The 72,089-nt window shown below is 31.2% G+C and overlaps 3 protein-coding genes and 1 long non-coding RNA gene across 4 annotated transcripts in view; 3 read left to right on the top strand and 1 right to left on the bottom strand.

The window, feature by feature from the left end:
* The first annotated feature begins 22,656 nt into the window (after positions 1 to 22,656).
* Positions 22,657 to 26,035, top strand: LOC143083501 (uncharacterized). The gene is made up of 3 exons (XR_012980740.1): positions 22,657 to 23,113; positions 23,492 to 23,652; positions 25,244 to 26,035. It is a non-coding gene; the product is annotated as an uncharacterized LOC143083501 (long non-coding RNA).
* Positions 26,036 to 28,362: 2,327 nt separating this feature from the next.
* On the bottom strand, positions 28,363 to 36,028 carry LOC143081891 (uncharacterized). The gene is made up of 7 exons (XM_076257548.1): positions 35,770 to 36,028; positions 35,008 to 35,151; positions 33,168 to 33,263; positions 32,556 to 32,834; positions 32,081 to 32,221; positions 30,700 to 30,727; positions 28,363 to 29,616 (listed from the first exon to the last, which is right to left on the bottom strand). Exons 1-7 carry the CDS (start codon positions 35,795 to 35,797, stop codon positions 28,758 to 28,760), a joined length of 1,575 nt encoding a protein of 524 aa, XP_076113663.1. The 5' UTR covers positions 35,798 to 36,028; the 3' UTR covers positions 28,363 to 28,757.
* A 31,575-nt stretch (positions 36,029 to 67,603) lies between these two features.
* The window catches only part of LOC143081889 (uncharacterized), a 10,032-nt gene continuing 5,546 nt past the window's right edge, over positions 67,604 to 72,089 (top strand). The window contains exon 1 of the mRNA XM_076257546.1: positions 67,604 to 67,736. The gene's annotated coding sequence lies outside the window, so the exon portion shown is untranslated. The remainder of the gene's footprint in view (positions 67,737 to 72,089) is intronic.
* LOC143081890 (uncharacterized) lies at positions 68,302 to 69,534 on the top strand. Its single transcript, XM_076257547.1, has 2 exons — positions 68,302 to 68,501; positions 69,358 to 69,534. Exons 1-2 carry the CDS (start codon positions 68,306 to 68,308, stop codon positions 69,483 to 69,485), a joined length of 324 nt encoding a protein of 107 aa, XP_076113662.1. The 5' UTR covers positions 68,302 to 68,305; the 3' UTR covers positions 69,486 to 69,534.

Here is a 72,089-nt window from a genome sequence, read left to right as displayed (position 1 = left end):
TTATTCAACGCAAATTTATTTTCTAAGATACCTGGGACGATCTTATTTCACAAAGAATTTCTATTGTCCACTTATTGTACCTCGAACTTATTTACCCGATGTAGGTCTTTAAGTTGAAGTTCAATTCAATAAAAGTTAATCGGGCATGACTAATAAGATACGCCCTCTTAAAATCAGGGGGCCCGAAATAGGATTGGGAAAAACACCCAGCAAAATACCTTAATTTACCATTTCAAGAATTTGTTTGTTTCAAAGTGCTTTTGGTTGCTTAAATATCTTCGATCAATAATCAGGCGGTATTTTGTGGAAATAAATAACCTGTACCGAACCGGGAGATGTTGGCTGCAATAGGAATTAATTTATAAAAAAAGTCCATATCTCATTTACTTATAGTGGCCGTTATTGTTTGTAAATTCATGACGTTTTGTATATGACATTAGTCTATCGTGGAGAAAAAAAAGGAAGGGGGGCTTTATAACTTACGAGTTCGATCATTATTGTTCAAATCTATTCTATTACGGCATACGTTTTACTTCTAGCGAACGCTCTGCCTTGTTGTAAAAAGTGCCACTCTAAATTTGTGAAGATTTGCTTCAAATTGATCCACTTTGAATCTAGTCGTGAATATGCATGACATGTTTGCCACTGGACACAAAGGAGCAATAAATTAATCAGCTTCATTAAGTGATTTATAATAATTTGTCCTCAGTTGATTATAGTCTCAAACAGTTTTCCAATTTTTATATATTTCATTTTTATTTACATTTGCATTTTTATGCGTAAATCTTAGCATTTCTTCCATCATTTTCTCTTTGCATTTAATCTTTTTTTTTTTAATATTAAAAAAACGTTGTCGTAGTACACATCAGGGGTTACATTGTATAATTTCCAGCAAAACTAACTAAAAAAAATATAAATTTACCTCCTAATTTTGTAAAACTATCATTTGGTGTTATTTAGATGCTAATTTTTTTTTTTTTATCATTAATAAATAATGCCATTAAATTGGTCCGTTTTCATTTCAATTTGGTAACTGTTAATTGTATATACCAGTCTGAGTACTGTTTAACTATCATTTAAGTTAAACATATTTAGACTCGTCCAGTTCAGGGGAATTAGGTTTCTGCAAGTGCTTTTTATGTACTTTTCATATATTTTTGACGGTTTGTAAGTCAGGAAAAGTTCAATGATTAAGTTAATATTGACATTAAAAGACCTCCTCACAAAAAGGGCTGTTCAAATCCCATCGCCCTTCGGGCTCGGGGATCTGAACACCCCTTTTTGTTCGGAGTCCTTTTAATATCAATATTAACTTATCATTGAACTTTTACTATTACTTAAATGCACTTAAGATTGTCATCTTCAAACAATAAATAGAATAGTAAAATTTAACCTGTAAATATTATAGTTAAATTCAATTGGATGTTATCTACAGTGGAGATCAGTTCTAACCTCTCATAAATTCTGTCAGAATCTGTCAGGAGAACTGTTCTAGAACAGTATGTAGAACTGTCAGCCTGACACCTTTTAGTCAGTTCTAGGTTAGAACTGTTCTAGCTAGAACTGATTTGGTCAGTTCTACCTAGAACTGAATTGGACAGTTCTAGCTAGAACTGATCCTGACAGTTCTACCCTAGAACAGTTTTAGACAGTTCTAGCTAGAACTGACCAAATCTTTGGTCAGTTCTACTTCTAGAACAGTTCTACGGTTAGAATTGATTTCAAATTCTACGGCTAGAATTGATTTATAAATTCTACGGCCAGAATTAATTTATAAATTCTACGGCTAAAATTGATTTATAAATTCTACGACTAGAATTGATTTATAAGTTTTAAGAAATATTTGACTTCGGCAAAATAGCGATTAATATTATATAGAGTTTTGCTATTTTGCCGGTTTTATTTCAGAGTTATAATCGGCAAGAGAACATGTTTAACTCCGCCATATTCTACATGCATGTACCTGTTCCAAGTCAGGAGCCCGTGATTCAGTGATTTTCTTTTGTTGATGTGTAACATAAAATATTTGTTTTTCTTTCATTTTTTGTACATAAATTAGGCCGTTAATTAGTATTATGTGTGTGTGGGGGGGGGGGGGGGGGGGGGGTGCTTGTTATTATTTGAATTGTTTTACATTTGTTATTCTGGGAGTCAGGATGGCTCGTTATCACATAACAAAATTATCTGACCTCATTAACCAAATGTAATATCTGTTTACGAGTAGTTTTCATACCTCGGACGGACCTGTTTAACAAAAATCTTTTGACCACATCTATCAAAACTGACATTATTTGCTCTTTCTTTCTGCAAATCTATATAGCTGCACAGTACTTCAGTTTTAATTTTAGGTCAAGAGGGACTGTACTATACAAGTTACAGCAATATCGGAAAACAATTTTGTCATGTTTGTTCGCATCAATTTATAGTGCAAGCATGCAGGCAGGGGCAGATCCAGCCATTTTAAAAAGGGGGGGTTCCAACTATATGTTCCCATTCAAATGCATTGATCGTCAAAAAAAAGGGGGGTTACAACTCCTGAACCCCCCCCCCCCCCCCCCGCCTTGATCTATTGATCTGCCAATGAGCCAATGTCCTCTTTTTACTCAAAATATTGAATCATAAACAAATATCAGTAGTTTTCATACTTCAGACTGAGTCGTATAATAAAATCTTTTGACCGCATCAACCAAAACTTACCATATTTGCTTTTTTTTTTTATGTAAATCTAAATAGCTGCACAGTAATTCAGTTATAATTTTAGGTCAAGAGGGACTGTAGTATATAACTAACTACAATATTGGAAATCAATGACCAATTTTTTTCTGCATCAATTGAGAGTTCCAGCATTTCCTATTTTTATTCAAAATATCACATCAAAAACAAATATCATTAGTTTTCATACCTCAGACTGACAGTAACATGTAATCATGTAAATAAATTATTTGTCTGCATCAATCAAAACTGCCCATATTTGACAGCATCAACCAAAACTAACCATATTTGACCGCATCAACCAAAACTGACCATATTTGCTCTTTTTTATGTAACTCTTATAGTCGCATAGTAAATCTGTAATATTTTTATGTAAGGATGGATTGTAAAATCATGAAAATACAAATGATAGAAATATTGGAACACAATGCTACCTAATTTCATTTGCATCAATTTAGAATGCCAGCATGTCCTCTTTTTATTTAAAATATTGCATCATAAACAAATATCAGTAGTTTTCATTCCTCAGACTGACTGGTATAACAAAATAATTTGTCCGCATCAACCAAAACTGACCATATTTGCACTTTATTATGTATATGATGTCAATCTTAATAGCCGCAAAGTAAATCACGTATATTTTTATATCAGGATGGATTGTTTAATATAAATGAAAGCAATATTGGAAAATAAAATTATGCTCATATCAGTTTATAGTGCCAGCATGTCCTCTTTTTCATCAAAATTTTGAATGGTAAACTAATTTCAGTAGTTTTGATATCTCAGACTGACTCATGAATACATGTATAACAAAATTATTTGTCCGAATCAACCAAAACTGACCATATTTGACAGCATCAACCAAAACTGACCATATTTGACAGCATCAACCAAAACTGACCATAATTACACTTTGTTATGTAAATCTTAATATATATATAGCCGCATACTAAATCACTTATAGTAATACATATTACGATGGATTGTATAATTCAAATGACAGCAATATTAATGAATATTGGAACACATTGGCTACAAAAAAATTTCCACATCAATTTAGAATACATGTATCAGCAAGTCCTCTTTTTATTCAAAATATTGAATTGTAAACAAATTTCAGTGGTTTCGATATATATATCAGACTGAGTGAGAGTTGTTTTGTCAAAATTATTTGACCGCATCAACCAAAACTGAACTTATTTACACTTTATCATGTAAATATACATGTACATGATGTATATGGCCTCATTGTAAACATGGTAAACCAATATTATTTCTATGTGAGGATGGATCGTATGATAAAAATGACACCAACTTTGAAACACAATACACCTTATTGCTAATCCTGGCTGACCCGGTCACTTGAACTTTTGAAACATACAATGACTTTTCCATTGTGGCGTCAGATATTTTGTTTTATGACGTCAAAATTTTTACGGGAACCTGTGTGATATCCAGTAATGGAAGACAAATAGCGACAAGGTGTATTTATACCATATCTAAGAATTTAGTGCGCTGTTATTTCCTCTCTGTATCCATAATAATGAACCATCATTAAACATGCTAAAGTGACTTTTTAACATGTTTAAATCAGTAGTTTGTGATGTTTTTTTTTAAACAAAACTATTTAATGGCATCATCCAACACTCACATGACTGATTCATATACTTTATTTTAAAAATAAAATAAAAAGTACATGTATGGGAAGTTCTCTTCTTGGAATAGTATACTGTTAATATAATTTGAAGAAGGCAAAGAAAAATGCATGATTTTGTTTGTAGCCGAACGTCCAGGGGCAAATGTTTCATTCATGTTCAGATCCAGTATATTTTTCTGAGTTGCAGACTCCCAGATATCATTTATAATCGTTATGGATAAGTCTGGCTAAATTGACGAGATGGTGCAAATGTATATATAGTTTTTTTACGTTGTACAACACTTTTTTCATTAATATCCTATAATTCATCCACTGTACAATTTTCGTTTGAACATTTGTCAAAACAGAATCTTAAATGAATGTAAATCCAAGGTAAACAAGGTAAATTACGATTAAAATTCCATGAATTAAATGCAGAGTTTTATTTAGGAAGAAACTGTTAAAAACGGGGAACGAAGCAACGTAAACAATGATGTTTCCGTATGCAATCTTATAAAAATATTTCTCCGATGAGTTGGGTAACCTTCTATTCACTTCGATATTTGTACATGTAACGTAATAGAAAGTCGTTTTCAAGATCAGTAAAAAATACAGAAAATCTGCTATTTAATATATGATGATAGCAAAGTAATTGGAAGTGATTTATTTCTTCTAAATTCTAAAGTGCCCTTACTGCAGTGACGTCCATGGCCAACTATTGTCCTCAGTGTAAGCCAGTACGAGTTATCGCGCATGATTTTGATTTCTTATCCGTCTGATCAGTCTTTTCTGTGTGTGATATCTTATCAAGACAACATGCTGAGTTTGTAAAGACAATGTTGACACTCGTAAATAATTTGACTACCCTAAGTAAACAATATTATAAATATATGACACTGTAGCATGCTAGGTTCCGCGGCATGAATACGAGTTGTATAAAGATTATAAACTGACTTTATTTCCCAAAAGATATACAATTCGATTTTACCGAATATCAAACCATGCATACAAAATAAAAAGTCGAAAAAGGACAAATATGATATCATGATTGCCAAACATATATATATATATCTTTCGACGTAAACTCGACAATGAGACAGCGTAGAATTTGAATATACATACACAAACACAAACTCATTGCAACATTTTGCTTTTTTATTAAAAGAATAAATCCAGTCTCTGATTTTACTCTTATTTTCAGTTACCTCCCAGAATTGTTTGTTTATCAATATTTGCTCTAACTTTTCAGCCATGATTTCTGAGAGAAAAATTCGTCTTCAACACTAAATGCTTAATAGTACGTTTGCCCGCGACGATGCTATGTGAAAAAAAGACAAATGTCGTATTAATAATGAATAAGTATAAATGAACAGCTAAATTTTCAAATTTCTTTAAAAATGTCTTCAGCTAAGACAAACTGTTTAACGATTTGAAAAGCAGCGTCCTCTATGTAAAATAAGATTGTAGATTTTGGGACTTCTATCGCATTCACTGGCTACCTATAAAACAATAGACAATTTTTCAAATTGGATTGTTTTTTTTAAGTTTGGATGTTCCGAAGTGACAAAGTTTTTCTATAAAAGATCAGTTTGCAGGTGATCTTAGAATGGACACTATATCAATACATATTTCTCAGTTTCAACAATATTTATACACGCTTCACATGTTCGTTGATGGATGGAAAGGTCTCTCACTTACAATAATGATATAGTCTTAGATTTTTTTTTTATATAGATATAAGCCAATCGAAGTACATAATAATGAATTTATGTACTGATATTCTCAAATTTTCCTAAAACCGTAAAGAAATTCACACAGAAAAAGTGTTTACAATAATGTTCCGAGTATAATATATATAAAAAAAGGGGGGGATACCCTACTCGGAAAATAATATTACTGATATGAATAGGAAAGTTTAAACCACGGATTTGACTGAACTTGACAGTGTTATCTGAAATTCACAACAGGTGATCAAATGAATGATAAAATTTGTGAACTTCACACGGATATCTTTAGAAAACATGTTAATCGAAACAACAGGGGTCGCAGGCATCTGTTTGCATGTATAATACTAAATTTTAACGATTCTAACTATCTTATTCATTCGATAAATAAAAAAATAAAAAATTCTGCAAATACATGTACAATATAAATGCAAGAAGATTTCCGGGGATGAGTTGGTATGAGTTCCTTTTTAATACAAATTTTACATAAATGTTCAAGTATAAAATTAAATATATTTCCCGATAGAAACTTCTGAAAGGATAGAGACAAATTAAAATTAATTTTATTTTGTTCTATGCGATTTATTTTTCTCAGTAACAGTTAAAATGATAAAAGGAGAATGTACATCAAACAAGCAATAGACTAGTATACATCACATGTACATGTAAGATAGTACAGCGATTCATTGCCAATCAAAATATAAAATTGATGAAAGAAAATTTGACGTTTAAGATTTCATTCCAAATCCATCTACTATATATACAAAAGATCTTCTGAAAGTGTTACTGCATCTGAAAAATTTAAGATAATGACACTTTTCCTGTTTCATCAAAACTAATTGGTCTTTTTAGAACATGAAAATAGAAAAATCTATTACTTCTATGTAAATCAGATGAGCATGTTTAAGTATCAAAATTGTTTAGTTACGGCCGCCTAATTATTAAAAAAAAACTTTTAAAAAGAGTATGTAAGAAAAATTGCAAAAAAAAAATCATTTTAGATGGGATTTCAATTTTTTTAATACGCTTCACGAAAAACATCCAAAAGTCTGAGTTAATGTAGTAGTGAAAGATTTTATATTATCAAAAATAAAGAAAACTGACGGCTGGACAAAAAAAATCTTTTAAATTAAAAGTTACACTTCTTTTACTTTATTTACTGAATTTTTAAATTCATGATATAACACATTGTATTAAATGTATAAATATTTTATGTGCAAATAGATTAAACTTTGTTTTGTGACTTGTGATCGAGCGATTTATTTGGTAGGACCATGGAAGTACTATATCAATATAATACTTCCATGGACTTAGAATTTTTCTCGCAATCTTCAAACAATGACATTAACTCCAGTTTTGGATAAAAAAGGCCCCGATTCATTAAATTTTCTAAAATATCAAATATATATCATTGGAAAGATTATAAAGCAAAGAATATATATTTATGCCAATGAATTTATTTCTAAAAATAGTGAAAGATGTAATCATATATGAAAACTCCTTTGCAAACATTTTTGATTTTGAATTGTATGAAGTGATAGGGAATGAACCACTTTTTTAAAAATGAAAAAGGCCGTAACTTCTGCTATCCCGATTCAATTATAAAATATGTCATTAGAAAGCTAAGAAAATGTATTTTCTAATGTGATGCCAATGAAAAAGATATTTATTTTTGTTTACTGTCAGCTAACCAAAATTCAATATTTCCTTTAATAATCTATAGTAAATTTATCGATATCGATTGCGATCAAATTTAGCGCATGCGCACTGCGGGTGCTGATAATAGTTGCGTATGCATTTAGAACTGTTCTACAGTCCTGACTGATTTAGTCAGTTCTGCTGACAGTTCTACGGTTAGAAGTGATTTGGACAGTTCTACCTAGAACTGATCCTGACAGTTCTACCCTAGAACTGATCCTGACAGTTCTACCTAGAACTGATTCTGACAGTTCTACTTAGAACAGTTCTAGGGTAGAACTGTTCTAGGTAGAACTGTTCTAGGACAGGTTAGAACAGTTCTATGACAGAATATTCTGACAGTTCTAATGAGAGGTTAGAAGTGATCTCCACTGTATATTATTATTGTACAATATACAAACAAAGCAAGCAAGGTTATAAAAGTCTTGCTCTACATGCATTAGGAAATTAGCTGTAATCTGTGCCTTCTTTTTAAGGTGCAGGAAACAGGTATTTAGGCATATATAGAATGTTTTTTTTAAAGAATATATAATAATAATTTTGCAGGGTAAAGAAGAGATGCTATTTGAATAAAAATAAAATTATCTTAAGAACTAATTGACCCCCCCCCCCCCAAGAAAACACTACTACTAATCTCAAAGTTGTTTCATTTAACCCAAGTAATTTAAAATACACATTTACTGATTGATTGATTTGAAATTGTTTGTGTATTAAATGCAGCAAAACTGACTTATTTTCCTTCATGTGGTATGATTTTCAATGTGTCACAATTGACCATCATAACCAAATTACATAGACAATTTTGTTTTTGTTATAAAACATGTTTCACAATCATTGAAATTAGGGAATGGGTGATCCTATTGATGAATCTATTTGCTAATTTGTTGAAAAAAATTCATCATTCCTGACACTTTTGCTTTTGTTTCACATTTATATTAATAAACAATATTAATAAATTTGATTTAATATTCCATGGAGCACAGCTAAATATACTTTATCAGACGGATGAAATAACAATTTGTACACAGTGACACATTTATGAACTGAAGTAAAAGTGAAACATCCTCTTTTCAGTGATCCCAATTAGGACACAATATCACATATCATATGTATTCCACTTTCTTATAAATTTTTCCTTTGTTTGATCATGAACTAAAACATGTTCCAGAACCATTGCAGTTAGTTATTCATTCATTTCAACATATTTCCTTTTGTTGAACCTGCTTTTTCATACAGTAAATTTTTTTCTCACTTTTTTTAATACATTTAGCTTCTAATTTGTATTCCTTTTAGCACAGTTAAAACAGTCTTGATTCCATTCATTTTGTCACACATATGTATAAGAAAAAGTTGTCTTTTCGAAAATTAATTTGCTCTTTATATCTCATGTACAGGAATCTGATATGAAAATAATATCCTTGTTTGGGTTTCATTTGTTGATCTTCCTTAGAATGAAAAGTGCAGTCCCTGTGTCTTATTCATTTTGAATATCAAATGTGCTATTGTATTTGAAGTAGCAATTGTTTCTCATTCATCTTAAAATCCTGCAAAAAAAATAATATTAGTATATACAATATTATAATTTATAAGCCCAATTGCTGTATATATGCATAATATATTAACTGAGATGAGCAAACTCTCTCATTTTGTAAAATCTCAGTAGCCTGTTTTAACTGAAATTTGACTTAATTAATAGTACATTTTATTTGTTTGTACTTATAGATTATCGGTGATCATCTCAACGAGATTGATTTTCTCGCTTGATCTGGGACGGCGAAAGCGAAAAAGGCAATCGAGTTGAGATGAACAATGATAATCTTTTTATCGCTATTTTACCTATGACGACGTAGTCAATTTCATGTTAATTTTATGTCAATTTCGTTAGCAACGCCACGTGCATGCTTAGTTTCTAGCGATAATTTTCCATCTCAAGCGAGTAGCAGGATATGAAAATTATCATAAAAAAAGATCAAAGGAAAAATGCACAAAATAGCGATAAATGCATTTATAAATTATTTGTCTTTGTGTGACTGGTATTTTCTCATAAACTTAGAAAATGACAATGGATATATAATACTATTTGTGAAACAAATCCAAGTTTTATATTCATAAGATTCATGCTCAAATCACAATGAAAAAAATTTATAATTCTGAATTGAAACATGTAAAAAACACCAACACTGTTCATTTGTGTGGGTGGTGTATAAAAGTATAAAAAATTAATAAGCCTAAGGAGAGGTAGACTGGGTGGATATAATATTATAGGGGGTGCACCCCTTACTATAAGTTATGGAGCTATGTATACATAAATGAATAGTTTTAATTTATTGCATACACTAAACCAAGGGGGAATTAAGTGGGGTGTTATTATTATGTAACAAATAGCTTGGAAAAAATCAAGTCTAATATAACTAATATTATAACAATCTTTCTCCGAGCATTGTTTGCATTTAGCTAACTTTAAATTTATTGATTCATTGATTGATTAATAAGATCAACGGTTTTCGTCGTCGTTATTCGAAATAAATGACGTATAATGAATGTTTTGATTCACTTCAACAAATTCAATAAGAAGAAATGGGTACCGGTGATAAAGAGTTACAATTTACAACGTATTTACCTCACAATGTATGCAAAATCCACCTTTCCATTGTGATTTCCATTTGCCGACTTCTGTGACAAGGTGCTTAACAGCTGATGATAATGAGTGTGACGTGACAAGCTAAACATTGACGTTGATGAATCTTAGTTTTTGGCGATTTTTTTTTACTAAAAACTGTAAGTCTTCAAGGGAACAATGGTCATGGATGAAGATATTGTTAACGTCGCAATGCTGTTGTCGAAAAACAACAAGTTGATAAATCTTTGACCTCGGTGTAGCCAAAAAATCACCACTCCATAGCAAATTCTCCCAACGTCCGAATTAGCCAATCAAAATTCGAATACTTTCGAAAATGACGTAATAGATGAGATTTCGATGCAATCACCAAAAATCGATTTGAAACCGCATTAACCTACCCGCGTTTGCTTTCTAACAATAACATAATACAGTCTTTACATAACATCCTTTGAACTATTTGTAACCTTGTGTTTTCTGCTGTTGTTGTAATCATACAATAGAAAATAACCACATGTATCCTGCAATTGGATGTCTTTCTACTACATATATCGTTTTAAAGCTCCGCCCACTGCCGGCCTTCGTTTATTTATTGCTGTTGACGAGTGTTCTATGAGCATGTGCAACCTCAGAATATGTATTGCAGTCGTATTTCGATGTCGTATTGTTTGACGTTACGCGAACTAACGATTACTTTTATACGTTCTGTTTGTTTTAAAACATTTCTTTAGAGCAATAAGAATAAAATCAATTTTCTATTAAAAGTCAAAAATGAACAGCAGTATTTTGTACGACGACAATCATCCATTTCAAAACTTTAATGTATTCTCGTAAAACAAAAATAACCAGGTCAAGGACAGCATGCATGTTAAGTGAATGTCAAGTTCAGTTCAAAATTCTGAAGCGTGGAACAACTCGTATGCTTCTGTTTCAAATTGGACGATTTTTTTAATTTGTGTTTATGTTGAAATAAGTCGTAATGTTAAAATAGATAATTATTCATCATGATGAATAATTATCTATGTTAACATTACAACTAATTTCAACAATAATACATGATGACCATTCGAAATTCTTTTTGCGATAATAATGATGTTTTGTCCCAGGCGGATTACCCTGGCCTCACAACTTTTTGGAACATTTGGTCCTCGGCGATCTTCAACTTGGTAGTTGTTATAGCTTTCAAACTTTTTACATCCGAGCATAGTTTTGTGTGGACGTAGCGCGCGTCTGGTGTATAAAAATATTTTTTAACTTGTTACCTTTGAATGGCTGTTATTCGTTTGTGTCTCTGTCCTATATTTTCACCCATTTATCTGTTTATTTATTGTAACCCTGTCGTGTAATGTTGTTAGTTTAATTTTATAATTAACACTGCCATTAAAGCGGAAGGTTTGGCATGCCACAAAACCAGGTTCGACCCACCATTTTTACATAAAATGCCCTGTACCAAGTCAGGAAAATGGCCATTACTACATTATAGTTCGATTCTCTGTTTGTTAGGTTTCGGTGTTGTGTCCCTGTTGTGTCGTAGTTCTCTTATATTTGATACGTTTCCCTCAGTTTTAGTTTGTAACCCGGATTTGTTTTTTTTCTCTATCGATTTTTGAATTTTGAACAGCGGTATACTACTGTTGCCTTTATTGCGAACCCGTCTTCAGCTGAACGCGTGATTTAAATATTGAAATGAGGGTCTCAAGGGATTTTAGATCGAACAAAAATGTGAGTTTTGTGTGTTTTTAAAGGCACAAACAATAAATTGCAGGATACAGACAATAACTGTTTATTGTCTTTGAAGACCAGCTGTATTTGAACTCGGCTCAAAACAGGAGTAATAGCTCGCTAAAGCTCGCATCACACCTGTTACAAACCCTCGTACAAATGCAGCTGTTATTCAGAGACACTAAACGGTTATAAGTAGTTATTAAGAGAGGTACAACTTTTTAGTTTTAATTAGAAAATAATGTACTGAATTGACGACCGAAAATACCTCTTACAACCAGACTTTTAACCAGTATTAATTTAGTATGAAGAACAGTTGCAAACAAAGAAACCAACCTGCCTATGCTTGCAAAGATAAACCTGATCATAGTGGACATTTGCGAAAACTATGTCTATAGCTAGGATTACACTTTAGACTTACGATTACAGGTGACAAAAACAAGAAGTCATCTCAAAATACAAATAACAAATCAACTATACAGAAACAAAATAGCAAAAGGTGTCTTTGGAAAAAACGATGGAAGCAACACGTTGAAATTGCATGTGTACGAAGCGCTTTTCTAGATTGACCATCAGGACCGCATTCAGCTGAATATTTGAAGACAAGGATTCATAGGTACCGAAGGTATAGTCTGATATATATATTATTAGAAGGAACATTATACTTTCCCCGAAAAACAGGATACTTTTAATGCAATGGTTAGTATACGGAAACCAGTTAACATATTTTTCAGAGGATACTCTACAAACTGTTTCATTTCAAAAAGTAATGTTGGAGTCGTTTTTGTTATGCACGATTACAACTTTGTTTCTGCAACTATTGCCATGCCGAATCAAATAAATTGTGATTTTTGTAACAATTTCTGCTCGACTGCTACACTTTTACATATTTTATTCCTAACAATCAATTAAATAGATTTGCGTATATCATTTGTGTTAAAATGAACAACGTCGTTCTGAGAGGTCACGGGCTGTTCCGGTGGTTAGAACACCCCTTTTCTTGTCGATCATTGCTTTTAAATGGGGACATATCGTCGGACCCACCCCGGACTTTTATCTTGGGTTGGAATCCCCTTTTGGAAATGGCTTGGTCGACTCGGGCGTCGTTAGTGCACTCTACATTAAAATTCCATGAAATAGTACCAGTCTCGGAACAGGGATTAAAGCTCATGTTTCGAGCATACCACTCCCATACATGTTCAATGGGGATAATTATCGTCACCGCAAGAAAAAAAACTTTTATACTTAATGATTCCCAAGATCTCTTTGATGATAATTTGCATAAAAGAAAAACAACTTGGAACTCGTTTGTCATTTTTGTTTATTGTTGCTGTTGAAAACATAGATAGCAAGTTTTAACTACTTGAGTACACTTATTCATACATTTCAACTGAGTCGGGCAAACAGTGTAAAATATAGAGAAGTTCGTTTATAAGGGGTTTTTGTTCATGATTCCTTTCTCGAATAGTTGTATTTTTTTCTATTGAAACCAAAACCGTAGATAAAAGTGTTTGTCCTTTTTAGGAAAAATAAAAGATTTCAAAATTATACCGAACGGCAAGTCAAGTATCATGAAAAATAAATAGCTCAAAAACACCCGTCCGATGTATTTCCTAGTTCTCTTTAAAACAAATTCTAATATAACGTGCTTCATACGCTTTATGAAAAAACCCATGCTCTAAATCCAATACATGTGTTTGCACGTGCGTATATTGACTTCTACAGAATAATGAGTTTTATCAAATTGGCATGCATTTAATATTTTTGATTAACTTAAAAACATTTCAAACCTCTTAAATGATGCACACGTTTTCATTTATTAAAGAAAGGAAGTATGTATAAGGCTAGCATAAACATGCTAACAAGCTCCATGATTCATTACACCTTTTCTAACACAAAGAATTGCTGACTTTTTTTTTGCAAATGTCCCAATCTGGCTCCTGCAACGACCATTGCGATATTTTGTGTGTCTCATGTTAAATTTATTCTTAAAATAATGTTACTTCATTCTATCATATTTCGTACAATTACAGCGTTTTCAACCTGGATAACACCGTATAATGCCGTATACAATAATTAATGTTAAGACATTGCTGCAAATATATAAGAAAAAAATCGTTCTTCAACTACAGGGAAAAAATCACTATCGTTACATTGTTTTGGTTCGACGGTTTATTTTTACACTTTGAGAAAGCCCAAGATTTATATGCTTCCTGTAAGTGTAATTATAATCCTAATCGTAGGTAATCTGCAAATGTCTAGTAAGCGCTGCAGTACATCGATCCCTTACAACTGGCAGCAAACCATCTACAGACACCTAATACAAACCACAGCAAATCAAAAGGGACAAACGTAATGTTAGGATCTTCAAATTGTTTGAGAGACGATTTGAATACAATTTAAACAATGCCTCTATAAATGGTGAACACAAAATAGACGAAATACTACACAAACAAGTTAAATTTTACTTAAAGTTATTTAGCTCATATGGATTGCATTTGGAAAATGCTCAATTTTTAATTTTGGTCTGATTTTCGGAATCCTCTAGTTTTATCCATTTAAATGCATTAACAAATTTTGCCCGGTGACCCCCATATTTCTTTTTATATTTCTTTTACATGTATAATGATAAGCTGTCTGTTAAAGTCTTTTAAAATTTTAATTACTTTTTAATAGTTTTTGAGGACTTTAACTTGTCAATGATAAAGCTATGAAAAGTCAAGAGAGAACATTTTCCCGCCAAAATTTCAATGGCTAATATATCGAAAACAAGCACGGTGACCTATATATTTTTTTCGCTCTTTGTGTTCCTTTATTAATCCCCTATCAATATAAACTAGTGTTTTGAAAAGTTAATTACTTTGAAACTGAGAAGCGAACTCCCTTATATTAACAAACTAAATGAGGACGATAATCAATTACTTGACCGTGAAATTAACGCAGAGGAAATAATGAACGTTCTAAAAATTATTATATCAAAAAAATCCCCAGGTGAGGACGGAATCATATCAGAATTATAAATATTATTTTGGAATACCATACAATCAGAATTTTGTACGTTATTGCAAGAAATATTTAATAAAAAAAAACAATGTCGGACTCACAAAATAAAGGAGTTTTAACATTATTATTTCAGGGTGGGGAACGGGAAAACATACGGAACCGGCACCCTCTCACACTACTGAATTGTGATTATAAAAGTATAACAAAAACAATAGCAGAAAGATTAAAAATAGTCCTTCTAAAGCTTATTCGTCCCGACGAAAAAGGGTTTGTAAAAGGCAGACATATAACGAAAGCAAATAGAATGATACAGGATATCATTGAATATATTGATAATGAAGATGAAGAGGGTATAATTGTCTTTCTAGACCAACAAAAAGAGGCTTTTGTTAGGATTGAATGAGGATGGTTAGACTTCGTTATGAAGGAATCTAATTTTTGGATAATTTTCGTGGCTGGAATCAAATGCTATTGGAACGTGCAAAGACATGTATAAAAACAAATGGCTACGTCTCTAAATATTTTTCAGTTACTAGATCAGCAAGGCAGGGGTGTACTATAGCGCCCTTTATATTATATATTACAAGCAGAGTCCCTGGCCTGTACAATAAGGGCAGAAAAAGACATTACAGGTATCATGTTGCCCGGGGAAGAAAATGGGGAGCTAATATAAACCAATTTGAGTATGTTTGAGTTATTTTATAAAAATAAAAGTTCTGTTAGAAAATCTTTTGAAATATTAGACAAATATGAAAAGGCCTCGGGTTCAAAATTTAATTACGAAAAGGCTAAGGGAATAAATATTGGCGCAAATAAACGTAGACGGCCTACATTTAAAAAGATAAGCTGGACACTAGGTATTCACCATGTTTATAACATTGATAACGACAAAAATGGAAATCAATATTGGAAAAAGTACAAAATTGTGTACACATCTGGAATAGTGAAAAATTGATATACTCTGGAAAAGTCCTTATTGTTAAAAATTTAATTATTTCAGTGTGTTATTATGAATTAGAAATAAGAGGTATACCTGAAAAACACAAAAAAAAAAAGATTTAAATAAGATAATATGGGATTTTATGTAGGATGGTCAAGTGAATCAAGTAGACTGGATGATTTGTTGTTAAGACGGCAAAAAGGGAGGCATGGGGATGGTTAATTTGGATAGTTGGATAGAAAGTAATATATATAAAATCGTTATATTCGCTATTGTACAAGCCATTATGTAGTTGGAATGCAATAGGTAAATTTTGGTTTTAAAAGTGTGATAACAAATTTGCAGATAAATATTTTCTGTGTAGATGATCAGACCTTTCGGGTCTTGAGATAAAAAAACTTACCTATAATATAAAAAAAAGATGTGGTATGATTGCCAATGAGACAACTATCCACAAAAGACCAAAATGACACAGACATTTACAACTATAGGTCACCGTACGGCCTTCAACAATGAGCAAAGCCCATACCGCATAGTCAGCTATAACAGGCCCCGATAAGACAATGTAAAACAAATCAAACTAGTCCTGGTACCTTAGATAACTACCACATTATTACAAAAGTGCTTTACAATCGTGGTCAAAATTGACAAGATTCACACAGGGTATATGTAATAAAATGGAAATAAAGAAACAGCCTTTATTTGGAAACTCAAATATTGTATTCAAAGAGAATCTTTATTTTCTTTTTCTTTTGCAAAGCGTCTAATAAAAACTATTGGTAATATATGGGATGATAATACCAATGATTTTAAATCGTACAATGAAATACATCAACAACTAATAGATAAACGTAATTGTATTTCGGAATATTTAAAAAAAAAAACAAAAAAAAAAACAAAAAAAACAGATGCATATTGAAAGTTACAATAAGACAACTATCGACCATAGAATAAATGATGTAATGTTTAGCAACTTTTAATCACAGCATGACTTTCGAAAGTGAGCAAAACAAATCCAGTCTCAACAAAATGCACCATACATAACTAAATGTGAAACAATATTAACAAAGTATACCCCTTTTATTTTCATCAATTTCTATTTTATCTGTGTCTGTACATCCGTTTTGATTAAAATTAGCAACAAAGTGTCTATTGCATTGTCAAGTAACACTCAATAGCATCTTTAAAATGTAATACAAATATTCAGTAAGCCTCGGCAATTTTCGTATCGTGTTTTCTTTTTTCTTAACAAAAAAGTTCCGTAAAAAATATACGAAAACAAATGGTTAAGACTATCGAGCATTACATGCAGATACGAATGACCAAACTCAAAGTCAAAAACCAATATTCCCTATCAAAGGATAATATCAAAAGCCCAAATTTATCGAATGAATGGATAATATCTGTCATTTTCCTGAATTTTTAACAAAAATAACCAATGGTGCATTAAACATGGTTTAAAAGCTAGCCAAAACTCTCACATGCATGATAGTAGCATACAATTCCATTTTATTGACAACAATGCATAGAAAAAACAAGCTGTATCAATGAAATAAGTAGGGATATATCAGTCACCAATGTGTTGAAGTCTTAGTGACTAAGTCACTCTTAAAACAAACAAATATGGTATGCATTTTAATGCTGTAGCTTGTCAACACTTCAGTTTTATCATATACATGTATATAAATTATATAGTTATTTTATCAAATATATAAATAAAAGGATGCTCTTGTCTGAGGCGGATACCCCTGGCCGTATTTGTCACAACTTTTTGGAACTTTTGGTCCTCAGTGGTCTTCAGCTTTGCACTTGTTTTGGCTTTCCATCTTTTTCATCTGAGCGTCACTGGTTAGTCTTGTGTGGACGAAACGCACGTCAGGCTTATAAATTTTTTAACCTGGACCTTTTGTTGGCTTTTATTCGTGTTTTTTTCTGTCCTATATTTTCTCCCATTTATATGTACTGTAGTCCTGTCATGTAATATTGTCATTTTAATTTTATATTTAACACTGCCATTAAAGCGGGAGGTTTGGCATGCCACAAAATCAGGTTCGACCCTTCATTCTTTTAAATGCCCTGTACCAAGTTCTGCAAATGGCCATTATTATATTATAGATCGTGTCTTGTGTGTTACATTGTAATGTTATGTTTCTATTGTGTCGTAGTTCTCTTATATTTGATACGTTTCCCTCAGTTTTAGTTTGTAACCCGAATTTGTTTTTCTCTGTCGATTTATGAATTTCGAACAGCGGTATACTACTGTTGCCTTTATTTAACAAAGTAAAAACAAAAATGCATATAGACAAACCAAATCAACAAAAACGAAAAACATGTATACATGTACATAAATTTACCATTGCACGATGGAACAACAATTGGAAGTATAAGTTCCAAGCTACGTCAAAAAGATACGACTAAAAATAAAGATTAAAAAAATAATTAACTATCAAGAAAAAAAAAAGAACATTAAACACGTAATTAATATCATATTATTTGTAAAGTTTACACGGAATACTTATCAACAAGGTAATTAGTATCTTTCAAGAACTTAACAAATATATAGGACAATCCGTTCTTTTACATAAACCTAGATCATCAATATCTTACTTAGATACTTGTGACATTTTATAGAGTATGAGTAGCAAGCTCCTAAATACCGTATCGGTTGGGAAATGTGTATTCCATATCACATGTAAGGGAAGTTGGTATATTGCTATTTAAATAACAATTTTAACATTCAAATTCTCTATTTGTCAACGTCTGTCATATATTATAGTTCTTATATGACCACTCAAGTCAAATTCGAGGTATACATGTAAGTCTTAAAATCAGGCAGAAAGACACCTTGTCTGTTATTTCTAATACTGGTTGGTGCATTAAGTGAACCCAATCAGAAAAGTTGACATGTTAATGAAAAGAACATGAAAAACGCATAAAACTTACATCTTGAACTCCAATGCTATCTAAAAAGTGGAAATGTCCATAAAAATAGACAAAATCAAACGCCTTGTTTGCACGTGTTTTTTTTATATGTTATTACACATTATATAACGTACAATCGACAAAAAATGCTTTTTTAGTGGTTTTTGATCACAAGCTTATATCGACATATTTTATGGCAACCGTAGATTTGTTTTCATTTAGTCATGGGTGGGTCAGTTAGATTCTTATTTTACCTCTCGCTAACGCTCAGGGTAAAAAAATCGAATACAAATGCCGAACCCATTGTTAAATGAAAATAAATCTAAGGCTGCCATGAATTATGATATTACTTAGTTTTTCATGCGATCCCATTTGTTATTTTGATGATTCCGTGAAAGTTGGTAAATATGTTGTTATATTAAATGTGTTCTTTAACATGTTTAATATGTTAAGTATCAGTCATTTCTATTTACCTACAAGAATACGTGTGTTTAAATTCTTTCATCACAATTTTCCTCTCGTATATTTTTGTAGTTTGCCGAAGCTTTGTAGTTAAGGTCACTACCAACTGAAAAATATATACGATTTAGTGTATGGGATGTTAATAATTCAATATCTGTACATTTCTTACGATTTTGGTTGTATGAAAAAAAAACATGACGTTCATTTCTACAGTTGTGTTTAAGCAAACCTTAGTCATCTAAGTATCTAGAAAATTTTCAACATTTTTTTCTTTAAATTGAAGTTTTATATGACTTTAACTGTACTTAGGATTTTGCCCATCTATTTTGTGTTCTATAATTTGAGGGTGATATTTAGATATTTTTCGAAATGCTCATGTTTAGTCATCAAGATGAGCAGTATGTATAAAAAAAAGTGCTATTTGAAAGATTGCAAACATATGCCTATGATGATATCTTAAATCAGTCGGATCAAAGATATCATAATTTCCCATGCCCGCTGATTAAATAAAGAAGTCATTATTATCATTTCATCAATTAACTAGTCAAGTAATGTGTTATGTGAAAGTACAATAACGAAAACAAATACATAAACGTGATAGGAAATAGATAACAATCTTAAAACATTCCCGTTATAATTAGATATTTGTACATACGAAAGAGGAAGACGCTAACAATGTATGTATCTTTGCCTCAATCAAATGCTTTTCTTGGAAACAACTACATGTAGTTGGCTTATAAATAGCTTAATATGATATCTAACCCAGTATTATAAATCGTTTGCATGTGAAGGTCCAGTTGTTAATTAGCAAAGATAAAACACATCTATTTAACTGAAGTTTACTTTTTTGGTGAGTATATTAAAAATAAGTTCAAAACCGCCGCGACAATGTTATTTAAACAGGGTGTATGACTGGCGATAGAGGTTCTATTGGTAGCTGTTACTTCTTTGCCACGCAGGTCTCTTATGAGTAAGAGCAACTACTTGTTGTCTCGAAGTCATATCAGGTTCCATGAAGGGTTATACGTGTTTTTCTAGCATATTTTTAGTCCGTCTCATAGTGTCAAATACAAAGTAGGGTTCATTTTTATCACGCATTAATATGTGCTTGTTTATAATATACATTGTATGCGCCATATGCCATTCCAACATCGTAACAACAATTTTCAAATGATTTATAGAACTACAAAAAGTGCAACAAGACAATCAAAATTAATACTTAGGTTGGTTAATTATATAGACCAAAGCCACTGTGGTCAGTTTCCTACAAAACACGCAGGCGACTCTTAATTTATATAATAAGTAATATTTGCCTTCCTTTCCTTCGAAACTAAATTTAGATTTGTTTAATGTATAGCTAATTGGAATTCAGTGAGCAGGAATGAATACCAATTTAGCATTCAAATATATGTTCATGACATCAACTCTGTGATACTCATGATTAACCGTCTTGATTATCAAGTTGTATTGTGCACAACACGAGTGCGGATGGCCGTGAATTTCATCAACAACATGACCAAGCGAAGTCCGAAAGAGTTTGTAAGCTCAGCTGTAACGCTTATTGAACTGAATATAGAAGAGATAGCATCACTTTTGTGTTCGAAGTCAGAATAATGTGTCCATGTAAGGTGACATGTCCTCGTGCTCGCTGTTACATTGTAATTTGCACGTGAATTAGGGGACATACCCATCTACATTGCGTACATGATTTCCATAATAATTGTCTCCTTTATCATCAATCATATATGCAATTAGGTTAGTAACAAATCAATAATAAAAGTATAGATAAAAAATATTTAATTAGCAATTTGGTGTAAGCGTCATATATTTTACGTAGCGACCCGTCTGTCCAAACATGAATATTCCTATACAAATCTGATTGAAAAATAAGAAAAAAACAAACTCATTATTTTTAATGATGTGGCAAACAATTCAAAATAGATGTAATTTAAACAGATATCTTTGTTAATTTCAGCTTTGACCATGAGATAAAATATTTTCAATATGAATTTTACCGCAGACAGCTTGACCCTTGTGCACTGTATTAAAACTGTGCCAACGGTCATAAATAATACCATCACAACACCATTTTGGAGTAACAAAACAACGACATCAGGTAGGAAGATATTTCATTTTAATAGTTGATATCAAATACATGTAATAAGTCCTATTTATTCTGACCCTAGCTATACCACACAAGAAACAATTTGCAATCAAGACAACCGATCAAATCATCAGATATCTTCATGATTATCTTACATTTTGATTGATATGGGTGCTAGGGTTCCTGCATGCATAATCATGGAAACTGACCTTTAAAAAAATGGGCGAACATGCAAATCCGAAATTCTTTTTAATCAGTAGATTGATTGCAATCAAATTATCACGGGTCCGTACGATACGATAACATTGTGGACCTCTTGATTTACCTTTTTATTAGAATGTCTTTTTGTAAATTCATTTATTGAGGCGTTCCATCGTCCATCCGCAAGTTATCCTACGCTTGAGAGATCATTGCAATCAAACATTAGTCATCCTCATTACAGGACTCCATATTACACCTCATATTTCCATGCTGATTAGAGTAGTTTCTGGGGTTTCCCATACACAAAAATGATATCTGCCTCTTTATATTATAATAGAAGTGAACTTCTTATATCCGCCACTCCTTATGAAAAAATGGCATTTTTCAATCAAACATAATCTGTTCTTCATTAAACATCTAGAGCGTGAAATGCTATTTTTTTCTGTTACGATACATATCTTTCCTAGGGTTTCACATATAAACCACCGAATTCGTCCTTTCATTTTTAAAGTGCTGTATATTCCCAATCTGCGACATGTTCTAAAAGAAGTAAGTTTATTTCAAACAATGATAATTGTTTGCAGATTTTGAATGGCATAATCATATTGACCACTTCATTTTATTCTACTTTTTTGCGTTTCATTTTCAAAGTTTCCTTTATTGATACAATAACTTCGTAGTTCAATTATTGAGAGATACTGCTTTTGAATTATAGCTTAATGCTTTTTATTACCGATAGACGTAATTAAATCTCGTGGGTTTTTCATACAGTACTTAAAGTTGATGTTTAATGTTCAATACGCAAGGTTCTTAGTTACAAACATGAATTTATAAAAATTATTAGTACACCCGTTTAAAAGGGGATTAATATACTATAATTTTATACTATGAACTTACACTAAAATATATTTACAGACACATCGTCATCGATAAATGAATCGTCAGAAGTAGAAACAATGGTTTCTATGATTTTTGTAATGGTGTTGATGATTATCTTGTATGCAGCTGGTTGTCGACTGTTCTCCAAGGAAAAGTACCATGATTCTTTGAAGAAGGCCATACTCCATATTGCACTAACTTTGTTAACATATTTTCTCTACCTCTTTGATACTATATCTGATGTGTTCCTGCTCATCCATTACGGAAAGATTGGAGAATTATCATCTTTTGCCGTGGTTTTTGTTTTTACTGTCTTGCCAGTGTTCTTCATTGCGATTTATTTTTATATGCAAGTTGCCGGAAATGACGTCACTAAGTATTTTGAAAATTGTTGTGCAATATGTGTCAATAAATGTCGATATTGTGGCGTGGCAATCAAGATACTATCAGTATTCCTGTTTGGTATATATGCAGTATTTTTGCCAACATATACGTATGTAATTTAATGCTAATATTTGTTTATGTTTAACAAAACACAAGCACACATTATATGTATTTCAAACACGTTCTACATAATATAAATAACACATAGCTAAGAGGATGATATAGCAGACTGTTACTCTGAGAAAACATTGTCAACCGTAGCGAATCTTATTTTATGCATAGACTGCTGGTAAATGGTACTGAATTTGTGTAATTGAGTCCAGCAACGGTGTTTTACTCCAAACCATGAATTTTAACAGATAAATACACACTCGTAGTAGAATAGTTCCATATTAATACGAAACACAAATGTTGCATGTCCAATGCGTAAATGTTGAAAGGTCCATCTTTTCATACTAGTTATTTATTGTAATATTTACATTTACAGGCATGCACAGGCACTCGCACAAGGGAAACAACCAGATAGAAAATTGGAATATACTCTAGCTTACCTTACTCTCGTCGAAGCTACAGTAGAGTCAGCTCCACAGCTAACAATACAAATATACCTGTCAATTACGAATACGCTCACTGACACTACCCAAACAAGTAAGTTACTGTAGAAATTGAAATATATCAAGGAGGCAAAGACAATAAGTTTTCTTTTATCCCTAGGCAAAGATAAAGATGGCAACATACGACGCAATAATAAGAAAGTATCAATCGAAAAAAAAGACATGTCAAAAGCAATTAGGAACCATCAAATATCAGATCTCTACGTTAGATAAGTAGATATCGCTTCACCCAAAGTTGTTTTGTACTTCTATTGAATGAATTTTATTTAAGGTTTATGACCCCTTCTGTTGTCATTTTTGTACGAATTTTTCAAACTGCAATAGTATCAAAACAACAAATATAATGAATAATACAGATATACCATTTTGTACATATACCAAGGGGAAACTTGATGCAACGCATTGTTATTTACTGTTTCATTGCATTTAATAGAACTTTGTGGCAAATAAACCAATATTTTTATAGAAAATATACAGCCTTTAATACAGAGATTTAATTTTAAACATAGTTTACTCACTTGCTTTTCTATGATGTGCTAGCGTTTATTGTTTACACAAAGTTCTAAGCAACCTGTAAATTCCAAAACACCTCGTGCTGAGTCACTAAAGTCGAGCGCATCCTAATAGGTGTACTTTGGTCCATATTTATATTTGTTTTAAGCAATAAGTACATCGATAAACTTTTTTTTAAAGGAAATCAATGCTACATTGCAGCACAGCATGCAATAATCCTCTATCAGTCACCGAATTGCCAAACATGAGTGTACAAGGATAAAGGCTGTGGATTTTTTATAAAATTTCAATATGTTTAGTATTGAATCAACACAAGGGTACATAATCCTTAATAAATGACTTGTGTGAATGATTTACCAAACGAGCATCTGTTTTTGCCTTTCAGCATGTTCAGTATTTGAATTTTGTTCATGTTTTTATTTTTTGTAGGATCATTTCTAACATACACATATTTAAAAATACCAAACACTTTTTTATGGAATCCGATGTGGTTGTTGTGAACGCTATTTGACATTTTTGTATTGAACAAGCCTTTGAGAAGATTCCTGAAATTTCCGTATAATTTTATTATGAATGTAATGAATTGATGTCTATTTAATTCAAATGTATCAGAACTTATCGATCAATGATTACATAATCTGCTGGTTATCTTCCAACCGATTGGAGATAGTGGTCTAGGGCATTTTATGTGGTTCATATAGGCTTTCAAAATACCTTGTGGCATGTTTTGTGATATGTGATATATTGCCTCCACACGAACTTCATTTTTATGCATAATTGAAAATAATAAAGGTAATACTTTGGATAAAAAATGTTAGCATCAATAATATGAAAAAGGTGTTATCAGAAATTATAATATCATTAATAATTATTGTGTATATTTTAAGTCATGAATATACATATCAGTTCTTCATGCCCTATTCAATATTACTTGTTGCAAATTGAGGTGGCATAGGAATACATCCAATTATTTTTCGAAACATATATTTTGCTGAACACTTTAAATGACTGTTAAGTTCAGACACAATGCATACATACATGTAGCATATCAAAACATTGTGTTTACCTTTAAACATGTAGTAACATCAGTAACATTCTTATTTTTGTTGCAGAGATACTTCGTTATATGAGTATAAATGCATCTTCTCTCGGATTGGCTTGGTCTTTGAATGCCTTCAAACACCAATATCGAAAGACGAAACAGAACCATGAAGATAGCATTTTGATTAAATTCATTCACTGGATATCACGGTTAGCTGAAATTGTGCCACGTATCATCTTAATTGCGCTCGTTATGGCTGAATATAGCTATTTTGTGTTATTCTTTATAGCTTATCGTCTTCTCCATGGACTCATGTACATCTGCAGTAAAGGAAACAATGTTCTGGACATATTGTTGGGAATATTTGGCAACATATTTTGTTTTTCCGTTTCCCGCATTTATCGGTGCCACAAGAAAGAACACTGCGGGGGAATATTCTTCCCATTTTACTATATTTTATTTTATTTTGAAAATGCGTGCATGTTGTATCTTTGGTACAGTGATGATTCGGCTTTACTTCCGATAAAAATTGGGGGCGCGTGTTCAAATCATAAATGGGGTGTGCCTTATGTATTCGCAGTTGTCATTTTGGGGTTCATTGTTCAACCGTCATGTCTGTTACTTTACTATCGGCTACGTAAAAAACAACATACACCAGAAGAAACAGCCACGTCTGAATAGAAAATGTTTTGCAGTCAAGCATGATTATGGCAACTGAAAGGTTTCATTGCTGTAACCGTAATCTTGACTACTGTGAATCGTTTGATCATCTGCGAAAGATAGTTATGACCGAATTTTTACGTAATTAAATTGACTGAGAAACATTATTTGTGTAACATAAATAAACTCATCATAGAACCCAGGACTAAATTTTATATATACGACAGACGCGGGTTTTGTCTACAAAAGACTTATCAGTGACGCTCGAATCTATATGTCACTGCTTACACTTACGAATCACTTTTGTTCATCTCAAGTTTTGTTGTGGTTCAAGTTGCTCAAGTGTGTTTCCCTGTACTGTCATTTATGTTTTGTTGAAAGGGAATGTATATTGTCGCTCTTTTACAATTTATGTCTCATCGTTCCGTACAATTGTTTTACTTTTGTGCTTTCATTGTTCCCTTGATATTTTCATTATCACTTGCAGTTATAAAATTTATTGGTGAAACTGTTGTTAAAATTAAGTATCCAATTAATTAACCAATTTGCTATCTAATGTCAGATATAATGAATAACTGAAGTAAAAGAGTGATGCAACTTTATGTTTCATGTAAAACAGAAAATAAACTAACATAGAAAAAGTCAACATTTAGCTCCAGATCAGTTTCAGAGGAGATTATCTCAAGGAAAAATAAAAGCTTTTACAAGACTTAAATCTTAATTGAACAACTTCCTTATGAATGTTACAACAATCAGAAACAAAGTTTGTCGATAATGTTATGCATACGAATGTAAAACTATTCTCTAGAAAATAATCATACACAATTAAGTGCTCGAATGATTTTCATTTAATTGTTGGAAAATATTTGTGAAAATGCGGTTATGTTTCCAAATCAATATGTCAATTTTAGTATTAACCAGTTTTCTTACACTGATTTAAACAGATATTTTGTAAATCAATTATAGAAACAAGATTTAAGTTCACTCAATGTCCACTCCTGCATCCAATCGTTGGATCTTGTATTAATTTTACTTATTGATAGACATGTAAATCAATAATGTACAGTGGTGCGCTTTATGCATATGTATATGTTATTTTCAGCAATACTTTTACTTTTGAAACAGGCAGTTATGGGTTTTACGATGTAGATAGACAAATGAGGTTTGCAAAAGCAATTTTTTGAACATAAAATATACAGTTTCATTTCAGAAGCTTACATTTAAAGTTATATTATACATTAATAAATACATAATTATAACCATGTGTTTGCGTATATGATTATTATCAGTTGTGTATGAGCTTCTTAGTAAATAATTTCGGAACATGTTAAATATTCCTTGAGTTGTTGGTTTTTTTAATATATATTGGTTTATTTATTATATCATTATAGTCATACCGACCTACAACAAGGATATTGACTAAGTAGGAAGTTCGATATCGATATGTTTCTCTGAAAAATACAAAACAAAAGCTACAGTTGTTATATTATTTATTAAAACTGATAAACTTTTCGCTCTCAATGTTTCCTTACTTCAAGTACGTGTACTAATTTGTCTCATATTATCATCTAGTGTGAAACAAGGAAGATATTGCTTATCACAGTGTTTACATCATATTAACTTCCTATGACCTTGTAAAAGGAGGTAAACATATCAACCTCTTTATTTAGTAAAAAAAAAATTGAATTACAAATCCGATATTGTGTTAATTGATTGTTCATCAATATCACCTCAAACTATGTTGGATGCGCTCCCCATTTTTCCTATAAGTTTGAAACACATTTTGATATCTGCATTCTGTAAACAAACTGGAGCAAAGTGACAATGTTCGAATTATTTTTTCACAAAACGTTACAAATACGTGAATAATGCATGCTGACGGATAAAATATACAAAGATTTTAAAGTCTCAGTTTTATTTAAAAAAAATAGCCACAGAATTGAGACTCGACAAGAAAAACTTCACATCTTCTATAAAAAAAATTAATGAACAATCTTTGTTCACTACAAAATACTAGCATAATAGATACAAACGATACAGATACAAGAACAAGTACAGACATGTTCAAAATTAAGATCAGTTTCAAACAAAGACTCCTATTTGAACTAGAATAACACTGCAGCAATATCACATTTTACATCATTGATGTTAATCAATGAATTTCAATTGCATAGATATTGGCAGAGTTTTGTAAAATGTTTAATAATTTGGTTTTTAATATCAAACATTTATGGCATTGCTTTGATTTTCAATCGTCATATAAACTACATTATTATGTTTTGATTGAAATTAATACACATATTTCCATTAATGACATTATAGAAACTAACATAAGTTAATTTCAATTCTGTGAAAAAGAAATAAAACTGAGACTTTAAAATCTATGTATATCTTATCCGTCAGCATGCATTATTCACGTATTTGTAACGTTTTGTGAAAAAAATAATTCGAACATTGTCACTTTGCTCCAGTTTGTTTACAGAATGCAGATATCAAAATTTCATGTGTTTCAAACTTATAAGAAAAATGGGGAGCGCATCCAACATAATTTGAGGTGATATTGATGAACAATCAATTAACACAATATCGGACTTGTAATTCAATAAGTTGGACTCCAGATACATTACAATATTTAGTATACAAAATTTGTTCGACTAGACGTACAACTTTTCCCCTATCTTTATAATGAATCGTCAGTCACGTTGCGACAATGCAATCAAGTATATTCCAGTGGTTTTTTTTCAAAACGAACGAAAAACTGGTTGCTCCAGATGACAAATGATTCCAGAAACTTAAACATCACAATTAACTTACAATGAACCATACAGTCAGAAATATTTTTGAATGGCTTACTGTCGATAGTTATATTCATTCAATTCATATCTTAAAAGGTATGTCTTGTCAACAAAAACAAGATTAAGACTTTACTGCTTGCAAATAAAATCGACAGTGTTTTTCATACCCACTAAGATAGATTTTACTACCGGGTCATAACATATATGTGGTACACATGATACATCAAAATCGTGCAATCCTAGAGTGCACAAAATTTTAACATGTTGGTCATCAGGCTTGATTTTTAATATGTTATGAGACTGTGTACATATAACATATAAGTATCCGCAGTCGTCAGTTGTTATTCCATCTGGTCCTTTCATGAATGGGTGAACAATTGTAAACATTATGTTTTCTGACGTATCTATACATACCACGCTGTTGTTAACGTTGTCAGTGTAAAATACACGATGTTTACGGTCTGTACAGAAGTAATAAGGAATGAAATCGATTTTTACTGAAAATTGGATTTCCCCTAAAGTATCCAAAATTATCAGTTCGTCGCTTTCACAACTAACGACCAACATATTTTCTTGTATCAAATCTATTCCAAAATATCGTTCACATGCACTGATTTCATACAAAACTGTTAATGTTAAGTCTCGTAACACTTGGATAATTAAAATCTGTTTCTCCCAAGGCAAAGTAACGGCAACGGAAGTATCGTCCAAAACAGCGATACACCATGGCTGACCAGGCAACTGCAATTTTTCCTGTTGATCAGTCATATTACAACTTACTAGGAAATTGAAACAATCATCGGCAAGAACAAATCGTCCACCGCGTAACGATTTGATGTCTGATATTCTCAGATCACCAAGCATAAAAGTGTTTGTGACGTGGATTGCTTCGTTTTTGTGTCGTAAAGAACAATCGCTACACATAGGTTTGTTACATCTGAAGCAACACTGGACGATTGACTTACTGGGAACATTACATACACTACAACTGAAAAAAGAAAAATATAGTCAGCTGATAATCTCAAAATCTATTTGACTTCGTCATATATTTGTGTTTGTTTCAAATTTGAATCCATGTCACATATCTCGTCAAACTCCCGAATGAAATATAAATTAAACAAAATGCATGAATTAATTGTGTGGTTTTTTTTAAGGGAGGGGGGTCAGAAATATAAAAAGCATTACCTTTTATATGAAATACCTCAAATACAAAAAAGGAAACTATTTGTTTTTTCAATAAAATAATGGATCCACAAAATCCCCACAAGTAATACCTGTTTGTCACTTATACATGTTATAAGCATGTGTTAATTTTTAAAGTGTACTTGTCATGTTGAAATAAATACTTTTGAACCTCATAAATATTTACAAATTTAAGACGTTACCATATTCGTCTATACAAATACATGTTTCTTTAAGGAATAACAAGTATATGAACAGTTCATGCATTTAAAAAAACGGATATTCTGTAATCGTAAGACAACTGTTCACACAATTTAAAACTGAGACGATAAAAGTGTGGCATATAGTACGATATCTTCCTGTTTTCAAAAACAGTGGACCTACACACATATCGTTTTTTTTCTCATTTTGGTCTTCTTTCTTTAACAGATAAACAACTTTAAATTATAAATTTTAAATTAAAATAGGTCAAATAAAGTAGATACAGTAAAATGACCATTAAGAAATACGAGACAACAATATATTAACTACAGACAAATACGGAAATACCACACATCTATCAGTAGATCTGAGCAGAAAAGTTAATCAACACGACCCTAGCAATATATAGATAGTTAAATGCATGAACAACAACATTAGTTGTAGGCATCCTCATATTGGTAAAAACTCCTGATAAGAAATACAAGTTGTATTCCATCGTGCTTATATTGTTTAGCATCTCCTATGTTTCAAAACATATATATTGTTCCAAATTAAACTAACTGTATTTGTGGTATAATGAAATCGATTGGGACATCAAGCAAACTAGAAATATCCCAAAGCTTTGGGTTTTTTTACACTGTGTTTTTCATAGAAACAAATAATAGAACATAGATAACGAAAAACTCACTTGTTCACGTGTTGCTTGGAAGTAACTCCTAAAATAAATTTAAAAAAAAATGTTTTATTGGAATTATGTGTTTCTATCATGGAACTTTGATTCATTGAACAGTCTGGTTTTTTTTTAACTCGACAAAGCAAAACGGCCTTGACCTATGACGATCTATCGCATTGCAGCAGACAGGGTGGAGCATGGCCATTACAAATTAGTTGATCAGTTCTGTACTCACATACTTTGGATTTTCAGATATTGGATATATGTTATATAAAATTTTCCGTACATCCGTCAATGTGTTACACATTATATTTGAAAGGTAGTCTCATCTGAATTTCAAATTCAGGCATCCATCAACATTTGCTATGAATCATATCATATATTACTTAAAATGAATACAACTCCACTATGGCTGTTTAGAAGTAATTTTTCATTATGTGTTTGATTATAAACCATCATAGGTCTATTACCTTTCTATAGCTTAATATAATTTAACAATTCTTGTCGGAGTTATGAAGCATTGACCAATTGTTTAGTCTTGAACTACAATAACACTTTGTTCATTCATACCCTAGCCTGCATATATCATACTCGGTAAATCTTCAGTCACAACAAAATACTAAGCAAAACATCAAAACAAGTTTGAAAAGGTGAGGCGAGACATTTCAAAGAGACATTCATACTCATAGGTCTTATAAAAGACACCACAATGGCTAAAACAATCAAACCATCAGTCCACAAAACACAAAATAGAAAACTTAAGACTAAGAAAAAGAAGTACATTACCAAACACTATAGGTGATCGAAGCAAGCAGATCCTGCTCCTCATGTGGCACCCTTTATATTGTTCATGTTAGAAAATCTGATAAAAAATGTAATCATGAGGTCTCATTTGAGGTAAAAGGTACGGATATTCATTACGGTCAACAAACTCTTGAGAAGTTCATTACGTTTGAGAAGGAATTATCTTAACATCAGCACTGGAATCTCTTTGTTTCCCGTATTGTAAAGGCTTTGGGATGCACTTAGGACGTTAAGAGTTCAAAATGGATATTTGTGTGAACGGGGTTAACGTTCTAGACAGACTCAGGCAATGTGCACATGCACATCTAACTACAGCATATCACTTCAATCTTACACTACTACTACCATTGCGGTCATACGTCTAACGCTTTATTATGTTGTCCAATCGTCTTATTGCAAGACTGACTTGTGGTAGGCAACTTTGAGCAGGCTAATAGTTCGTGAGCTCAAATCTCAATCTTGCTCGTGCGTACATTCCAAATATATGTAAAGACATTATATGATAATTACTGTTTTACATTTTTAGAGTAAAACATACATTAAATTGTTTCAAAGGAATGATATCAAATCAAAGTATGACTATTATTAATACCTCCAGAAAGTTCAGTAATTGTTTTATACCAAACATCCACCAGTTCTGTCAAAATATTGTTTTCTGTCTTCAGCTTTCCGCAATTTTCACATTCGCTTTGTTCTGTCTGTATTGATGTGCTAATTGATGTTTTATCGCTCGCTGCCACAAATATAGAAAATAAATAATAAAACAACAAAAAATATTGAAACATTCACTGAATGTCAAAAATTGATATATATCAACAATGTTTTACTTGTTTTCGTTATTGGTTTTGGTACACTATGAATCATTCAAATTAATTTATAGATTCAAAGAATGGTACCTAAAAAGTTGTTTTGGCGATATTTGTTAATTTGATAAATTCATTACAGGTGACAATTGTACAGCACTGGATGCTCATTTGGGCAATTATAAACGTTTCAGAAGTGGTATAACATAAAGGTGAACAACCACACTAGACAATATTTTAGAAGAAAATATACAATTATCTTACCATTAAAAGTTAAATACACTGGAATAACATGATATTCACTTGTATCAATTTTTGATTCCCTCCATATATTCCTCAGAAAAGACTCAACAGCTTCAGCAAACGATTCCGTATTCTGTATACTTTTCAAAGGAACACTAGTTTTGATGATTAACGATCCTAACATAACGAATTCAATCTGAAAAACCTCTTCCAAAAGTGCAGCAACTTTATTTAATGAACGTGAAATCCTTTCTACGTCCCAGCTTCCTGGGGTAACAATTTTCCATTCAACCTTACAAACTGCAATGAAAAGATAATAACAAGTTTCTTTCATATATGTAAAAGAAAAAATTATGCTTGATTGTTGACAAGTTAAAAGTTATTCAGAAAATCAAGCCTCAGCACCGGGAAAAATACAACCATATGAAATTTAGAATTCCGCATGATATTCAAATATTTTCTTTTATTATAATGTGTTTTCACAGAAGACTACTAATTCCAATGTGGCATTTATCAGTTTTATACAATTTCAAAGACCTTCATGTTGCAAGTATCATAGTTATTATTATCGATATGTACACATACAAATATGTTAAGTGCATTGATTAAGTTTAAAAGGGCACACTACAATACCATTTTTGTTTTCTGTTACAGGGATACAGCATTCGTTGTGTTCTGTATCTATCACAGCTCCTCCGCGTGTTGCCTCTGACTGAGTTTCTTTTGTTTCTGTTAAAACAAAAACAGGCCCTAAGTTTCCCGTTTGAGTTGTTTTGCATTTGTCATGTAGGGGCCGCTTTCATATCTTACTATGCGGTATGGGTTTTACTCATTGTTGAAGGCCGTCCGATGTCCTATAGTCGTTAAGCCATTTGGTCTCTGATTGAGATTTGCCTCATTGGTAATCATACCACGTCTTCTTATTTGTATTAGCATGTCCCTATTGTACGTCAATGTATTGAGACATAAACATTGAAGTATCGGCAAATGTACACTAATTGCAGACAGACAAATCAGAAAGTGTACACACGTTAAAACTCGTCGTATAGTTAGACGATCGGACAGACGAACAATGTATTTTTAATATAGCTCTACTTCTAGACAAACAAGTACGCCAGTATTCATACGTATACGCCGCAAAAAAGGTTATGTAACTTATCTATTGATAAAGACATCGTTCAATATTATTCTTTTATACCGGCTGCTGTACTTCCTATGACATATTATATTACAACTTCATTTTCGGTCGATTGAGGCAATAATGGCATGATTTAAATTGCACGAAACAGCTCTAATTATAAAACAAGAAGTACTGCTTATAATTTAAATTTGAAAGATGATTATCTTTTGAATGTAAAAAAAATCAAAGTACGTCGGGACCTTTTAAAGTTAACGATACGGTATCAGTTTTGTCATTGTTGAAGGTTATACTGTTGTCAATTTATGGTATCGCCTCACTTAATTTATAGATGGTTCACATTTTGTCATGTCAATAATGTTGTCTGATTCCTCTTACAGTATACATGAAGCAATTTAGAACTAATGTCGGACGGAGATGCACCTTAAAAGTTTATACTTCTATCAGATTTTCTTTTTTGTCGTACATCTGAGAAAGCAATCTGCTAGAATCCTTTTTTATAGTCTTTCTTTTATCATGAAAAGGTTCCTGTCCGAATTTCGTTTCGTAAATGTTTAACACAAATGTTTTTCCATTTTATAATAACCATCTTATAAATTTAATAAAAAAAGTATCAACGCTTTGAAAAACACCTGCATATACTTGACAGCGAACTCGTGTACGGCGGGAATGATTACACCACGAAGTTGCGATTAAAACTTAATTTAACGTTATTTAGCGCCATACTGACAAACGTCGTAAAAAAATAAGGTATATGGCTTTTATTGAAAAAACAAGCACATGGACCCAATTTTTTTCTTTTGCAATCAATCAAGTACTGTTTCAAGAACACTCCGCCAAAATTTCAGGAAAAAATCAACGATCAAATTTTTTCTGCACTTCCGAAAAGACGCAAAAATATAGTCAAATTCCCTATTTCGGATATAGCAATCTAAATCCGGAACATGATGATTTGATTTAACCTTAAACTTGTTTCAGCATTTTGATGCCATGGATCAAGGGTATATTTTACAAAAAAAACGGTTAGGTTATGACTTTTCGTTCAAAAGTATTGTTACTTTCTTTAAAAGTCATAATTTATGAAATTTCAGAGATTTTCTTCCAAATATGCAAATTTCGAACCAAATTATCTCAAAAAGTAAGTCATGAAGGTACTTTTTTCTTTGCATATTTGAAAAGTACACATTGAAATTGACCTTCTATAAAAAAAATTAAGACAAAATCAACGAGAGATCTCTACTGTATCGTATGCCCTTAATACTTGACTAGTAATACATGAATTACGTTTATCAAATTCAAAAACGTTAATGAATACAAAAGCAAAGCAAAGCAAACCTGGTATGTTTATTGATGATGCTACCTCTGATTTCCTGTGCTGGTCAGGTTCCGTACAGACGTAGTTGTCGTCTTTATGTAGTTCTTTAGTTTTATCACAAGTTATCAAGAATATCAAGTTTCCAATACGTTTGATAAATCTTTCTAGAAAAGAGAAAAATATAATATTTGTTAATTCATTATTCATTCTTTAATATAGAAATTTTACCGCCTTTCCTATTCAAAACAATAAAAAAAAAGGCAAAACATAATTAGAAACACACGAGAAATAACGAAATCTACAACGTTATCACGATACGTGTATTTGTTTTTTTTTTTATCAATACTGTGAAAACATTCATTTTCAATTACGTTGAGCTTTTGGTTTTGCCTTTTGACAAAAACAAATGTTTGATTATGGACTTAAAGGTTTGAATATTCCTCGGAGTTCAGTATTTTTGTGTTTTCCCTTTCATAATTATATTAATGTTATTGGTATGAGTGTTCCTATCGAAAATTAAGTCAAGGACAGACAAACTTCAATAGAAGCCACTACAGAACTTTCACCGAATGTATCGAAGTACGATAATGGCGTTATTAATAATTCGGTAAAAAAATTTATCAACGAATTCAGTTCGTGCATTGTATCTGCATGGAAATATGAACTTTAGAATCAGTGAACAGTTTTCTAAATTACAAATTTTAAAGAAATCTTTCGAGTTGTTGATCATGGTGATTTTTTAACAGTATTTTAGACACCATATACATGATGTGGCATATTACCTATTCCTTTGTCCACTGCATCAAGCATTGCTTTCTTCAGATGTTCAGATGTTTCCTCTTGAAAGTGTTTAATATCCTCAATTTGTGATCTTTGTAGTTCTCCTAATGATCTAATTTGAAGTTTTGTGTCTGCACAAGAACTTTCATATACATCCAATAGTTTGTCCTGCAACAACACTGATTCTGTCCTCTGTTTACACACAATGTCGCGCTTTGCTTCATCAACAATTTCATCCAGTTGATCTGCAAGTTCAGTTTGGCTTCGTAAAATGTCGTCTAATTTTGTCTTTACATTTCATAAGATCTGTGGTTTAGAATGTCTTTTATATAAAAAGTAAAATTCCCAAAATACTGAACTCCGAAGAAAATTCAAAACGAAAAGTCCCTAATCATATAGGAAATTCAAATCTCAAACACATCACACGAATGAATAACAGCTGTCATATTCCAGACATGGTACAGTCATTTTCTAATGTAGAAAATTATGGATTAAACATGGTTTAATAGCTATCTAAACCTTTCACTTGTATGACAGTAGCATCAAATTTCATCATATTTACAACATTGTGTGCACAAAACAAACAGACGTAACAGGTAAAAATGTTGATAATCGAAAACCAGAAGTGACGTAGGACTATTGATCAAATACGATAAATGATTTTTTAGAAGAATTACAGTAATGCTGCAATAAAACATTTTTCCTACATATTTTTCTATTGGAAAACACCATTTAAAATGTTAGTAGTCAGTGAGGAGAACAACCAACATGCAAACAAAACGAAGAAAAACAAAACAGAAATACTCTTTATTATCCAAAAACATCTTAGTTTTTATGATAAAACATTAAGATACTATTGATATATTTTCTATTGCCATAAAACAAATGGTTCAAAATAAGTAAAACTACTTGCCGCTGACTTAACCTGTTTTATTAAGTCTAAAATTTCATTTTTCTCTACAATATCAAAATCTGCATTCTTCAGAAGGCTTATTTGTCCTTGGATAGCATTCAAATAGTACTCAAGTGGTATTTCTCCGGCTAAACCTATCACAGACCCCTCTAGTTTTGTCCACCATTTTCCTAATCTGCCAGTGTTAAAATTGCTTGTACTGTGCACATGTGCAAGTTTATTTCGTATGTTTTGGATAACTGTAAGCCAGTTTTCAACACTTCTCGAAAGAGTAACAGAATGTCTAAACATAGTATGGAGAATAGTAAAATCAAGATCTTTTAGCGAACAATGTAACTTTGGTGTTACCTTACATATGCAGTGTTGTTTTATATTACTCTGACTACGTAAAAAATGACCCGACGTTGTCGGTCCATTCAAATTGTAGCATTTATTGATTTGTTCTTGATTCAGCTCCCTGTAAGATCTCGTTGGAACAGCGTTGCATTCACAGCATCTAGTAGAATGTATCCATAAATGATATAATGTATGCCTATTCGATGTAAGGAAATTAGACAAAGAATTGTCATAATTACAAAGAATACTCGATTTTATAAATGCTCGTGTAACATTAAGCGATAAGTCATACGAAAACTTAATAAGACGTAAATATTTTCTTTCCTGAACAGATGTCATTGGTGAAGTTTAAATTCAACGTTTCTTTCTTCGTTATACAGTTATACCATTAATCAAAGTCGTTGTTACTGTTTATCTAAAAAAGAGTAACGTATTTTGCATCCAAAAACTAGTACAGATCATTATTGTTTATGCTAATAAATCAATAAAAATATTTAAAAAACAATTATCTATTAAATTTGTCAATTCATTTAGAATGTAATGTGGCCCTATGATTGCAATACATTTATTTTATTTACGAGATATGTGAATACTAGTAGTATTTTCCTGTTCGATAGCTTATCAAATGTTATTGTTACAACCTTACCACTAGAGCATGATTTTGTATTATTCTAAACGTTTTATTCATTATAATTATATCTTGTTTTCGGAGGACAAATCGAACTTCAGTATGCTTGATATTTTAAACTTAATTGACATTGAGCAGTGGTCGTTTATTCAAAACAAATTACCCATGTATATAGGACCCAACCGTGCAACTCTTCTCAAATGTTGATTAATTCGTCTGAGAGATATTGAACATACATAACAATCGAAGCAAACATTACACTTAAATAAGTTTGATTCACTATTTAAAAGAACTATTAAAAAAATAGAGTATCGTTGTGGAAGTACCTTAAAAATACAATATCAAAAATACTGAACTCCAAGGAAAGTTCAAAACATAAAGTTCCTTATCAAAAGGCAAAATCACAAACATATTAAAAGAATTGAAAATAATTGTCATGTTCAAGATAAATAAAGACAAAAAGACAGAGAAAAGTTATTGATTGAATGATAAATATTTTCTTTTGTGAATGTACGAATCGGAAAAGTATTTCAATGAGAAGTTTTGATACTTACAATAGCATTATCGGTGCTTGTTCTAATACAAATAAAGTGAAGTGCATTTCGGCAATTAGTTTCTTTTCAGTGCCTTGGATGCATCCCAGTTTCCATTCAAACAGATTTAAGTTTCATTTTTATATATACTACAGTACTATAAATATTTAAAAACAACAAAGATATAGGTCATGCAAAGTCAAACAAGTTGGAACAATTGTGTTGTTGCCTATTAATATTAGTCATGGATAAGGAAACTTTGTAGAAAATCTGACATAACTAAAATAAATGTTATATTTTACATTGTTCTCCTTTTTATAATCAATGATGTTGAACTGCCTCAAATTACAATCCAGTTGGTCAAAACTTAACAGACAGGAAAAATACAATCTTCAAAAGATCAATATTTCAAATTATAATATTTTCTTAATTTATCTATAGTTAGCCGATATAAATTGGAATTCTGCTTTCAAAAGTAATATCTTAAGGGAAAAGAAGGAAATTTGAATTTTCATTTTATGGAGTGGCCTGTTCTTCTGTTAGTTTTCTGTAATTGTTTTTTAGTACTTTCGGAAGTTGCAATTTGTGCATACGACTAAACTATATGTATATTAACTGTAATAGTACATGTGTGTAGTGTAATCATCGTCGTAGTTAATCAATAATAGAAGAGAAAAGAAAGTATATGGGGTATCAATCCATGACACTAGATCATTACATGCCCAGCAAAACACAACAAAAAAGAAAAGTAACAACATGAACAACTGTAATTTATCTCAAAGTGACGAAGATGCCGTCAAAATGGAGCAACAACTTTTGACCTCACTGCGAATATGAGGCGGCCCCTGGTACGTTTGTCTGCCATAAAGATGAAATATGAAATAACTACTAAGTTGAAATCAAAATCGTAAGTTGAATATATACAAACAACATCAAGTCAAATAGAAAATAAAGAAAAGACAAATTATTCACTTCGAAACAAAACAAAATACCCAAAGATGACGTAACATAGACCCCTAAAATACCAAAAGATGTAGGTCATACTTTCCGATATAGCAAACAGCTAGTGCTCAAACAAGAAACGGTCGAGTGTTCGTGCTTAGTGTGCATGCAAATATATCATTGGTTTACTCTGGTCACAAACAAATTCTCACTAATATTTCCCCAACTAACCCCGAAAATCTAATTAAATTGTCTTTAAAAATTAAATTGAGAATGTCGAAGAGACAACAACTAGACCAAAGAGCAGAAAACCGTCAAGGCCAACATTTGGTCTTCAACAAAGCGATAACTTGAGTCTGGAATTGATATCATGTATGTTTTATTTTATATGGAGCGTTACATTTCAAAAAGAATATAACTATAGTTATGCCCTCCTTCTCTTACTCACAACAACCCATTTGCTAAACACTTGGGTGTATAATCTTTTGTGCCGATGAATCGAGACAAAATGCATAGTGAACACGTAATATGAGTTTATGCATTTTTACTCATTGCAGTAAATCTCTCAAATCAGGAAGATTTTCAAACATTACACCAGGTACAACAAACAATTGATAAATTGACAAATTTCCGTAAGGAAATAACACCATTGTTCAACAAAAATTCCAGGCCTAGTTTGGGAAAAAATATGCAACAAGGACATTTTTGTTTTATATCAAATATGTTCTACATGCTATTCTGAAGATGACAAGTAGATATCTGATCTTATCTTAATTTAATTGACAATACGAAAACACAGTGAACAGTTCATCATTTACAATTATCGAGTATGTTGTGTATGTTTAATTAACATGATTATATCATTCGATTACATGTTACTGAAGTATAGATATTTATCCATATTTGTGGCAAATACAATCATCGTAAATTTTATTTTAAAAATATATGAAGATTTAAATGACAAACTTGTTCAAGTATTCATTCAGATATAGTCTTCTTTGCGTATTAATTCAAATTATTCCATTTTTCTAACGTGGACACTTTGTATGAAAAAGTAAAATGATATCAATTTAAACTGAAGCCCCACCAAAAACCAGGAATGCCCTGGCATTTTTGCACCGTTCAGTAACAAATGTTTTATAATCAGTAATAAGGCTAGAAACTTTAAGAGAATGGTTAATGACCCTAGTTTAACCCTTCAAATCATACCATTGTATGTGCATTTTTTAAAATTGGCATATTGCTGAATAACCAGTTTTTAAACAATTTCGATGAGTGGATTGACATTATGATAGCAAGTAAAGAACAAAAAAGACCCATCATTTGGTCTGATTTGGAAAGTTGTACCGTTAGCAATCCTACCACAGTTTCTTATTGTTATACTAAAAACTCATTTATAAGTATAATATATATATAGCGTTGATTTCCAAAAAATTACAAACCTACCAGGAAGTTTGAAAAGTATATATAAATAAAGATAAATGGATGTAAGTATTAAACTGATTTGCCTATTTTCCCATTTTCGTGCATAATAACGCCACTGCCGAAAAGACGGAACCTAAAAAAGTATACAGTACATACCATGTTTGAAATAAGTCAGATTTCCAGTCTCTTTTCAATAGCGGTTGTCAATATTTATGTTTTGACAGACGCCATTATTGTGTTAATGGGTTTAAATACGTCACATGTCCAAAATGTGTTTCAACTAGGAAAGCCCATTCAGTTTGTTTTCACTTTTTATCTTTGTCTACTTTTCTAACTGACTTTAACACGTTACATGAAATATATCTAGCTACAGTAGATCACTATATTTATATTTCTTTACTCAATTTAAATATAAATAAAAAAGCATCATCATGTTTATGTAATTTGTAAGATATGTAAATGCTAAAGTCAAGTACTGATAGTATTATTTGAAAAAAATATACTTACAAGGCTGATTACAATTATTTCTTCCCTGATTAATATAATTACTGTGAAATGCACATTGTATTGTATTGTGTAAAAAGCATACAAAGTAAACTTCGAGATATATTACAGTGTAAGGGGTAATAATACTGCAAACAAGTCTTCCGAGTAACTCTTCTCCTTTGTATAGAGAAAATATTTATAGATTGATAAATGATATTAGTTTTTTAATTCTTTTTTTTAAACTAATAACATGATTAATGCATTACGTTTTTTAATATTTTGAAGCAAATCAGTTGCTACCTGTCATAACGTTTATGGTCATTCAGTGCATATCCATCACTTTATAATTATACACGCTTCCATAAAATGACTTTTTCAAAACATTTACATCCATTGCATATATGGTATTTTCTAGTTACAAACACTACCAAGAAAGGAGATAATTTAGTCAGAAACTGTCTTATTTCTTGAAAATATGACTGTATTTAGTTGTCACAGCTGATACGATATGTGTATGCATATTTGATATTTTGTATTCATTATAAATATTCAAAATAATGTTTTCAATAAAAATATCTAACGTAACGTGATTACTACTGCTGGTAAGATTACAAAAACCTACATAGTACATAGAACAGACACATAGGTAAGTTTACTAACGACTATTGTGAAATACTAGAAGTATGGTAATTATCTTGTTTGAAGTTTGGTTGAACTTTAATTTCGTTTTTGTTTAAAGTGTGACTAAGTATTCTTTGTAAATGGAGGATGGCCTCCTGTTTTTAAGGTAGCCTCTATTGAGAGAGTACCTTTCGTTTAAGGTGCCACTCTTCTTGTCCCTCAGTAATAATATCTATGTATTGTTAAACTCAATTCAAAAATCATTTCTCATATAAGGTCAGTTTTCACTGGTCCCGAGCGTGACTTGTATATACAACTTTTGCTGTAAAAATTTCAGTTGTAGTTCATGACATACATTGTTTTTGTGGTAGCTTAAAACATTTCACTGTAAACCATACGCATTTCGACAATCAATGTATCTCAACTGATTTTCGAGATTCCAATTTGAAAAAATCCAAAACCTTATACTGACGTCGATACAAAAAATGATACATGTACGTAATCAGTTGTATTCACTCGAAGCGTTTTTCTGGATTCCCTTTCACCAAAAACGTGCATATCCAATTGAAATTCTAAATATGTATAAGTAATCGAAACATTTGAATATTATAACCATATAACCGAAATTGGGTTAAAGTTCAGAACCAAATAAATGCAAGGTTATATTCGCATTAGAAAGTTGGACACTAATGTTGTTCACATTATATTCATGATATTCAATTAACTTATGTACAATTTCAACTCTATATAAATAAATAGTGAACTCAAGAAGGGTATGATAATAATCATGTCAGTACCGAAGCCCTGATTAATGAGCTGATGATAACCTGGTGGAGTTACGTTTACCAGCAGTGTTATGAAAATTAAAATTGATTAATTGATTAATTCATTATTTGTTTGTGTGCTAAGCTCTTCTCTGGATTAACCGTCATGCGTAATGCTCGACTCATAAATTTGAATGTTTAAGTACCAAAACCAGTGAAGACCTTTTTGGCCAAAGGGGCCTTAACAATGAGAACCATAAAAGGTCAACTTTGTCTGGGGGAATTTTAATGTAATAATTGCATAATATATGAATGGACAATTGAACAAAGGTATGTTATAAATCATGTCCGTCCCGGAGCATGATACCCTCGGGGATTCATAATCCGCTAGCAAAGAGAAATCGGCTGAAAACTATAACAATGAAGTACATTTGTTTAGCTAAGACAAGATACTTATATCTACGTTGGCCGTTCTTTTTATTGTTCATGTTGTTTTAAACAAAGCATGACCAACTCATTCAATTTGTCTATTAGTTTTGAATGTGGATTTCTTGTGAAAAGTGGAGAAAAGTCAAATGTTTTAATACTATTACAAGATGAAAAAGAGTTAGTATAATCAATATTGGTTGAAACAGGCTTAATTCGTTAGCTGGATACGAACAGAAATACATATAACAAAAACACAGAGTGGACATGGCCGTGTACTTTTATGTTCCAACATTAGAAAGACAATAAGTACAGATCTGAGAGTACTCGCAGCAACTGACAGCTGCTTGTTCATGGCTACTAACAACTAATACAAAATCTATCTTAGGACAGCAGCAGTTTCCGAGACATGCAAATATACATGATATAGTAAATCAATAAAATTGGCCAAACAGGCTGTTTAACGTTGAATTTTTTAACAAAACTTCAAGGTTTCGTATGAATTTAATAAACTTCACAGGATTACTATTTAAACCATTAATAAAAATCAAAAACTACTGTTGTGTCACCAACTGGTCATTGTCTGTAAAAAGTAACATTGACAAGTTATTTGAAATACAAGTAAACTTAAACATCAATTAAGGTTAAGTAGCAGTAAGTGGGCTATGTCACATATTTTAGTAAAAATGTTGCATACAATTCTGGATTGGTGAACTTCATCTGAAAATCGAAAAAAATAATGCATTTATCATTTATCATTTGAAATATTACTGATTGGATTCTTACAACATGGGAAAAAGCACATACAATCAGTGAAAGGCCTTGTCTTAAAATCGTTAAATCTGTAATTTCACTCCATATACTTTCCTAAAAAAGATATATGTTGATAAATAAATTTCAGTTTTTACAATACAAAATAATGATAAGGTCACTAAGTTTGTGTTTGCGGCAAACAACATTCAGAGTGGTGTTTTTTTTTTTTTTGTGAAAAAAATCAAACAAAACGTCAAAAAAATCGTAACGTCATCGCGTTGCAGGCTGTAAAACGTTCATTTTTAACGTTTTTCAATACAAACAAGGTAGCAAATTGATTATAAGTAAAACAAATAGGTCGGTGAGCATATGATGTTTCTATAGCACTGAAACAGAAATTTACATTAAATCAACAGCATACAGTTTTTTAAAGAAAAATCTATCGAGTAGAATAAGAAATTTGACGATTTTAAGGGTTTTCGCCGATTGTATGTGCTCTCTATACACATACATTGTACCCTCCAAGATTGAAAGAAATCAATCTTAAATATTTCAGATAACAAAAGAGATCAATGCATAGTTTCTTCCGATTTTCAGTTCAACGAGGCAAAGTTGCATGCAAAATTTTAGCAAACTCTGGAACATACAAATGTAGCCAATTTACTATTCCTTGACCTCAAAGGTTTTTTTAAACCGAAAATGAAAACGTTAACGGAACAAAGGTGTACAAATATGTCACAATATATAAAAAGTTCAGTTAAAAAAATGGTTGTTTTGCTTAAATGACTAACATTGTTTTGTGTTATTTTAAGAATTACATAAGACAGAGAGACAAATCTCAAAAAGCACAAATGGTAAGTAAGCAAATATTAGTAGAATCAGTCAAATCGCTCAAATGATCATTTGATTTGTTCGTGTACCTGGCTTGCTATAACACTATAAAACCATATGAAGACATCGACTTTAGCACAAAAAATCAACCAAAATAATATTTACTAATAAATTAACCTGACTGAAATTGTAGATCGACTTATAATAGGCGTACGCACATTTTAACATGTTTACTGACATATCTTAGTCAATTTGTGTGTGTGTCAAGGATAGTCATCATAACAGTAGACATACAGTGTTTCAGGCACAACTAATCATACAGATGAGATCTACACATTAGTCAGATGACCGAAATCGTCACTCAATTCCTTATACAAAATCTTGCTTTGAATAACAGTCCATGTTTAATTTATATATAACTGAAATGTACAGAGATAATCTGGACAAACACAAAAGATCAGCTATAATAGTTTCAAATTGATAAATAAATCATATGGCCGATAATTACACCTTTGACCGACTTATAATTGATATATTTTCCCATAGTCTCCAAAGATATGAACAGAACAAGCATTTCAGATGCCTGTCATTAATTCGTTATTATTCCATATTAAATTCCTTTTTATAGATAATGACACATACATTTGTATACAATGTATTATTTCCCGGAACAATGTGTATCATGTTCTATGTTATAATTGTCCGGATTATATATGTTGTTGTGCAGGCAGTCTACAAAAATCTTGTCACACATACATACTCTCCATTTGCAGGAATGGCGACTATCTATAAATATATAAAAAAAAAAATGAGATAGTATTAAACGTAGCTTTAGGTGTGTATTGCATTGATTTACTATGTATGCACAGTTGAATCCCATACAGCGTTAAAAGATAATTGGTAAAACATGTAAAAGTAAAAGGAACAAACATTTCAAATGTGATAAAGATAACCTTTGAAAACTTGTTGATTTCATTTGTAAAAAAAAAATGCCAAATACATCTTAGTAAGGGGACCCTATTACAGTAGAAAAGTCAATATTTTTTTTAAATCGTGAAATTATTTTTGTCACTTTTTTTTAATTCCCACATTTACGAAGAACGCAAAAATCTACTTCCTTCTTCCGGTCTCGTTGTCATTAGACTCTGAGTAGTATAGTAAAATAAAGGAACTCAAGGAACAAAATACCAATTTCTTTCTTTTTCTTTGATATGAATAAACATTACCTGATGATTACGTTTCCTTGTTCACATTGAACATGACGTCTTAACTTAAATAAGATCAAAAAAAAGCAAAATCCCTAACAAAAGAACCAAAATCGGAAACGACGTTACGTTACGGTATTTTTGTTTCTTTTTTAAAAGATTTTGAAGTTACAAAAATATTATTTATATAGACTTCGTCCCATTTCACAGGTAATGACTGCCTCATATTAATTTGAATTACTTATATAACATACTTTGACACATACAAATATCACTGTTTAAAATTTATAATTACTAGTTTGGAATAGAAACTTATATAAATTTGTTTAAGTTTTGTGTACCGCAATGTTGACCGCAATTTTACTAGGTTATTCGTCTAATTTAATTTATTGTCTTACATGTTAATGTGCATAATTCATTGTCGTTCATGTAAATATGCACATTGCATTGTTGTTATAATAGTATACAACATACATTTTACTATAGGTACGTCATAAGTTCAAATTTTTAAGTATTACTGATGAATAATTCGCTGCCATGATGTATAATGGGAGCGAGACCAACCTAACAGCCACACAGATCTATCCCATTTAAACTTTAAATACCGTGACCATATATATAGTAGTAATATTTACAACTAATCGTTTAGGACAAACATATGAAAATATTATAGTCATCGTAGGGTCTATAATTTAATTACAAGGTTTTTATATATCGGTTATAAAGGACTTCCTTTTTTTATTTAATTTTTTGAAGCTAACTATTTCTGTTACAGCGTTTTGCTCTAAACGAGATTGTTAAGAAAAAATATATTTTTAAAGAAATAATATATTTTTAAAGATTTAAAAAATAATTCATCGGGATTTTCAACACTTAACAATAGATAGAACGGGATGGGAAATGAGCGCCAATGTCACAGTTTGGACAAAGTAAACCATAATAGGTCTAAATAGAGTTGACGTTTCAACAGCAAACATTGTCTTTTATCGAATATGGCTTGTTTTTTTGTTTTACATTTTTAACTATCACATTGTCCTGTTTTACAACCTTAATATACAAACGCTGTCTTTACTTATGTTTCTATTGAATTTGATAACGAAAAATACTTGTCCACAAAAAAGTTGATGTGGAAGAGAGTCAAGTTGTATCTAAGTCGGCATTTTTTTTGTTTGCTGACAAAAATAGACAATAGCTGTTTTTCTCGTAAATTTATATACCATGACAGTTAACTGTTTCGTCCTGAAGTCCATATGAGTAAGGCCAGGTTTTTGGCCAGCATGCATCTACACGACCATAGCAATCATCGTGGTCTTTACAACATCTGTAATAAAAGATTGATATTTATTCAACTTTACACCAGTTACATACACACTAATGGTTGATGATAACAGCAAACATAGCAAACAATGAACTCAGATTAAACATAGATGTGTGAAAAAGAGACTTATAGTACTAAATGTTTCTATTTCTCGAAGTTCATCCTTGATTGAAGCAAAATTTCAATTTAAGAACTATGCATGAGCTTTATTTGGTAATAATATTACTTCAGTTTCATCTTTCTGCCTATATTTTCATATGTGGCTAACAGGACTAATGAGTAACAATGCGGTATGATTATGTCTTTCGGTCATATTCGTATCTCCCGTCAATACACCTATCAATAAAAGCTAAAACGGATTGTCGAGTTTTAATCAGAAGGCGTGAAAATGGGTTTTTAATGTGTTCTTGAGTATTTTTGGGGGAATTTGGGGTCTTCAATGTTCTTCAACTTTGTACTTGTTTGGCTTTATAGCTATTTTTACATGTTTTATCTGAGCGTCACTGATGAGTCTTATGTAGACGAAACGCGCGTTTGGCGTATTAGATTATAATGATAATACCTTTGATAACTGTTAATGTAGTCGTTACCACTACATAGCTGTTTATTCGAAATACTAATTCAAACTTACTGGTCTACACCGTCAACTGGTATACCACTACCATACCATCCACAATAACATCAGTAGTCTAGAAGTGACGTGGCTTGGTCTGCTCCGAAATAATGGGTTAATTGATATGCCAGGTTCCATACGGACCTCTTTTGTTTCACGCTTCTGGTCTCTGTAGGAAAAAATATCAAAATAATGGTGCCGGGAAACGGTATTACATATCTATATCAGACACCAAATGACATTGAAGTTAACTATATATCATCGTGCATCATATAACTACAAATATAACCGATACACGATAGTAAGCATAAACGACCTCAAAATGACAAAATCTGAACAAGTCAATTCATCAAGAAAAAGCGATAAACAAAACAAGAATAACGGTAACAATTAAACGACACACATTGAATTATAAGCCCCTGAGTTGGAACAGGTACATACAAAATGTGTACAAACACCAATAGAGAACATGTTTGTTCATCATTATCTTCCAACTTCTTTATTATTGTTGGTTTAGTTATCATTATATATAAGTATGATATTCATTTCTTTGGAATTTGCCTTATACAGTCCTAATCAAATGTTAGAAATGCTAAAAAGCGGAGATAGAAATGGAGACCAGTATTACACAAATCAAGCAATCGTTAAATAAAACTATGCAGTATACTATCTTGGTTTTTTCAGACTGAAGTCAAAGCATTCGTGTATACGAACTTTAAATTGAAATCATTTCTATTAAATTATTTATATTCCGTTTGAAAACAAGAGCTTCACAACTCTTGTATTTTTTTCGAATCTTGTATCATTTAACTTCCGTTACAAGATTATAAGTTGTGAACATCTGACTTGATTTTGATGGAAGTTTTATCTTTTTTAATTATGACGTTTCAGATGTTTTCCGTTAGTATTCAATTTTTATCTGGTCTATATGAAATTATTGTTGATTTGATAGTTTATGTTTGTAATGGATTAATTATAACCCCCTGAAATTTGAATTCCAATTACCTTTTTAATAGATATCTGTTTATTCACCATTATTATCCCGATTTCGTAACTTTTGTTGAATCCGTGGATGCTTACATAAACAAATTTTAGTATTCAATGTTCAAAATTTGTAAATGTTAATTATTATTATTATACTTCACGTTAAAATGCCATATTTTGATTGGCTAAGACGAGGGTGTCAATTTACTCTATCACATGGCTGAGCGGGTGATAATTTTTTTTAATGTTACCCTCTCGTCTAGACCAATCAGAAATCGATAATTCAAAGAACAATGAATTGAAATAATTACACCAAGGAATTAAATACAATGCTTAAGTTCTACGTTTTGGCTCAGATTTTATTATCGACTGTTAAAATAAATAAAAAAAACCCATCTTGCTTGATTTTTCTTTTCTTCTAATGCTCGTAACGTTGTTATGAACGTGACGTCATAGAAAATACTTTTTAAAATAAAAGTAATCTGTAAAAGTCAATAATGATAGGACATTCAGTATAATAAATTAAATAACACATAGCTGAGAGGGTGATAGAGCAGATTGGAACCCCTCGAAAAAGCATTGTCAACCTTGGCTTCGCCGCGGTTGACAATGTTTTCTCGGGGTACCAATCTGCTCTATCACCCTCTCGGCTATGTGTTATTTATATATTATTATTATTATTCACAAGAACAGTTTGCGGTCAAGCTTTATTATCGAACTTCGGCCAGTTTAGCACATTAATATTTGCAGCTTAAATTGTTTCAGGATCAAAGGTAACAGTTATCACTATATTGTATTTGTTGTTTACTTACCAGCTATGCTAAAGTACATATTGATACCCAACAAACATACTGCAATATTCTGAAATGAAACATTTGTGAACAATAAGATACACTATTTCATTTAAAAATAATGGCATCGGTCTGCTTTCAGTCTATATTCATGTAGTTGATCTACAGTAAGTCATAGCCTTTAAAAACTGTTGTTATGTTTTGGATCCAGGTCGAACGACAGTTGTTCCCTTTGGATATACCAATCTTTCTAATCAATAGGAACTCTCATTGTTTTAACAAAACAGATATATAGTTCTAAATGTCGAAGTTGAAATCATCCGTTCGTGAATTTTACGGATGATCACGAGTTAGTTGACCGTTATGGAATAACCGTTTCACAGATGATATAGGATATGTTCCTTGTGTCGTAACGACAATATCCTTCCCTTTTCACGAATGTGACCTATCGAATTAGACTATTTCCCGGATTTGTAGTAGCATAAGCATCACGACAGGTGACACATGAGGAGCAGGATCTGTTTACCCTTCCTAAGCACTTGAGATCACCCCAGTTTCTTTGTCTTTAGTTTTATTTGCTGTGTCTTCTGTACCATTATGTGTTTTTTGTGTTTTTATATTTAGCTATGGCGTTGTCAGTTTTTTTTTTTCAATCTATGAGTATGATATACATGTACACATTTATCTTACCTCCTATAGATTTATAGATATATGATTGGCGAAAGAACTACACGTGGTGACTATGTATATTTGATATAGGGTTAGCAACCATACATGGTAAGTTAACATATGGGGTAAGTAAGGAGTTATTTCCCTTTCAAAACAAATGTGATGCTTCAACCCTTCATAAAAACGACACAGTGTTGAGGAAAAATCTGAAAGTAACCAACAGACACAGAAATTGATGATAAAAGGTTGAAATAAATTCATATAACATAATTAAAGCTAACACATTGTTATTGTTGGCATAACGGGGTTACTTCCCTTTCAAAACAAAATATGAAATCTGAAAGGATTCAACAGACGAAGTAATTATATTATATGTAATGAACGATTGAAAGTATTCATAAAACAGAATTCGCTCTCACCCAATTTTCTGACCACTTATATAGCGTATTAGGTCACTAACAAACCATGTTACTAATAGTATATAATTGAATTTGCAATAAAGAATATGTCAGATACTGAGATATATATGTTATTTTTGATCTTACAAAATAACTCACTTCATTTAGTATTTAACTGAACCGTTAATCAGAGTATTAATCAGTTTTCGAGCTTCTATTTTAATACTTGGTAATACAAGCGGAAATAAATTCTGTTTATTGTATATTCGGAATTGAAAAACAACAAAATGGTACTAAAAAGACATTGGGACTCTCATACACTCAAACAGCACAAGTGCGGTACGAAAAGGTTCTTAAATCATGTACATCCCAAATGAATGTCTTGGCAAGTGTATAATATATGTATATCTTAAAAAAAAATCAAATTTAAACCAAACACGTTATAAAAATACTTACGAATGAATTCAACATATTAGGTTGGTTTTTTTTCAGCTACAACGTGATAAAACAAATTGAAAAATAATAAAAAGATAAAATGTCGTTTACGATGAAAATACTGCTACTGTTTGCTTATTTAGAAGGAATAGGAAAAGCGAATGAACAGAAGTATTGAAAATCATTTATAGCATTAAAGTATCTAAAAACAACAAAACCTTCGTTTGTTAGTTTTAACTGCCTACATAAGTGTTTGTATTACGTAAATCACATGTACAGGTAGAACCAGCGACATTATCCTTACAATATACATGTTTGTGAAAGTATGAATATGACGTTTATGTTTTACTTAAATAAAATAATCTTATTGGTTTGAACATGACATCAATTAATTGCGTGCAATACGGAAATAAAATCCAATTGATTTAAAACTTTCATCGAGGAAAGGATATCTGACAGAAAACAACATTGGTCTGTATTTACTGTGTAATGGATAAGAAAAGATAATTTTAGGAAGGTCAAACATTCCCTTTTTGTCCATTTAACCACCGAAACCTCATAAAACAAATAGAAGGAAAGTCATTGAAAACATCAAAAGGCGGAAGAGATTATGGCTCACAAAAACAGTTGTCATGTCTGTATATATCGAAATATACAAATCTTTATAATTGTTCTATTCGCGGAAGACTAAAAAGTAAATCGCTTGCGAACATGCGTTGGTAAACATTATGCTTCTGGTTCTATGTACCAGGAGTAGCTTCCCGTTACTCCGCATCAGACGAAAAGACACAAATGTTTTGTGTATGTCAGCAAAAAACAAATTAACATCATTATGATGACGAAATGTATTTTAAAGTATTATACACAATATGGAATGTTCTGCATTTGTCTAGATTAAGACTGTTTAAAATCATTCCCTTAGACCAGATAAACTTGTGAAATCAAAATTCGTCTTCACTAAGGTATCTTGATAACTTTAGCTGACGTGTGTATTTTTGTCTGTATTTAAATCATCAATATCCCCAAATCGATTTGTTATTCAGTCATAAAGGCAACAGTAGTATACATCGTTGCAATATTCATGTTGCAAATAAGCAAGAAAAACTATCAAGGTTACAAACTAAAACATAGGAAACACATCAACAACAAAAGAGGGGTGAAAGATACGAGAGCTACATTCAAACTCATCAACTGAAAAAAAACTGTCAAAGCCTGAGCTAAGAAAAAAAGACAGACAAACCATAGTACACACGACACATTATAGAAACCTAAAGACTTATAAAAACGCATTCGACTAAAACAATATAGTTATATCCTGTGCTCCCGAAGGGACATCAAATCCTGCTCCGTATGTGGTACCAGTCGTGTTGCTAATGTTAACACTAACACAATAAAAAGTTTAATTCGGTAGGTCACATACTTGAAAAGGGGATGGAAATGAAGTTACGGCATTAGGAACATATAATGATATTTTGTTAAAGTGATTACTGATTTTGAATCTATTTAAAGTTTTATTTATAGTATTTATAGCTTCTTTCCTATATGCCACTTTGTTTCATATTCTTATTAAGTCAGAATGCGAATACGTATGTTCAAACTCTTTTATGTCATTTTTTAGAAGCAACAAATAAAAAAAAATATGTCAATTGGACATGCTTTGATATCATAACTGCCCTTGAATTTTTATAAGATAACATTTTTGTTCGATTTGGAGGTTCAGTATATCGTAAAGTGATCAGAATTACAATGGGGAGTTTAGTATTTTTGTCATTTTACTTTTTATAAGAAAACGGAACAAGTCCTAACAAAGAGGTACACAGTTGGTTCCCATGGGAAATAGTGTAGTGTTATAATTATACATGCTCTATACTCATATAAAGCAAAATGTAAGAAATAAAAAAGACATATTTTATCAGGTCTTTTTTTTATGCAGCTACTATCAAAATAATCTAATAACTAAACATGTTAAATCATAGATAATATGCAACTGTTATCCAGATAGCTAGTGACAAAGGACGTATACAGTAGGCATGAATACTATCCGAATTAGTTTGAGTTTTTTTCGCATGGATTGGTGTGGGTTTTTTTAAGCCAAATTTACTTGTATCAAACATCCAAATTCTTATTGATAATTAACATGCTTTTGTACAAAATTCACAAAATGCTGAACAGTTTCACTCACGATTGTTTTTACATCGACATCTTCCAAAAACATTTTATTTTGTTTACTGGTTTAAGTTTGTTTTTTAAATGTCTATACAGTTTTGAGATAAAGACATATACCTGTTACGTTTTAATGTTTAAAGGTCTAAAAAAAATAACACATTTCAAAGTTCTTACAACTCATGCACACAAAGAAGTGATATAATGATATATTTATTTTTAGTTTCTTATACATCCTTGCCTTTCAAATAGTCGGCTTAAGCTTTGAGCATTAGTGTGTTTTAACCAAACCTTTTTATGTATTAATAGTCAGGTTTTTTGCACTTAAACCGACAGAATAATGTGCAAGAGAGGAATAATGAATTGAATATGTAAATGAAATTATATTGTGATGATTTTAAAGACGTTTCTTCAACTTACTGGATATTTTGTAAAAGACTTTAACGTTCTTATTGAGGAGTTATACTTATTAAGATGTACTTTTGAAAATAATAGGCTTATCAAATAAACATTTGGTACTGGGTCTGAATTGGACAATAAAGAGCCGAAATAGCTCTGCACTCTACATACTCTGTGATTGTAGATTTTATTTGTCTAAATTATCATTTAGTTTAAACATATTTATTTATAGTGGATTGTAAATTATCATTTAGCTACATCTTTCATGTACACATTTTATTTAGACTATTTAAGTATCTGAACATCTGTTTTGGGTTTCATTTTTAAGAGCTCAGTCTGATTGAAACGAACATTTATCGTGATGAGCCGGACGAGTTTAATCAACACGCGATGATAGGGTTACGCATAGCCATCATATTCTCCTGATACCCAATATAAACTAATCACTGAACTTTTACTATATAAAAGCAGATTGGGTTGATATCTAATACACAGCATGAATATGCAACGAGCAAACAGTACACGCAGTTATATTCTACCATATGTCATGCTTCAATTAAAAAGGCCTAAATACATCAACAGGGGTTACACGTGTCTAGTTAACTGTAATGTTATTTTATTTGAAAAATACTATAATAACATTTTTTATATCTGCCAAAATGAAGGTTGATAAAAATGGTCCCTCCTTAAAATATAACAGATTTTCAAAATACTGTTTGGAAAATAAAACCAGCACATTGTTTGCATATGAATATTAATGTACAATAAATGAGCAGTAACGATGTTAACATCTTACGTCTAATGATTAAAAAAGGTGTTGGATTATCAAACAACCACTTCAGTTACATGTATGTAAACCAGCAACGGAATGTAATAAAAATGTTCTGTTATTTATCATGACAAACATAATATCTGCCAATATTAAATGATGTGCATGAAATATCAAATGCTTAAAATAAATTGATAAAGCAACAGATGAGGAATTTCATTCCTGTCCTTTGATAACCCATAAAAGATAATATTAGCTGACGTTTTGTTATTTCCCTGTCAGAAGAGGCCACACTAAAGAGAAATACGGTTTGATACAGCAAGTTAAGAAATATCTCTAATTGTCTCTAATAATTGTATTGAAATTGTACCATTGGAAGTTAAAACAAACCATCACGAATATTTTCCACTGTCGTACACATTTCATTGTAATGAATATCACGATGAAAGCAAACAGCTGGAACTCACTATCCACCTTTGATACCTGTATTCATCCCTCGTTTTCTTTCATATTGATTTTTGTTACCTTTTAGTTTTGTTGTTTTTCAACGTGTGTTTTGCTTTGACAGATATTTATTTATCTTCTCGATTTGAAAAAAAAACTGTCTACATAGTACATTTAACTAGTAAGTGAATGATTTTTTTTTTCTTAAAAATATGAGGTAGAGTGGTATATATGGTAAGCAAATTAAAACTTTGAACAGAATCAAAATCACAAATACAAGTATGTCATTTATATAGTATTTCCAATGAATTTTTGACACTCCAAAAGTAATTATTCCACTATTTGCAAAGGCCTTATTTGAACAATTCATTATAAGGTTTTTGATTGTAAAAAGTATATTAGTAAGTATAACAGACAATTTAGTGGTAGAACAATGGCTTGTAGACCAAATTAATCTATGTTTGAAAGATATTTTGTGTAGCTTTTAAAGCTAGTTGGAACATGGTTGGAAATTCCATTGTATTTGGTTCTGCTTGTAAAATGTAGCTAAACCATGGTTAGTATTCTCGTTTGATATGATTAACATTTGTCATTTTGGGTTCTTTTATAGCTAACTATGCGATATGGGCTTTGCTTATTGTTGAAGGCCATATGGTGACGTATATGTCTGAATTTCTGTGTTATTTGGTCTCTTGTGGAGTGTTTCCTCATTGGCAATCATGCCATATCTTCTTTTTTTATATTCTTCAGTTTAAAATGATATTCTAGTGTTACAACTTTGTGTTTCATTTTTGCTAGGATTATATACAAATCCTGTTCATTAAAATTCATACATTAACATTTAAGAATAGTTCCTTGCATCCCTATATTTATTTTCATTTAACCAGTGGATGGACAAACATTCGATTATTTCACTGCGGGCGGTAATTAAAAAAAGTAAGTTTACGATATAAAGATGGTCATAGACTTTAATGTTCTATCATTTGAGGTAGAAAATGAAAATTTTACAAAGTATCATAGTATCGTGACCTAACATTAATGTATTAGATAAGTCTCTCTAAAGTCATATGACTATCAACCCAAGTTCAGTATGTATATGACCGCTTCATATGCATGCAATAGATATAATTTTAATTTGATGTATCACATCTTTTTACAAATTATTAACGCCTCATACATGTGCACGTCCATGTACACAATATAAATTAAATGTAAATTTAATGATTAAATATATACATATTCGTTTCGTTTCGTTGAATTGCAATGTCTTCAAATGTAGGTAGCAATACCTTGTTCACAAATAGAGTATCAATAACTGATATAATGTGTAATATTTCCTTGACCTATGTAGTCTAGTAATTGTTGTGTTATCCCTAATATTCTTCCGTGCATATATAAACACCTAGCTTGCATTAAGCTGTTATATAATGCTTCAATGTACATACCTCACTATGCATCTTCCTATCGATAGGTCTGAGGCGAATAGAGATTATGCAATAACTTTAATCATTTTGTTATACTATTTCATTCTTAATTACTTTAAGAAATCCATAATTGGTTTGTTTTTGTATTGTGTGTCTTGCGTTGGTGTAATTGTTCCTAAATAAAACAAGTTTACAAAGAGTCATTCGAAATAATATGTGAAAACCTTACCGACAATGCTTTGGCAAAAAAAGAAGACTGCAACTGTAAATAAAACAACATATACAAGTATAAACTATGCCATATTAACCACATATAAAAGAGGGGGTGATAGTATATGTTCCGGAATGGTAAGCAAATCTTCATTATCATGTGGCATTCGGAGTGTTTCTCATTTAAAAAAAAAACCACTGTGATAGTTCCTATTCGGTAATTTACATTTGGAGACAGGAATAAGTACAAAAAATAATAACGTGACAGCTACTTCAAAATAATAAGTTCTACTTACTGTTCACTGGCGGGAAGGGGAAGGGGAAGGTGGACATTTTGATTAAGAAATATCAGTAAGGCCGTATTTAATCTCGAACTTTTATTATATTTACCATCTTGACATTTATTCAATATTACAGAAGTGATCACGGAAAGATTTAAGGATAAAAGTCCAGTTAAAAAGCAACGAATTTAAGTTAATTCCTCGTTCAGTTCGTTCATCTGTTTGTGTGTCAGACCGTCATATTTTTGTTGACAAATCAAACAGTCAACTAATCATAATATAAACCAGAATTTTAGTGTCAAAAGGTCAACGTTACTAATGAAGAGTGTACATTCTACAATTACTTTGGTTTTTTTTTTGGTTTTTTTCACTATGGATTCGATTTTTCAATACTAAACATACACTTTATAGGAAGGGAGAAAGATATCAGAGGGATATTTAAAATTTAACAATATAAAAAAGTATGGAAGTGAACACATATTCCTGTGTATAACTAACCATATTTCACTGACATTTTACGGAATCTCTTTAATTTCCGCAATACACATATTACATAAGGTTTGTTGCATAAACTTTGTTTATCTTTAAAAAAAGGTAGCATCGGTATGAACCTTTGATTCTGCTAGTATCTGTTGTTCTAGTTTGTCTAATTTTATTGCATGTCTTTACAAATTAAAAGTAAAGCTCTCCCAATAAAATACAATTGAGTTATGCAATCTTCAGTTACAACACTGTTGTATATAATTAGTTCCATTGCATATCACCAATTAACTGCTGATGTTCTATTATGGTTACAAAGATGTGATTATTTGAATAGGCGGAAATGGTAGTCATATTGGATCTTGTGTTTTTTTAATAAAGATCCTTTGATAAAACTTTTAAGTTCTGAATTATTAACAAATTTGGGTGTGAATAAAACTGTAAAACTCCAAATTGCTTGCTATTTCTACACAAAAACCCACACTAATTTCTCACTATTTCAATTTTGTTTTGTAAGTATTGGGGCATCAGTAAATACATTTACTTTTACCTATTATCTTGATTGTAAAATCAAGGTGGTGCCAGTCATCTGTAATTACTCCCTTTTTACCTTATGATATTTACACATGCATTTTGTCTTTCAGACTATAATCAGATATTTTATATGGCAATGCAGTTTCACTTGCATATAAATACTCGTCATGGTATATTTTACTTGTTTATTTTAAACTTAAGTTCGGATAAAAAAAAAGGGACTGAAGATACCAGGGGGACATTCAAACTCAGAGATCAAAAACAAAATGACAACGCAATGACTTAGTTTATATCATTCTGAAGTTTCATCAATCTAAGTTTATATCTCTGAAGATTTTTGGCAGCTTGTAAGTTGCTTATCATACGATCACACATTGTGAATTTGACCATTACGTATGAATAGTTGAGTATCAACACCTTCGAAGCCCATAATTGTTCATTCATGTTAATATTGATGTATTTATTTTCAACATGTATGTACATGTATGTTGATACTACGAAGTATTATACGTATAAACTGTGATTTTAAATGTTAGATCAAATTACAAGTCACGCAATGAAAGTCGGTATTTTACATACAAAAAGTGAAGTTTCTTGAGAATCTAGTATTTATCAATATACTTATAATGTTTATTCAGTGTCAATACAAATAGAATAATATCATAATTCTTCACCTAATGTGTAATGTGTAAGATATATAACTTAACTTAAGAATAGATATCAATAAATGCTAGCAAAAAAATATACAAACAAGACTGATTATCATACTATCTTATTTGAATGTTGTATTTGGTATTAAGAACACATAAACTTTGTTGTATAAAAAGTAAAGTAAATTACGTTTCTCCTTTGCATGGATCTATAAATTTGTAAATTAATACGAAAATCTGGTTTCAACTCCTTCATGTCCCTGCAACGTTAACCCTGATGAATTCTTGAATTCATTTTAATTTTCTTTTTTTCATATAAATCTTAACTTTTTTTGGTTCTTATAAAAAATGATACTAAGTATTCCTCATGCTGATAACTTAAGAAACCCACTTTGAATGTATACAACTTTAGTAAGTCGTTTATGGTTATTCAGTACATATACGTCACATCCTAATTAAACACACTTCAAATATAGCACTTTTACAAAACATTAACATCCAGTGCATAAATGTTTATTTCTAGATACACACACTAGCAAGAATAGGCGTTAGTCTAAAACTGTCTCTTCCTTGAAAATATGACTGTATATAGTTGTCACAGCTGACACGATATGTGTTACTTTTAGCATATTTGATATTTTGTATTTATTATTAATAGTCAAAATAATGTTTTCAATAAACAAATTAATCTTGCGTGCTAACCATGTAAGTTAGGATAGATATTAATCATTTTTGTTTCGATGTTTTGCTGTAACATTGTCACGGGTAGTACGTACTGTCTTAGCGGTTTTTGTAGATGGAAATAAACTTCGATATTTGAGTGCAGAAAAAATTATTGTCAACCAATCTTGAAAATATCGTATTTCAATGAAACGATAATTATTAGTGGATAACGACACACTTTATCAAAATATATTTCATTTTGCTTTCAAAATCTAATTGAACACATTTAACAACAATTTAGACGTTGTATGTTTTCATGATGTTTAATGAATGAGGCAATTAGCCCAAAGATAAGAATATAGACATCAATGGACCACTAAAACTTTAAGAATCAAGTCTGTATTGTAATAGTTAAAATTTGAAACATTATTGTTATTATGATAGTTATGGCAATGGCTTCACTCATCGGATCTAAACAGAACTTGAAATATACTTACAGTTGATAGCAGTATACCACAGTATTTTAGTAATTTTATATTGTGCTAAATAAAATCAATTTCTACATATTAATACAACCGTTTTATATTACACTCTACATTTAAATCGACCACGAAAGTGCGACGTGTATATATTCGTCGCGAACAATTCCTAGTAAACACCGCTGATTCATAATGTTTTTAAAAGTGACCCTATGTATTAAAGCTATGGGTTTTCATTCAAATATATGTTCTAATCCCAAAATTGAACGACATAAAATGAAACTTACATTTATCTTAAACTTATGAGTTTGAATAATCAGATAGACCTGCATAATATTTATTTTAATTAATTTGTAGATTCTTTTTTTAAATGATTCTCAAAACTAAAAATAAACACATGTTGCACAATTTATTGCAAATGTCCGTGTCTTCGTGTTTAATCAATTCAACTGATTTGGTTAATCGACATATATGTACCAAAGTGCTTGTTTATTATGTCTGCACTAGGTTAGAGATCGCTACCTGGTTTTTCCCAGTCATGTGAAATTAATTTATAATTGTTTAAAAAAAAATTTTGATGTTATGATCGTGTATTCCTATACCATGTATACATGTATTCTTATATATGACCGACCTTATAAAACTTATGAAGTGTTCTCTTAAAATTTAAGGATATGATTATGTTGCGTGCAAACACGCCGTTTAGATACACTTGTAGTCATTCTTGTAAATAATATCGGTGTAAGTGTTAATGAGAATCAATAAACACTTCGTCGTTAGTAAACATTGTCATATGATCAAATCAAGACTCACAAAACCAAAGGATATTTACATAAACAGTTATAATTAATAATTAAGAAACAACACGAACTCTACTAAAAACCGGGAGTGAAATCAGGTGCTCCGGAAGGGTAAGCATTTCCTGCACCGTATACGGCACCCGTCGTATTTTTTCTTTGTTCAGTTCGATTATGATGGAAGGTTATTATGAATGAGGAGGAATATCAGATTTGTCATAATGGCAAATCAGCTCATGATGACGACTGTAAAATTTCTTAAGTGATGACCTTAATTTGATTGATTCATAGCCCTGTCTTAGCAACTTTTGAGAAAGCAGTATTCCATGTTAAATAAAATCAACGTACTTTGAGCTAGCTCTAGAGTAAGTATCAATTGAGACACATATATTCCATATATGTGTCTCAATTGATACTTACTCTAGAGCTACATATATGGAATATATGTGTCTCAATTGATACATATATTCCATATGCTGGTGCCGCTGGAATGTTGCTACATAGAAATTGAAAGTTGACTATAGGAAAATTAAAATCATCGCATTTGTCATAAATTTTGGTATTCAACCAACCATCATTTAGTCATTTTGAGAAAAAGGTCTAAATATGAAACAGATTTATCTTTGTCGGTAGTATCTTTAATTTTAAGTTCACTTGGATATATTAAATGTAAGTGATCACTGAAATATTATTAAGAGACAGTACATCATCAATATACCGAAAGGTGAAATTAAAAGACAGGGCTAATTTCATTTCTCCTTTCTGTATAAGCCCTTGGATAAATTCTGCTTCATAGGAATGTAAAAACAAATCTGCAAGTAGAGGAGCGCAATTGGTACCCATTGGGATTCCAATAGTCTGTTGGAAGACCAAACCTCCAAATTCAACAAATATGTAATCAATTAAAAAGTCCAGCATGGCAGTGATATCCTCGTCGGTATATTTTCTCCTTGGCTCTCTATGATTGTTCACAAAGTAAGCTGAATTACAGCCCAAAACTAGATATTTAAAACGTCTAGTGGCCTTTTTGTTAAAGAAACATAAGCTGACGAGTTCTTTCAGTCGAGCTTAAAGTTTAGTATGTGGAATAGTGGTATAAATAGTTGAAAAATCAAAGATTTTAATGTTGGTTCAATAAAATATTGTTCCTTGGCTTCACGCGGAATTTCATGTCACCCGTCACACACCAAACGAAATATTCCTTTTAATTTAGCCCGACGTATATGCACAATAGTTATAAATTTTGAGTTACTTGATAAGAGACTACAGGAATTGAAAAATTATCTAAAAAGACAAAACTACCCAGTCAGTTTAATCGACAATGGAATTAAAAATGCATTGAACATTCCAGTCGCTGAACTGAGAAAAACAGTAGCAAGGGATGATAAAAAAGATAAACAACAATCAATTCTGTTTGTTATAACTCATAATCCACGTAATCACCTGATCTTAAATTCTGCTAAAGGGTTTTTACCTATTCTACATCAATCAAAGAAAATGAAAGATCTTGTCGACAAATCACAGCTTATTGGAAGCCGTCGACAAGCACCAAATCTGAAGAAACTTCTCACACGAGCAAAATTCAGTACACAGAAGGTAGTAGAAATACAAAAATGCAGGGATCCCAGGTGTGGAACGTGCGAAATGCTAGAAGTGGGACAAAGTAAAACTCTGAAATCCGGCACAGTAATCAAACCGAATAAAAGCATGGACTGTAAATCGGAAAATGTCATTAATTGTGCAACCTGTCCCACTTGTAATAAAAACTTCATAGGTCAAACAAATAGACTAATTGATAGAGTGAGAGTTCATAAACAGCAGATAAAGGACCCGTCAATTAGAAATTCTCCCTGTTCTGAACACTTTGACCGATGTGGGAAGGGACATTTCAAAATATATCCTTTTTTTAAGATGTGGACCGAAGATAAAATTCCGCGTGAAGCCAAGGAACAATATTTTATTGAACTTTATAAGCCGACATTTAATAGGAAGTGAAATTCGGTCCGTTAATAAAATTCCGTAAAATATATACAACTACCACATGACGTTACTATAACTTAACGTCACAAGTCGTTACTATAACGTAACGTCACAAGTCGTTACTATTAACAATAACAATTCTGTCTGATGAACCGCATGAGATGCGGTGAAAGCGCTAACAGAAACAATGTTCGAATTATGATGTGATTTTTTGTGTTTTTTACTTTTAAACTAAAAATGTATATTTTCTGTACCAAGGACTTTTTATTTATCAAAATATATATATATGAGTCTAAAAGATTGTGTAACAATATTGATAAATAGATGGAAAACAAAACACTAAAAAGTGTTGAATATCATCGCACAAAGATGGAAAAACTGAACAGATGATATAAATTCTACATTAATTGCAAATATGTCGGCTCAACAAATGGCCTTCATCAGTTTTAAAAGTTTTAACAATACTGATATATAATGTGTAAGGTGTAAACATAGATCAGTAATAATACAGGTAAGTTTTGGTCGATTGATTGTAATCCTGAATATCATAATATAAACATTAGACTGTAAATTTAATTATTTCTTTCTATTGATTCCCTCTGGATGGAGGACACCCAGTTCTTTTATTCAAAACCTCTCCCGATTCTTTCTTTGCCTATGTTGCCATGTACAATCCTGTTCGATCACAAGGATCTTCATGTGATCAATTTCTTACAGATTGTGATCTGGTAACCTGAAGTGTTGGCAGTTTCCACATTTTCTCGACAAAAAATAATACATATCAAACACAAATTGTTCAGAGACAGATGTATGCGACGACTGCAAAATATGCATTTTTAATACCAAAAAGTAACATCCGTCTACAAAATGTTGCCCGCAGATAACCCATTTTAAACAGATTTCAAAATATATATAATTTGAATTCGTTTCCATTAAAAATTGTCGTTTCCTAAACACGCTAAGTATTTACTATTTTCACACTGATTCTAAAGATAAACGACTTCTATCATCTTCGCTAGCCAAGGATTACAAACCAGTTACCCTTCTCCTATCCTTGGCATGTTAAGATAAATTTTCGGAGAAATGTGATATTGATTTTATTCGGTCGCAGTTGTAAAAAGTAAAATCACAAAAATACTGACCACTGAGAAAAATTCATAAAGCAAACTCCCTTGTGAAATTGTAAAATCAAATGCTCAAACACATCACTCGAATGGTTAACAACTGTCATATTCCTGACTCGGGACATACATTTTCCCATGTGGACGTCTGTATAGACAACAAATATACATGAGTGAAGGATTTTGACAATGGCAACTAACTTTAAACTTACACAATTAACCTGATGCATTACCGTTATATTATACACATTCTTAGCATATTTGAAAAAAAAAATAATATCAATACTTTTTGTCGTACTTTTATGTTATTTTGGCTCAAGAATGAACGATATATTGCTTTATCAATGGTGTTTCATATTTGTTTTCTTTGATTAGATCTATGTTGTTGAATTTCGAATTGAATTAGAAAAAAGCAAAATCACAATAAATACTGAAAATTCAAACTAGAAAGTGACGAATCAAATGGCAAAATCAAAAGCTAAAACACATAAAAAATTTACATGTCCGTTAATGTTTTCCCGTGCATAGCTTGAAAAAAACATTTAATTTAGATATTACAATTTAATTTATATTTTAATTAAGAATCAAGGAATGAGGAATGAGCCAAAACTATTTTTAAATAGTTAAGATTTATAAGCGACTGATTTCCTGTATACAAAACTTTGAATTTTCGAAAAACTAAGGATTTTGTTATCCCAGGCATAGATTACCTTAGCCATATTTGGCACAACTTTTTGGAATTTTGGACCCTCAATGCTCTCCAACTTTGCACTCGTTTGGCTTTATAAATATTTTGATTTAAGCGTCACTGATGAGTCTTATGTAGACAAAACGCGCGTCTGGCGTACTAAATTATAATCCTGGTACCTTTGATAACTATTTGATGCTCATTGTTCATGTTGTAGTATTGATACTTGTTAGAAGAACGATGCATTTGAATTGGATTAAACTTATATATTCCATCAATTTATTCCAGTGTAAGGTGCTGGACACCAAAGGCATATTTGAAATGAAAGGTTAAAAATAAACTGAAAAGTCCATGGTAAAAAGCGAAGGAAAAAAATGAATTTTCAAAAACCATACTATGTTGGGAATATTCTTTATATTATATCTATACATTTATTAATCAACTTTTTTTAAATGAAGATATTTTCCAATAAGACCGGTTTCATCTTTGTTCCAAAATGTTCTTTTGAGACAAGTACCAAGTTTCTCACTTTCGTGCCTAAATTTTGCCATATTATACTTTTAAGTTTTTCACAATTGAAATATCAATAAATAAGTTAGTATAGGATTTACATTTGTCAAATACAAAGTATAGATATCACTACAGATTTATGACAGCTTGTAGATTGCGTGATATACGGTGGAATCGACTGTTCGGTAAACGCCGAGTAAGTGTTAAATTTTGGATGGTTATTATTAACTTCAAATAATATAATATTTTACCTACTACGTTATTTAAAAGAACATACTTATGAATCAAGATTGATTATGCATAACTAACCTTACAATATACAAAAAATGCAAGTTGTAATTGTGTAACTTGTAAAGCATTGATACTAGAAAAAAATACATCGATCAACAAACACTTAATTTGACCGTTATCGGTTAAAGCAGTCAAAAATTAAGTTGCTATTTATAAAGTTTTGAGTCTTTTTAAAGACTTTAAAATTATTGGAACTCAGGTCCTCAGGCCTCTGGAAATGGATCGACAAAAAAGAAGTCATATTTAAACAGCTTTTCGATGCATTGGTAAAAGGCAATTAATGTCTTCGACGATTACAAAATTCCATACTATAATTGGCTATAAAACATATAAAACGCCAGACATGACAAAATGTGAAATAGCATAAACAAGAAGACTAACGCTCTCATTAATAACATAACAATTGATGAAAAATATTTGATATAACAAATGACAACCACTGTACTACGTTCTTGTCTTGGGTTAGGACATAAAACATGTTTGTGAGCACTAAACATTCCCTCTGACCTGGGACAGTAGTGTAACAGCACAACATAAGAACAAATCAAAAGCTTGTACATTGTGCTAAGATGTAGATAAACAACATTGACTTTATCTGGAATTAAGTTATTCTCCATCTCAGAAAAACACAACAAAACAAACTACTTTTTAAGAAAAGTACCTTCATGTTTAACATGGCAAGCATACAAACTAATTGTTACAAATAAAGACAATTATTTCTAGGTTTGCGCTTTTTTTACTCTTATAATTGTGTTTTTATTCACAAGATCCTTGTTTTTTACATTCATTGTGTAATTTATCATTTGCTCTTTCTTTTCATCTAGGCCTCTAGTAAGTGTTCTACAACTAATATTTCAGTGCTTTTGTCATGTTCCTTAATTACTATCAAAGAACTTATCATGAACTATTGTAATATAATATCTGAAAATACTGGAATAAATTATTTTTGGACATTAGAAATGTTTTGGATGTTTTAAATAAATTACGTGATTTGAATTGTCCTTCTAAATATATTGCAGTTTTGATTTGATTAATTTTGATTAGTTTATGTGAAAGATTTTTAACGGATTTAGTCATAAGAAATGCTTCGATTCAAGCTTAAATATGAAAAATCTATCAACTATGCCCAAAAATGTCACTTTTCAGCTGTGTTTTTGTCAAAAATGAAAGTGGCCGCATCTGTGTTCATCCCCAACCTTTATATATGTTTTGCATTATCATCAAATACAACTTATATTTCAATATTAAGAATAAACACAAATGCGGCCACTTTCATTTAAGATGGAAACCATCTAAAATTTAACTAAAATGCTAAAATTGATAAGATTTCAGTAATTTAGCATGACTTAATGATGCTAGCACCCGATATATGTGCATTATATTGTAATAAACAGCCCATATTTATGTAGCAGAAGCATTCTACTTTTCAATAAATAAATCAAAGTTTACATTTTAACAGTTTTGTAAAACTGACGTATATGGGGGCTAACTGGACCTACTTCTTTTCTCCTTGAAAATATTTTTGCACGTTTCGGCAACAAAGTTTATCGACAGGTTGTCTGTATTCCAATGGGCACTAATTAAGCCGCATTAATAGCAGACTTGTTTTGTACTGTTGTTAATCACAGTTTGTGACCAGACTCAGTAAAGACCTGTCTAAATTGCATTTAATTGATAAATTTAACAACACGTACCGTTATCCTGATGATTTGTTTTCGTTAAACAATCAAGAATTTTCTAAATATACTGCCGAAACTTACCCAAAAAAACTTACTTGACAAAATCATAACTGTCCTTTCCTAGATTGAAATATATGTCGGGTTTAGACGAGTAACTCCACACTTAAATTTACGACAAAAGGGACAATTTCTCGTACCCTTTTGTTAGTTTTCACTCTTTTGATGGTTATGTTCCTTTGGTCTTTCTTACGGTGTTTATTTTTCAAAAATCATTTGCTATGCCCATGTATGATGTGACGTTTTTGATTTTAACGACGTAATCTGTGTATTACTGGTGAATGATTAGGCCAGGGATTTCGGTACCACAAATTACTTTTTTTATTTTTACGGAGATGTTGCTTACCGTGCCCGGAAAATAAGAAACGGTCCTGGTTAACTTATCGATCCTTTAACTAAACTTATTCTAAGGTTACAATTCAAGACTGTAATTCTATCATTTGATATTGTTTTTATTGGTATTAATATTAATTTTGTAAACACTAAGTTTAAAGCAAACTAAATATTATTGTCATATACACATACACCTTTATGGATCTACAATATGTCGATACCTGTATCTTGGCATTGCACAAAGTCATGTTTTTCTCTGACTTTGGAAGACGAAACACGTGTCTGCCGTACAAAATCTAAGTTCTGGTATCTATGTTGAACATATTTAGATGACGATATGAACATGTCAATATTTGTATGCAGCTCTATTTTCGGATATTAAAATTTGATAGCGTTCGGGTCATTTTTTTACACTCATTATCAATAATGAGTGACTTTAAGTAGATTTTGTTTTTCTTCGACGTCAGTTGTACTCAGTGAAATGTCTTTACTTTTTTTGGCTCTCCTTTTCCTAAAATAATCCAAAAGGTTGTCATTTACCAAATCATTACAATATATACATATTTGATATGCAATAATAAAAAAAACATATAATAAACCAACATGGTAAAAGGTTATTGTAACTATATGTGATCTTCGTCAACCTTCAAATAGCCCCGAATCAAAAGAATGTAGTCAAATGTATAGATTTAAGGTGTTAGTTATGTTAGTATCGATTTCCGAAAAGGTACATCTATAAAAGTGACTAGTAAGCAATTTTTGGATCAGTTCTTCAATAATGATTTTTCGATTTTTCTTCACAACTGCTACGATATTTGCTTACATCTGTTGCTTTGGTAATATAACCTAATACACTTGTATGGTATTATATAGTTAATAGATGAAATGTTGTGATTACTTTATGCTGATAAACTTTCAACATACAAACGCAGATATAGCCATATAGGTGAGTTTTTATTTACTATTTGTAGTTGATTCAAATAGCTGAACATTTCGCAAATATCTTGGCATCTTTTTTCTTTTATTGAACATATTTTTTTATTTAATTTACTTTTTTTTATTTTAAATAAATGCACTGTCTAGACTTTTAATTTCGTTTGTCAGATACATCCGTGCATCCCGTTGACGCTATGTCTACAGACTTATTCAGGGAAAGAAATACCGACCAGCCCTGATTCTGACTATGGAAATCAATTGATGGTGGTAAATTGAAATGTATCACTATAATTTCTCACATGCAAGACAAAATAAAACATAACATGCATAAGGACTATTAAAACTGACTTATGACAAAGCATTGTCCTGTTGACATCTGCATGTAGAAATATTAGAATTACGTTTTGACATTAATTTAATTTTATAGATTTATTTAGTCTGATGAAAATACGCGGAGCTAGAAGGCAGTCGCATTGACATACCGTCATGTATACAATTATACGTGTTTACTTGCTGAAATTGTTAAGATTATAAATTCATCTGAATATTTAGGACATTTGTATATCTTTCAGATTAAAAATGAAAGGAATTTTTTTGCTGTCAATTACTATTTTCTTTGCACTTTGCATGATGGATGAATGTGAAGGATGGAGGAGAAGATGGCGGGTTCGAATACCGCGTCTTCCACGACCATGGCCACCACGACCAAAATGGCCACGATCTGCAACAATCAATACAGATCAAAGACGAGCGATATTGAACGACGATATTCAAGGTACGTGCATGTTTAATACAACATTTACACCCTTTGTCCTTTAATAAGGTAATTAATCGAATCCAGTAAAGGCCATTGTATATCGGATAGTTTGTTTCGATATAAATTACATTGTTAAGTGTTGTATATTGTTAATTATTCAAAATGTATCTGTAGCAAGTTCGTACTATTAAAAAGATGGAAGCAAATTTTATCGGCATGCATCTATGAAATGCATGACCTTTCCATATTTTAAGGACTAAAGAATGTTTGAATCGGAGTTGTACCTATAATCAATTTATATAATCAATGAAACAAAAATGCTTCAAATGACTGCAGACTAAACAATTAGACTGTCAAAAATAGCATTCATTAAAAATAATAATCTCCCAAATTCTATTCCGGTTTTCTTTACTGATAAGATAATCACAAGGTATTTTCATTCAAGGTCTATTTATATTTTCGTATAAGAATTGGAAAAATTGATCTACGATTTGTAGTTGTCTCAAATCATATCTGATAAAAAAAAATACAAATGTATCGAATCTATCTATAAAGGTCAAATACTTAGAAGAGTAAAAAAAAACAATATAGTTCTCCTGTATATTCTAACAAATTTTCATTTTGCGAATGTGAGATGTTCAAGTTGACTCATACGTTTTATCACTTTGGATTTGTTATATGTATATGTTATGTCCCTTGTTATAACATGAATTTGAAATGTTTTAAAACTTTTTTTATATTTTATTATTTGACATTTCAACTTTAATGTTTACAAAAAAATATCATAGAACAAACCCGATGTTTATTTCCCTGAACAATTTTGTTCTTTTTTATTTTCTTAAATACTTGTAATGTATCTATAATTACATTTTAGACAAAGACATCGCGAATGAGGACTTACAAGACGGGCATTTAGATGAACGATATGTCGATATGAATGATGAGGACGTTATGGATGATATCGACGAGCGTTACGTGAATGATCCTGAGGAAGATGACTGATTTAGAAAATGATGTCTTCAAAAATCTTAAAGTAATAAAATAATTTTAAACAAGATACATTGGTTTTATGCTTTTAGAGTGTTTAGTGTTTTAGCTTATTCGTGTTGATTCTTACAACAAGAACTTTCAATCTTAATCAAAGAACATGATAGGTTGTATATGACAACAAACTTTTTACACTCCAAAAAAAAGTTAAATCACAAAAATACTGAACTCCGCGGAAAATTCAATCGGAAAGTCCCTAATCACATCAAACGATTGGACACTTTTCATATTCCTGACTTGACAAAAACATCAAAAGATCAACACACGTCCACACTTAATATGCTGAATGTATCCGCGAAGTCGATAAAATTGACATGCTCTTAATAGTACATTACTAGATACAAACACATTCTAATGCAATTCGTTTGTAACAATAATTTTCATTGGACGTTTACAAATATTTTAAAGGGGTAAATTCCACGTTCTACCAATCCGTTACTAAGATAGCCACCATTTTGAATTTTGATTTATTTTTGGTATGTAATTTCTCACAAAATAACATGAAAATCACATTTTGAGCCTCAAAATCGTCTTTTTGTCAACGATGATACCATGGATACCATTCCGGAGCGTGCGAAAGGTATAAATACGTCTAGTTTTCATGTTTGACATCGTGTGTATACATATGACGCCACATTAATTAGTTTCTACAGACAATGCTACAGTTTCACAGAGTTTTTTTCTGGTATTGATTTTGATATTTTACATTTGTATGGAGATTTTAAAGCTTGGCCTATGTAAAGCTACGCGTCTCCAAAAAAATGAGATATTAGGAGACACAATTCATCATTGAAATTATGCAAGGTCTTTTTACGTCTGTCTGTTTCCATTGAATATGTTCTAAGGAATGTATGTATCTTTTAGTAATATTCACATATGTGCCCTCCAAACACCAGACTCAAACAAGAAGAGAAATTATACACCTCTGTAGTAATCAGTATTCGTTTTATTGCAATTGTCATCCCTTTCAGTACACTCATAACGAAATATTGCAAATGAAAGGGGCATTTCTGTAACTGTATCAGAAATAGAAAGATCTGATATTGATTCAATGAAACGTTTTGTCTTTTAATTATCGAGTTCAATGTCCAGTATGTAATTTGAGGTTTTATTCAAACGGATGAACTCATCGTTAGGTATGTTTTGATTTCTCAGTTTTGTTGACCGTAAACAATCAAGAATATACGCTGTGTATTTGGTTATATACAGATTAGTTCATCTATCAGTCACTACAATATCTTCTCCAATTAAAAAAATAAATTCTGTAATGTGATGTATTACACGACCAAAAATCAAAAAATCTCGATAGAAAAACAAAAACAGCGGCTCAAAACAAACAGAGACATGTATTAAAAACAGGTTATAAAGCTCTCAATCGCAGTTATCTTGCAGACCGAATATTACGTTGGACACGACTTGGTTCATCAGTAGGGCACTAAACTTAAAATACACTCACAAAAATACGTGTTCACAACTGTATAGCAATGTACATCAAGTAAGGTTTCATTTTGTTTATCAAAATCAATGTTAGTACCGATATACATCATATTACTACATCAGCATGGTCAGTGTTATATTACATTGTTAATTGATATTCGACCACAATTGTGCCACGTGTATATATTCCGTGTTCGAACAATTCGAAGTAAATACTGGTGATTCAAAGTATTTTGTATGCTCTCGCCAAAAGTTAGTTTTCAAGGAAATATATGTTATAATCAAACATTGAACGTAAAAAGAGAGAGAATCATTTAGCCAATACCATGTAAATACATAATGTATTGGACATAAGTTTTATATCATTATGTTTAAAATGTTTAAAAAAAGTTGAAAATGAAACTTATAATCCCAAAATTTTTGTTTTGGCATTTGATTTCCGTTTCGAATTTGTATCGGTGTTCAGTTTGTTTTAGTGATTTTACTTTTTCAGCATGTACTGAAAAAAAATAAGGAGAGAACACATTTGTCCAACAGTTCTATTGTTAAGCTTAACTGCAAAGTTAAGTTCATGTCGCTTAGTCTTTTTTTGTGTTTTGTATATCATGTATATCATGTTTATCGGTAATTTGTACATTTTTCCTTTGATGTGTACTCGCTGATAATGTCAGTATCAGTGGACTGGCCGTGATATAAAAATTATTGGGTTAGTACGCAAATGACATGCGCGAATGCAACGCGTAAGGATCTACTTTCCCCATTCAGTCATTCACAAAATTGAGCGTGATTTTTATCGCAGAAACGCACGAGATTTTTGGCGAATGAAACACTTGACATTGATTATAACTTTCACAAAGTTAGTTTAGCCTTTTTTGTTGTGAAAATGTGAACAGAAAATGCATGAAAAAGCCGACAGACTTAAAAAAAAAAATGTGTTATCTATAATTGATATATGAAAAACAACTAACACATCGTCCATGATGTTCCAATCCGAGTTTTTATTCATACATAGCCTGGTGCCGTTCCAAGTAGTTTTCTTTTTCTGTTTCTTGAGAAGTATTTGTTTTTGTTTTACCTGTTCAGTCACTATAAAGTGTTACAATTCATATGTAACGCAACACA

Source organism: Mytilus galloprovincialis, chromosome 7 (genome assembly GCF_965363235.1).
Source record: "Mytilus galloprovincialis chromosome 7, xbMytGall1.hap1.1, whole genome shotgun sequence".
Lineage (NCBI taxonomy): Eukaryota > Metazoa > Mollusca > Bivalvia > Mytilida > Mytilidae > Mytilus > Mytilus galloprovincialis.
Note: the sequence above shows the minus strand (reverse complement) of the source record. Positions and strands in the feature narration are given on the sequence as shown.

Bases quoted from the DNA above. Each gene is read 5' to 3' on its own strand.
- LOC143081891 (XM_076257548.1), bottom strand. From the start codon at position 35,797: ATGCTTGATGCAGTGGACAAAGGAATAG. The intron at 32,222-32,555 runs GTAAGATAATTG...TATTTGTGGCAG, and splicing joins AGTGTATTTAACTTTTAATG to CGAGCGATAAAACATCAATT. The intron at 29,617-30,699 runs GTGAGTTTTTCG...TTCTTTTTTCAG, and splicing joins TCCAAGCAACACGTGAACAA to TTGTAGTGTATGTAATGTTC.
- LOC143081890 (XM_076257547.1), top strand. From the start codon at position 68,306: ATGAAAGGAATTTTTTTGCTGTCAATTACTATTTTCTTTGCACTTTGC. The intron at 68,502-69,357 runs GTACGTGCATGT...ATTACATTTTAG, and splicing joins ATTGAACGACGATATTCAAG to ACAAAGACATCGCGAATGAG.